This window comes from Ovis canadensis, chromosome 13 (genome assembly GCF_042477335.2).
Source record: "Ovis canadensis isolate MfBH-ARS-UI-01 breed Bighorn chromosome 13, ARS-UI_OviCan_v2, whole genome shotgun sequence".
NCBI classification, from domain to species: Eukaryota; Metazoa; Chordata; class Mammalia; order Artiodactyla; family Bovidae; genus Ovis; species Ovis canadensis.
In genome coordinates, this window is record NC_091257.1 from 58,222,017 (window position 1) to 58,285,977 (window position 63,961).

The 63,961-nt window shown below is 41.0% G+C and overlaps 3 protein-coding genes and 1 pseudogene across 10 annotated transcripts; all 4 read left to right on the forward strand.

The window, feature by feature from the left end:
- The first annotated feature begins 3,370 nt into the window (after positions 1 to 3,370).
- Positions 3,371 to 17,691, forward strand: LOC138416991 (dihydrodiol dehydrogenase 3-like). The gene is made up of 9 exons (XM_069546552.1): positions 3,371 to 5,855; positions 9,111 to 9,278; positions 9,548 to 9,664; positions 10,898 to 10,975; positions 11,365 to 11,487; positions 12,298 to 12,407; positions 13,262 to 13,427; positions 15,281 to 15,363; positions 17,387 to 17,691. Exons 1-9 carry the CDS (start codon positions 5,772 to 5,774, stop codon positions 17,427 to 17,429), a joined length of 972 nt encoding a protein of 323 aa, XP_069402653.1. The 5' UTR covers positions 3,371 to 5,771; the 3' UTR covers positions 17,430 to 17,691.
- Positions 4,744 to 39,709, forward strand: LOC138416989 (dihydrodiol dehydrogenase 3-like). Of its 8 annotated transcripts, none has more exons than XM_069546545.1 (11): positions 24,951 to 25,124; positions 26,311 to 26,327; positions 27,296 to 27,426; positions 30,065 to 30,232; positions 30,522 to 30,638; positions 31,891 to 31,968; positions 32,378 to 32,500; positions 33,295 to 33,404; positions 34,331 to 34,496; positions 36,747 to 36,829; positions 39,518 to 39,709. In XM_069546545.1, exons 3-11 carry the CDS (start codon positions 27,343 to 27,345, stop codon positions 39,558 to 39,560), a joined length of 972 nt encoding a protein of 323 aa, XP_069402646.1. In that variant the 5' UTR covers positions 24,951 to 25,124; positions 26,311 to 26,327; positions 27,296 to 27,342; the 3' UTR covers positions 39,561 to 39,709. The 8 variants fall into 8 exon arrangements, with proteins under 8 accessions (XP_069402652.1, XP_069402645.1, XP_069402646.1 ...); XM_069546546.1 differs by having other exon boundaries at positions 25,044 to 25,124; positions 26,273 to 26,327; XM_069546550.1 differs by having other exon boundaries at positions 25,069 to 25,185; positions 26,273 to 26,327.
- A 5,595-nt stretch (positions 39,710 to 45,304) lies between these two features.
- LOC138416992 (dihydrodiol dehydrogenase 3-like) lies at positions 45,305 to 59,085 on the forward strand. The gene is made up of 9 exons (XM_069546553.1): positions 45,305 to 45,439; positions 48,337 to 48,504; positions 48,831 to 48,947; positions 50,241 to 50,318; positions 50,740 to 50,862; positions 51,765 to 51,874; positions 52,784 to 52,949; positions 56,709 to 56,791; positions 58,883 to 59,085. The coding sequence occupies exons 1-9, from the start codon at positions 45,359 to 45,361 to the stop codon at positions 58,923 to 58,925; spliced, it is 969 nt and encodes a 322-aa protein (XP_069402654.1). The 5' UTR covers positions 45,305 to 45,358; the 3' UTR covers positions 58,926 to 59,085.
- On the forward strand, positions 46,540 to 46,993 carry LOC138416993 (U4/U6.U5 small nuclear ribonucleoprotein 27 kDa protein pseudogene; annotated as a pseudogene).
- Positions 59,086 to 63,961: the final 4,876 nt, after the last annotated feature.

Here is a 63,961-nt window from a genome sequence, read left to right on the forward strand (position 1 = left end):
TTTTTTGACTATGAAGGCTTCTCCTTTTATTCTAAAGGATTGTTGCCCACAGTAGTAGATATAATGGTCATCTGAATTAAATTTGCCCATTTCTGTCCATTTTAGTTCACTGATTCCTAAAATGTCCGTGTTTCCTCTTGCAATCTCCTGTTTGTCCACATCCAGTTTATCTGGATTAGAGACCTAACGCTCCAGGTTCCTATGCAATATTATTCTTTACAGCATCAGACTTTACTTTCACCAACAGATACCTCTACACCTGGGCATTAATTCTGCTTTGCACAGCCCCTTGATTCTTTCTGGTGCCATTTCTCCCTCTTCCCTAGTAGCACATTGGGCACCTAACTGACCTGGGGAGTTCATTCTTCAGTGTTATATCTTTTTGGCCTTTTCATTCTGTTCATGGGGTTCTCACAGCAAGAATGCTAAAGTGGTTTTCCATTGCCTTCTCTAGTGAACCACATGTTGCCGGAACTCTCCACCATGACTTGCCCATCTTGGGTGGCCCTGTATGGCATGACTCATAGTTTCATGAGTTACAGAAGACTGTGATCCCATGTGATCATTTTGGTTAGTTTTCCATTGTGATTTTCATTCAGAGGGCCATAGGATTGAAATTCTTGCTCCTCTGTCTGCCATGTGATGGATTTTCAAGCTTCCTGATGGGAGGGACTGACTGTGGGGAAAACTGAGTCTTACTCTGGTAGGCAGTGTCATGCTCAGTAAATCTTTTATCCAATTTTCTGTTGATGGGTGGGCCTGTATTCCTTCCCTGTAGTAGGAAAATCACTAGACCATTCACATATGACCTAAATAAAATCCCTTATGATGATATAATAAAAATGATTGATTGACTCAAGGGATTAAATTGATAGAGTGCCTGAAACTATGGATGACATTTGTAACACTGTATAGGAGGTGCTGACCAAATCATCCCAAAGGAAAAGAAATGCAAGAAGGCAAAATGGCTGTCTGAGGAGACCTTGCAAATAGCTGAGGAAAGAGGAAATGGGAAAGGCAAAGGAGTAGGGGAAAGATATACCCAACTGAGTGCAGAGTTCCAAGGAATAGCAAGGAGAGATAAGAAAGTCTTCTTAAGTGAACAATGCAAAGAAATAGACCAAAACAATAGAATGGGAAAGACTAGATGTCTCTTCAAGAAAATTAGAGATCCCAAGGAAACTTTTCATTAAAGATGAGGACAATAAAGGAAAGAAATCGTAAGAACCTAATAAAAGCAGAGGAGATTAAAAAGAGGTGCAAGAATACACAGAAGAACTGTACAGAAAAAGTCTTAATGACCTGGATAACCACGATGGTGTGGTCACTTAGCTCTAGCCAGAATCCTGGAGTGTGAAGTCTAGTCAGTCCAAGGAAGCATTACTATGAGCAAAGTTAATGGACATGGTGGAATTCTAGCTGAGCTATTTCAAATCCTAAAAGGTGATGCTGTTAAAGTGCTGCACTCAATATGCCAGCAAATTTGGAAAGCAAAGCAGTGACCACAGGACTGGAAAAAGTCAGTTTTTATTCCAATCACAAAAAAGGGCAATGCCAAAGTATGTTCAAACTACTGCAAGTTGCACTCATTTCACATGCTAGCAAAGTAATGCTCAAAATCCTTCAAGCTAGACTTTAGCAATATGTGAACCGAGAACTTTTACAAGTTGGATTTAGAAAAAGTGGAGGAAGCAATGATCAAATTGCCAATATCTCTTGGATCATAGAAAAGCAATGGGATTCCATAAAAACATCTACTTCTGCTTTCATGACTGCTTTAAAGTCTTTGACTGTGTGGATCAGAACAAAAAATTCTTAAAGAGATAGGAATAACAGAAAACCTTACCTGCCTCCTGAGAAACCTGTATGCAGGTCAAGAAGCAAAAGTTAGAACCAGACATGGAACAATGAACTGGTTTAAGATTGGGAAAGGAGTATGTCAAGGCTGTATATTGCCAGCATGCATATTTGACTTATATGTGGTTTACATCAAGCTTGAATCACAGGCTGGAATCAAGATTGATGGGTGAAATATCAGTAACTTCAGTTATGTAGATAACTCCACATTTTGGGCAGAAAGTGAAGAGGAACTAAAGAGCCTTTTGATGAAGGTGGGAGAGGAGAATAAAAAACCTGGCTTAAATTTTAGCATTCAAGAAAATAAGATCATTGCAATCAGTCACATCGTGAGTGAGTGCATGCTAAGACGCTTCAGTTATGTCTGACTCTTTGCGACTCTATGGACTGTAACTGACCAGGCTCCAGTGTCCATGGGATTCCCTGAGCAAGAATCCTGGTGTGGGTTGCATGCCCTCCTTCAGGGGATCTTCCTGACCCAGGTGTAGAACCCATGTCACTGTCTCCTGCATTGACAGGTTCTTTACTAGTAGTGCCATCTGGAAACCCATCCAGTCCCATCACTTTGTGACAAATAGATGGGAAAAAAATGGAAACAGTGAAAGACTTCATTTTCTTGGGCTCCAAAATTGCTGTGAACCATGACTGCAGCCAGGAAAGTAAGACACTTGGTCCTTGGAAAAAAAAATCCAAGACACACCTAGACAGTGTATTAAGCAGAGACATCACTTTGCCCACCAAGTTTCATATAGTCAAAATTATGGTTTTTTCAGTAGTCATGTAGATGTGAGAGTTGGGCTGTAAAGAAGGCTGAAGATTTGATGTTTTTGAATGGTGGTGTTGGAAAAGATTCAGTCCCTCAACAGCAAGGAGAACAAAGCAATCAACCCTACAGGAAAACAACCTTGAATATTCATTGGAAGGACTGATGCTGAAGCTGAAGCTCCAATATTTTTCACCCTAGTGCAAAGAGCTGACTCATTGGAAAAGACCCTGATGCTAGAAAGACTGAGGGCAGGAGGAGAAGGGTGCGACAGAGGATGAGCTGGTTTGATGGCATCATTGACTCAATGGACATGAGTTAGAGCAAACCCCAGGAGATAGTGAAGGACAGGGAATCCTTGTGTGTTATAGTCCATGGGATGCAAAGAGTTATATGCAATATGTCACTGTACAACAAGAGAACGCTTTGTTTTCTATCTTGGACACTCTTCCAACATCTTCAGAGACAGCCCATAGGGTCTTCAATTCTCTTATCTAATGCTCCTATCTTCCCACCTTCTCTTCCACTACAGCCCTCCCAGGTCCCATGAATAAGGACTCTGTGAATATACCAGAGTGATCCAGGTAATCCAGGAATATCTCGCATCTCATGATTTTAATCACCTTTGGTAAGTAGTTTCCCGACCAGGTTCAGAACCTGTGCCCCGTGCAGTGAAAGCACAGAGTCCTCACCACTGGACCACCAGGGAAGTCCTAGGTTAAGAAAATTTTAGCCATACTTTCATCAGATACATTTTCTGCCCTTTTCCTCCTCTCTTCTGCTTCTGGAACCCCTACACTGTGAATGTTAATATGTTCCATTCCCTAGTTAAGGTAGCATTCTTCTTATGTTTTTCCATTCCGGTCAATTATATTGGTAAACTATCAATGTCTATCTCATAGCTGATTTTTTTCAGGTGTTTATTCTTAATGTTTCATTTGACACAAATTCCTCTCTCTTCTCATTAACTTCCTCTCTCCCTGTGAAGTGAAAGTCCCTCAATCGGGTCTGACTCTTTGTGACCGCATGGACTGTACAGTCCATGGAATTCTCCAGGCCAGAATACTGGAGTGGGTAGCTGTTCCTTCTCCAGGGGATCTTCCCAAGCCAGAGATCGATCCCAGGTCTCCCACACTGCAGGCAGAGTCTTTACCAGCTGAGCCACCAAGGAAGCATCCCTATGAAACTAGGTGAAAAACTTACCTGTTCTGGTCTTGCAGGGGTGTCCATGTGTGGACAGATCCCTGTGCAGTCTTTGTGCCTGGAGGATCTGGGGGCAGAGCTGAAGCTGATGTTGGCAGGTCACCCCTTCCCCAGGGCATGCTGGCAGCTTGGTGAGAAGGGAGAGAGAGGTTACACCAGAGCCAAGTGTGAGCAGAGGCTTCTGTGCTCACTGGGTGTCCCCACCCTACTGGATGGTGTAGGTCCCAAGGTGCTGGAGCAGAACTCTGATGGTGGGTCCAAAATCATTCCATCCCTTATAAGTGTGCACTACCCCATCCAGATGTGTGTGTGTATGTTCCTGTGTGTGTTGCTGTGTGTGTGTGTGTGTGTGTGTGTGTGTATTCCTGTCTGTGTTCCTGTGTTGTTTGTGTTCATCATTGGGTACTTGAAGCAGCAGGTAAAAATTTGCTCTTGGTAGATTTATTTCTTGTCATGACTTCTTCATTAGTTTGCTCATCATGCTCCTAGTCCTGGGATCAGCCCAGCAAGAAAGCTAAGGGGGTCTCAGTCATTTTTGAGTCATCATCGTGCCTGGCCCAAGAATTGCTTTCTGATTCTGGTAAATTTATGACTGTTTTTTGAATGCCCTATGTCCCCCGAAGCCACACCCCAGTCCTATTCAGGATTCTATTAATACATGGTCTAATCTATGTCTCCACCTTTATTCCTTTGTCCTTGAGTACCTGTATGTATGTATGTATGTATATATATATGCATATATTCCTCCTGTAGCTGTAATAGCCTCTCCAGCTGCTCTTCAGTTTAAGTTTAGAGTTAAGTGGAACAGACAACAGTCTCCAGGCAGTCCCCAGGTAGGTTGGAACATTGCACATACGGTTTTTTCTGATCATTCTGGTTTGAGGGAGGCAACTGGAACTGATCAAGACTGTACTGCCCCAGGCAGGAGGAGGGTACAGGTGAGTAATATATGATGAAATTTTCTGTAATTTTGTTCTGGATTTTTCCTAGTTGTCTGTTCACTTTTTTTTGGCTATAGATCTTTGTGTGACTGTTTTCCAGAGCTCCTACGAGGTTTTTCAGCTGCCTTCTCTTTCTTGTCTTTCCATGGGAGATTTCCATCCTCCCATCTCACCATTTTGCTGACATCACTGCACATGTTAAATTTTATTTGTCTTCACAATATCCCTGTCTATAAGTGCACTACAATTTCCATTACTCTTTCCAAATTTGTTGTATTTCAATTTGTTTATAGGTTTTTCTTTATGAATAATGTGGGACAGTTAATAAATTATGTAAAATATGTGTCAGTTACATATGAGAGTACTATTAGAGTTATATAACTAAGTACAAGGTACGAACACTCAGAGTTTGCACACTGCATATGATATCTTAAAACTATTAATAATTAACCTCCAATAAGCACTTTGGCCAAAATCTGGTTTCCATATCATGTTCAGGATTTCACCAGTCAGGTCTGTAAAGCATAATAATTTTGCTGGCGGAAAATGTAAAAAGGCAAATTTATTTTCATTTGAAGTTTTGATTCTTCATTAAAGGTTAACATTTTAAAAAATGCTTATTAAACACTTTTGGATTGTGTGATTTGTGTATTTTTGTGTGTTTGTACTGTAAGACTGTTGTTTCAACTGATGTTTGATCGAGATTGGCTTTGTAATAGAAAAATAAAAACTATTGCTTCTGTGGAAGTGTCTAGTCTAAAATATAGTCAATAATTATTCAGCACATGTCATCATTATATAATAGTGTTTTATGGCTAAAAAAAGAGCAAACAAGCTAACTGATTTTAATCCTGTTCTTACTCAATGGAAACTGGTTTAATCATGCTCTTCTTACAATATATCTGCTAACATTGGATGGTGCAGCTGGGGTGTTACCTTCCTGTTATTCCTAACCTGTGAAGAAAGAAGAAAATCCTCAGTCTGTTTACTCCAAGGAGAAATACGCAATGGATCCCAAAAGCCAGAGAGTGAAACTTAATGACGGCCACTTCATTCCTGTCCTGGGATTTGGAACCTATGCACCTCCAGAGGTAACAGTAGCAGTTGTAGGTCAAGATATAAATAGTAGTGGATGTAACATGAGTGAAAGGGACTTGGATTGTCAAGCACTGAGCTCCTGTGTGACTCTGGGAGGGTCACATCGTTCCACTAACCTGGCCAGAACCATGCCCTATGAAAGAGGAGAGAGCATTCAGTCTTCACTCTGCCTCAGGGTGTGAAACTGTGCTCACCTGTAGATTACACTGGGTCTGGGCTCCCCTCCAGTTTCCGTCTCTTTTCCAGCTTGGCAGAAGAGGTGAGACTTGGCTGTCAAGATCACTGTCAGCTGCTTTCCTTTGTGGGTGACTGCAGTTGCAAGCTTTCTCTGTACATTTTATTAGTTTAAGAGCTCTTTCCTGCTTCCAATAATACATGACCCAGAGAAGTATTTGAGGTGGAAGGTCCTGAAGATGAGGTGACTGAAAACTAATGGGAGAGAATTGCTTTTCTACTGTGGGATACCTGCTTGGTGCCAGGCAAGGAACACTCCAGCTGCTTTTTGCCTTGTGCTTCTGTTTCTGCTTGGGCTTCCCTGGTGGCACAGAGGTTAAAGCATCTGCCTGCAATGCAGGAGACCTGGGTTCGATCCCTGGGTCAGGAAAATCCCCTGGAGAAGGAAATGGCAACCCACTCCAGTATTCTTGCCTGGAGAATCCCATGGACAGAGGAACTTGGTGGGCTACAGTCCATGGGTCGCAAAGAGTCGGACACGACTGAGCGACTTTACTTTACTTCTATTTCTGCTTGGAAACTTCTTCTGATGGGAACCTTAGTATCACTTGAGGGGATAAGACACAATCTTACAGGCCAGGTTTTGTAATGTATCCTGGGGTTTCATAATGTGTTTTTATTAAAGTATGGTCGGCAGTGCTTGGTCGTAAGAGGGGTTAGTGGACAAGTCTCTAGACTGCAGGCCAGAAAGTTTGCTGTCTATCTTGTCTTTAGAGTAGATGTGACAGGGACTGGACTTACACTTTGAGGTTCACTATTCTAATTCATAAAGTGGAAAAATTATTAAGAGACACTTTGCAGATAGAAGACAGAACTTGTTTACTTCATAGAGCACATTGGGTTGAGGAGAGGAAAGGGACAGGGCTGTTACTGAAGCTCATAGGCTCATTCCCAGGTACATCCCTGAAAATGAACATCACTCAGTCGTGTCTGACTCTTTGCGATCCCATGGACTGTACAGTCCATGGAATTCTCCAGGCGAGAGTACTGGCGTGGGTAGCCTTTCCCTTCTCCAGGGGATCTTCCTATCCCAGGGATTGAACCCAGGTCTCCTGCATTGCAGGCAGATTCTATACCGTCTGAGCCACCAGGAAAGCCCATCCCCACATGTCCGGGCATTTAAGAAAAACCAGAACTAGACCCAGCAGAAGTCTGTTACCCCAATTATCTACCTCCTTGAAATGGGAAAGATTTTGAATCACATAAAAAGAAATGGAATAGTATTGAGCATTGAAGACAAAGTTAATCCATTTGCAATCACACAGAAGAACTGGGAGGACATTAAGCAAAGTGAAGTAAGCCAGAAATAGAAAGACAAATACTGCATGATCTCTTTGTAGGTGGAATCTAAAATAGTGATACTCGTAGAAGAGAGAGTAGAGGTATGGTGACCAGAAGCTGGTGACAAGCCTGGGAAAAATGGAAAGATGTTGGTCAAGGTATAACCTTCTGTTATAAGATGCATTATTCTGGAGACCTGATGTACAGCAAGTTGACTATAGTTAAAAATAATGGGCTATATCTTGAGATTTTTGTAGAGACTAGATCTATATCTTCTTACAAGCACTTCTAAAAGGTAGCTATGTGAGGTGATGGTGTTAACTAGCTTGCTTGTGGTAATTATTAACAATGGATACTTATATGAGTATAATCCTGCGAAATGCTAAGCTGGATGAAGCTCAGGCTGGCATCAAGATTGCCGTGAGAAATATCAGTAACCACAGATATGCAAACGACACCACCATAATGGCAGAAAGTGAAGAGGAATTAAACAGCCTCTTGATGAAGGTGAAAGTGGAGAGTGAAAAACCTGGCTTACAACTCCACATTTGAAAAACTATGATCATGGCATCCTGTCCCATAACTTTATGGCAAATAGATGGGGAAACAATGGAAACAGTGACAGACTATTTTTTTTTTTTTGTCTCCAAAATTACTGTGAATGGTGTGTAGCCAGAAAATTAAAAGACACTTGTTCCTTGGAAGAAAAGCTATAACAAACTTGGACAGTGTATTAAAAAGCAGAGACATTACTTTGCCCACAGAGGTACATATTGTAAAAGCTATGGTTTTTCCAGTAGTCATATTCGTGTATGGATGTAAGTGCTGGACCATAAAGAAGGCTGTGCACCAAAGAATTGATGCATTTGATCAGTGATGTTGGAGAAGACTGTTGAGAGTCCTTTGGACAGCCAGCAGATCAAACTAGTCAATCCTAAAGGAAATCAACCCTGAATATTCCTTGGAATGACTGATGCTAAAGCTGAAGCTCCAACACTTTGGCTACTTAATGCTAGTGACAACCCATGGGAAAACACCCTGAATCTGGGAAAGATTTAGAGCAAGAGGAGAAGGAGGGGACAGAGGATGAGATGGTTTGATGGCATCACTGGCTCAAAGGACATGAGTCTGAGCAAACTCTGGGAGATGGTGAAGAACAGGGAAACCTGGAGTGCTGCAGTCCACGGGGTTGCAAAGAGTCAGACACCACTGAGCAAGTGAATAACAAGAATAACTTATATGAGAATATCACATTGTACACCTTGAAAAGATACAGCTTTTTTTTTTTTTTGGTATGTTTTTGGGTGTATTCTGTGTGGCTTCACTGGTAGGTAGAAGTCTCAGAAGCTTTCACCTTGGTTCTTGGTACTTTTACCAGGCACCTTGTAACTTTGCTCCTTTTGCTTCAAACACCTCCCATTATAAATCATATTCATGACTACAACGTTTTGTTGAGTCATTTGGGTTCTTTCATCAAATCCCTGAACCTAAAGGTGGTTTTGCCATCCTCTGATACCAGCAATCAGCCACTGATCACCTGAAGTTGAAGGGTTCCTGGGTAGTGTTCATTTAATTACTTATTAGGAATGTTAAGGGAAACTGTCATGGGTTCATCACTATATATACAGAACTAACCAAAGACATAGAAAAAAGTTGACTCTTGGGAAGATCAAAGCTTGTGCCTAGCAATATCTTATGTGGGTATTCAACTTGTACCTTTATTGCTTATGTAGGTTGCTAAGAGAGATGCTCTGGAATTCACCCCATTCGCTATAGAGATTGGGTTCCGCCATATTGACTGTGCTCATGCCTACCAAAACGAAGAGGAGGTTGGCCAGGCCATTCGAAGCAAGATTGCAGATGGCACTGTGAAGAGAGAAGACATATTCTGCACTTCAAAGGTACTGTGTGTTGTGTGTGTGCCCGTGTGCAAGTGATTGTGCCCAGATGACAATTACAGAATAGGATCCTTTGGTGGGGTTGTTTGGGGAACTATGCTTATTGGTATATTCCTAAAGTATTAGAGTTCCCTGGTGGTTCAGCGTTTAAGGCTTGGTGCTTTACTGCCGGGAGCCGGGATTCCATCCTTGGTGAAGTAATATCCTACAAGCCTCAAAAAAAAATTACCTCGTGTATTATTAATGCAACTTTCATTCTTTAACTTCTGCAGCTTTGGTTAACTTCCCTTCAACCAGAGTTGGTCCGACCAGCCTTGGAAAAGTCACTGAAAAATCTTCAACTGGACTATGTTGATCTCTATATTATGCATTATCCGCTGGCTCTGAAGGTTAGAAATTTGTGTGATCACGTCAATGTTATACCTTGTGTTAGAATGCGTATCAACTTGCATGGATGGTTGAAGAAAGATTTGTCTTAGTAGGTTGAAAGGATGATTACACTAGAGTAGAATCCCCCAAATAATCCTTTGTGATTTTTTTTACTGAGTTTTTTGAAAGGGGTTAATAATCTGAGGCTCTGCCTGAAAAATTAAAGGAAATAGAAATCAGCCAGTTCTGCACACAGTCCTCGTTATGACTCCTGAGTGTCTGGGGATTTCATGAACCAAGAGTTTGATGCAGCTGTGGTGAGCATGACACTGCCTTACGTCGAACATGATGAGTTAATCTTGTCTTTTACTCTTTCAAGTTGAGCAGATTTGGTGGTGCTTCCTCTGGGTGAGTCAAATCTCTTAACTGTATAGGAAGTTGGGAGACATGGCCTACACTCTTGCCTGTCTTCACGATGAGGTTTGTAGACTGCACTTAGCCATTAAGAATGATGGTTTACTTAGAACTCTTGGTTTCAAGTTACAGAAATAAACTCAAGCTATGTAATGCAAAATTGCTTAGTGGACTATGTAGATAGCAAGTCCCAGACACAGAAAGTTTTGAGGATTTGCAGCAGTGTTCAGAAATGTCTCCTTTCTTCTATCCCTTATCAGACACTACTCATGATTTACTTTATTTTTTACTGAACATTTTCCACTGGAGGCAAATATGACCTTGGGGGCAGTTCAAGGCTCATGGTCATGAATATTTGAGAAAATGTGTGGATCGTCCACACTCCATATCCACCTAAAGATAGCCTTGCTGGTTCACATGCCTGCCCTAGGGCACCTGATGCTCAGATGAAAAAGGAAGTCTGATATCTAGCCATATGAAGACTGCAAAGTTTATTCCAGAAATTATGTCATGTAACTTACTGCCATTCCCAGCCCAAAAGGGCATTTCAAAATTGGCAAGTACAAGGAGCAGACAAAATTCAGAGAAGTCACTGTGAGTCCCTTTTAGGACCTAGAAAAATTGTATTTATTACAACATATATTGAGTGTAAGAGATTGGAATAGTCCTCCTTCCTAAAGGTATTGCTGACAACTGCGTATGTGCAAATCACTTTGCAAATATTAATATTTAGAAATTTGTGAAGCTACCTGATGGAGGTTTACTCCCTGGTGCCTGGCAGCCTGTAAATGCAGAGAAATTTATTTTGTGACATGTCTAAAATGAGTGCTTCTATCCAGCCAGGGGAGGAATTATACCCCAAAGATGAAAATGGAAAACTGATATTTGACGCAGTGGATTTCTGTCGCACGTGGGAGGTGAGTCCATGGAGGAGAGAACCAGCCAGAAGAGGGGGAACCTCCTTCATTTCTTCCACCTGTGAGAATGGGCTGTGGACCATCAGACTCAGCAGTTCATGAATCTAAGGGCATGAATGCTGGGGTTGTGGAGAGGAAATCACTGCTGAAATGTTCACAGAGAGGAATGGAGGAAGAGAATTTGGGGCAGTGTAGACAGGTATCTTTTTCCTTCCATGTGATATATCTTCTCTGGAGTTTTTCTAAGGTGGGGAAATCATGACCTTCTTGATAGTCAAGGGTAATTCTTGATGGACGAGTGTGAATACTGATGTTTTTCAGCATTTATTCTTATTCTATTGCCCATTCCAAGTGACTGTTCATGACTATTCACCACTCCTCCCTCCCAGGCCCTGGAGAAGTGTAAGGATGCAGGGCTGACCAAGTCCATCGGGGTGTCCAACTTCAACCACAAGCAGATGGAGAAGATCCTGAACAAGCCGGGGCTCAAGTACAAGCCCGTCTGCAACCAGGTGAGCAGCTCGGCTCCTCTCCCTCCTGCTCTTCAGAACCTCCTTCTTGCCATGGAGCCTGATGTCTGTCTGTCCTCCCCTGCTGTTCATCTGACCTTTGTGGGTCAGAGGATTCTAGAGGGTAGAGCCTCTCTGGATGGTGTGAATAGAATCCATAACATTGTCTCTGTTTACAAACATCTGGCTGGAAAAGGTGAGTGCCTTTCTTCTAAACTGTGGGTAGAACTCAGAACTAGAGGAAGGAGGCATTTCTCTGAGATGGAAGGATGAACAGATGAGGGAAATGTGCCCTGAAGAGAACTGCATACAGGAAGGAAGATGATAAAAACGTGGAATCAGAAGTAAATTAATGAAGAGTCAAAATAGCTGAGGTGGATTTTAAGGGTTTGTGTGGGGTTCTGATGTCTGAATTCTTGGTCTAGTTGTCTCAGCATTTATGAGTCTTAAACAGGGAGCATAGTTCAGAAAAATGTGTTGGAGGTGATGAAAATCATCCAGGTTAGAGGGTGAAGTTAAAGGCTCAAGGTGATACTAGTAATTTATGAAATAGTTACTCAAGAACATCTACTCAAATGTAGAGCACAGCTTTTGATTGCTGTATCAGTATTGGACTGGTTCTCCCATCCATGTCTATCATAAAATTAACTGTATAGATACACTTTTCTCTGTTTCTTGTAAATGTTGACATTTCCAGTTTTCATTTAATGTTTTAGTCTTTCCTTTAGCCTTTGAAAACTTTTAGTCTTTCTCTGTCATATTAATATTGCCTTTGCATATAATCTGCCACCCTTCTCTTTGGGCATTCTACAGGTGGAATGTCACCCTTATCTCAACCAGAGGAAACTGTTGGATTTCTGCAAGTCACATGAAATCGTTCTTGTTGCCTATGCTGCTCTGGGATCCCAACGAGTAAAAGAATGGTATTGAATCCTAATGAAGACATCTGGAGTTTCCCTGAAATTCAATATTTGATGAAACATTTAAATAGCACAGTACTGGGAAATCTCTCATAGGCAGAGGGGAGAGAGGGGTGGGATGAAATTAATCCTTTTATCTTCCCATCACCCAGACAAGTTTTCTACATTGTATTAGCTTGTAGAGTCATCAATAACAAATGTCTGCACTGAAATCTATATAGAATCCCCCAGTTGCGACCAGAGACACAAGGTGATGTCATGATTTACTTATTAACTAATGAACACATTTGTAAAAACAGATGTTGCAAGCCTCACTTAGCCCATATCTAAAATTTGGATAATATGTAACTACTCGGTATATCACGATAGAAAACATTTCAATTTGACGCATTTCTGTGAACATCCTAGAAAAATAATGATGAAATAAACGTGTCTTATTTTTGAGACTACTCAATTTTTATCAATACCTTAAAAAGTGAAATTTAAAAACAATTCCTGGGCTCCTCCTACTGTTTCTCTATTCATGCCCTTTATTGCCAAAGAAAACCCCTGAGAATTAAAGAAAATAATCCACAATTTGGCATTCTGGTCTCAACTCAATAATGCATCTGAATCACCTGCAGAGCTCTGTAAACAAAAAATGGGAAGTGTCTCAGTTGAGGTTCTGATTCAGTTTGTCTTCAGCTCAGCCATGGAATTTGTATTTCTAATAAGATCCTAAGTGATACTGATGCTGCCGGTCCCTGGACCAGACTTTGGGAAGCACTGGTCTGGAGTGGACCTACTTGGTCTGTTTGAGAAGCCTCCTTAGAAACTGCGTAGTCTCAGCTCCTCAACATTTCTGAAATTCCTTCCAGGGTGAACCCAAACCACCCTGTTCTCCTGGAGGACCCGGTTCTCTCTGCCATTGCTCAAAAGCACAAGAAAACGGCAGCTCTGGTTGCCCTTCGCTACCAGATACAACGTGGGGTTGTGGTTCTGGCCAAGGGTAACAACAAGAAGTGGATCAAAGAGAACATACAGGTGACGAGCAGGGCTGTGGGCAGAGGGCTCCTACGGAAAATATCTTAGTTTCTCTGTTCTCAATTGATAAAATTGCATCATGTGATTTTTCTTAGACTGTTTGAATTGCTCTAACAAAACACTACAGGCTGAGTGGATGTGAAAAAATTTAAATTTGTTTCTCACAGCTGTGAAGCTGTAGATCTGAGATCAGGATCCGGGTGGTTGGGTGAGGGCTCTCCTCCAGGTCACAGGCTTCTCCTTGTATCTTTACATGTTGGAGGGGAAACAGAGCTCTCCCAAGTCTCTTATATATATATGATATTCTTGAAATCTCATTTGTGAGGGCTCTGCCATCATGACCTACTCCTCCCTCAAAGGCTCCATTTTTAACACCATAACATGTGAATTTGGGGGCACAAAAATTTTCTTTAACTTCCAAAGCCTTGTGGTTTTATTACTATTTCCCTGAATACTAATAGGCTTTCATCTTCATACATTTAATCTTTTTGAGTTTCTGTCTTTGTGAAGTTCCTGTTAATGACTTTGTCTGTCCACTTTAGCTAGGTTGTTTCTCTTTTGATTTATTTGTAGGAGACAATTATTCTGCCCTTAGCTGTACAGGAAACTCTCCCCAGTTTCAGGATTTAATGCGGAGTTCATTTATGTATCTGAATCTGTGGTTTGAAAATGAGCCTGCACTCAGCTCAGCTGTTGTCCTCTAGGCTGGGCTCTTTTGTGCATTTGCAGTTCAGTGCTGAGCACTCGGGAGTTCTGCTTTAGCAGGTGGATGTGGCTCTTGTCAGAGGAGCCTGAAGACTCCTTTGTATAGTTTTTATTGGCTAGAATAAGGCAACTAACCTAGTCTTCTTTTCAGCACAGTGATATGATTCTCAGTCAGTGAGTGGGGAGAAAAACCTCTTCCTTTGGGGTCACAAAGAGTCAGACATACTAAATGACTGAATAACAAAAACAACTGTCCTTTTCCACGTTTTCCTTGTCAACTCTGCCACATATCAAGTGTCCATAAGTACAATTCTGCCCACTCTTGTCTATTTAACTATTTCTGTACTGTGTTACTGAAGTAAAAAATGTTTTGCTTTTTAGTATGGTACGTTCTTCTATTTTAAGGATGTCTTGACTGCTTTTGACTAGCTCTTCTCTTATTTAAAATTCAGTATCACTATACCAACTTCCACAACAGAATATGTGTTTAAGTCTTTGGTTCATGTTGCATTGAAACAAGAGATCACTTCGGAGAAAATGAATTTCTTTACAAAATTGAGCTTTCCATTTCCATTTGTTATGACGTGAATTTTTAATAATTTGTTGTCCTTAATGTTTAAACCCTTCTCATATCTTTCTCCAGGAATGTATGTACATAAAGGTTTTTTTTTTTAGATCCAATCATAGATAATGAGTAGTTTGATATCAGATTGCTGAACAGGCTTTCTCAGGGGAGCCTCCTTCCCATATTGCTTCAGCCAAATGCTGTTGCCCTTAGGGTATGTTGGGGAGAGGCAATCAGTCTAATGTCAACTCAGGTTCAAGTATCAAGTCAGGAGTGTCTAAAAGCAGGGTGTTTGGAAAAAAATGATTTTAGATTTCTTCTTTTTTTGTCTCAAGTAATTCACTTGGAAAGATGAGCGACTGATGCGCTGTAATGTTTGTGAGGTTAACAGAGAAGGAGAAGGTGTGGGAAGGGAGAGGTTAGAACTCAGCAGAGGGTCCTAAGCTTATTCATCTGGAAACTGAGAACAGACATGCTTCCCTATCCCCTCTTCTTGTCCTCATCCAGCTGGAAAGTCCTCCAGTCCCCAGGGGGAGGCTGGCTCCTTGGGGGAGAGGTCAATGTGATTCTTCTTTCCTTCCAGGTGTTTGACTTTGAACTGACTCCAGAAGACATGAAAGCAATCGATGGCCTCAATCGTAATATAAGATACTATGATCTTCACCTGTAAGTGACTTGCCTATGTTTCCCACAAATACTGTTTTCTGTAGTAGGCAGGTCAGCAGGAGAGCTTAGCTTTTTAAAAGCTTAAATCTAGGAAAACAGTGCTGATTTCTAGAGTAGGAGTAAACCAGGGGCTTCCTGCAGACCCCAGACCAGAGGTTTCCTCCAGGGCTCTGTCTCTGACCAAGAGGAATGTGATGGGGCCCAGGCCAGCCCATCAATAAAATCACTGAGTTGACATCATGGTGAATTCACTACTTTGTGCCCCTAATCCCTGTGCCTGGTGTACCTCCTCTCAAGGCTGAGGGACCCAGGAAACACAGAGGGCAAGGTGCCTGCAGCCCTGTATTCTTTCAGGGTCCTGTGAACATGTTTAATCTCTATTTCTTTCTACATCAGTGGAAAATTATTATATTAACAATATTTTGTATAATAATGAATCCATCATGAATTGCATTCAAGTTTTGTTGTTGTTATTTAGTCACTCAGTCATTTCCAACTCTTGGTCTTCCATGGACTGTAGCCTGCAAGGCTCCTCTGTCCCTGGGATTTCCCAGGCAAGAATACTGAAGTGAGTTGCCATTTCCTTCTCCAGGGGATCTTGCTGACTCAGGGATCAAACCCATGTCTCCCACTTTGCAGGTGGATCTTTTACCACTGAGCCACCTAGGAAGCCTGCAATCATGTTAACCCCAACACAACTATAAAATGTATTGTAGATGTTTTTTTATGGAGGAGGGTCCTAGAAAGGCCACCATCCATCAGTGCTACGATGTCACATGGGCCTGCCTCCACCCTGTCCCGTAAGGGTCTGGTGGACATTCTCCCTTATGGGCATTTCTTCACCAAGACACCATCTATTTCCTACAAATTGATCTCTTCACTGCCCTTTCTTCCCTATTACAACTCCCATGTCTTCATCCTTGTTGTCTCACAAAACTGAATTACAAGTAGATCTTGAGCTTAACTGACCCTCCAGTGAGTGACTGCTTAGCAGGACATACTCAGGTAAGATTATCTGGGTCTCTGTGGTTTCTTGAGTCAAGACTCACACCAGTGTTGCATTTGTCCATCAGAGGTCCCTGGGGAGCCCCTACCCTCTTGACTTTGAATTAGTCACTAACATTGAATTCCAGCTGCCCAGTTACTGCAGGAAGATGTCAGGATTGAAGGGACAGAGGGCTAATCAAACACGAGATGTTGGAAGGGAATTTAGAGAGAAGGGAATACCAATTATTGGTGAAATGAAGATTTTGTTTCCAGTGAAAGATTTCAAAACTCTCCCTATTGTTTTTATAGCAGCTATCATGCTTCTGATAAAAGACATGATAATTGAGAAAAAGGTGGATACTTACTTTTCTGTACTCTGTTGTGGGCTCAGGTAATGACCTGAGCCAGGCTCCTGGTACTTGGAATTGCTCAGAATGCACTCTTTAATCAATCAAATTTAAAAAGACAAATTCTGAAAGAAAAGTAGAAACATAGGAAAAATGAAAAAAAGCAGTAATAGTAATTACTGCATAACCAATGTTTGACTAAATTAAAGAGGTAATAATCCCGCTTTGAACTGTGTGATTATTCAGGTGCACATGCTAGCTCTCCTATAGACGACAAGTTCCTTAATGGAGGTGCTCTGTATTTTTGGGGTGCTCAGTATTTGCTTATCCATGGATGTGTGGAAAAGGGCAGCTAATTTGTGCACCTTTTCATCAACTAGGGACCGAAGAAGTTCTCCCTGTGTGTGAAGTGGCCTCCACAGTGAGCCCTAGGTCTTGTGCTCTCATATAAATTGTAACCTGAGTCCAACTGCCTGTCACTGTGGAGTGGAGATCACATGTGGATGTTGGGACTGGACGTGCAGGTGCCGTGTGCACACGGAGCAGGCACCTGCAGGTGTGCTTGTTGGGGGAGAACGAGGAACGTGTTTGTAGATTTAGAGTTTTGGCCCATCCTGACCACATTCACAGAATAATGTTCTCTATGACAACATGGCTGATTTAATAAATGAATCATTCTTCTCTTTCAGTTGTGTCGATCATCCTGAGTTTCCATTCTCTGAAGAATATTGACTCTCAGCTCTCACTGTGGTTCTTTGAGAATTACTTGCTTCTAGGACTATGAAGAAGATTTTTGTACTTGGTGGAGGTGCTTAAATGTCTGAATGTTTGAAAGTTTGCCTTTCCTTTAAAAAAGTAAACAGTTCATGAAACAATAAAGGCTTCAAAGTTAGAATACTTTTTTGTGATAGTTAAAAAATGCAAATTACAGAAAGTTTGGAAAGTTGAAAGAAAACGATAGAGAATAAAGATAAGCTATGATTAACCCATTTAATAATATTTTAATTTGGTGCCTCTTCCTTATGATTTTACTGTAGAAATGTGTGTGTTTTCATTTACAAAGGGAAAAGATTTTCGATTATAGGTTTTCTACTCATTTTTAACTTGGCATAATTATCTTGGTAAAATAAAAATATGACTTAAAAATCCAGTATTATATTTTGCTTACTATAAAGCAGCATATCATATTCTTTTATTTAATTTCTTAATTTTTTGCCCATGCTTAGCATTTTGATGAATTTTTATATATTTTGCCATTGATTCATTTGTTGTCATTCACTCATTAATTCAGCAAAACTTTATTGAATATTCTTTAGTAACACATTTATTATCAATAAATATCAATTAAAATGAGAAATTCTTGAGTCTATAGCCTACTGGAGGATAAGACTGTGAATGAAATCAGGAGGACTTAGCTGTTAGAAATGAGTAAGTGCCTGTAGGAGATAATTCTGCACAATCTCTCTCATTTCTGTACATCTGTTAGGCAGAGACACCAACTACCCTTCATCCCACACAACTTTTCATTTGTACAAGAAACAGCCTTGCAACATAGAGACAGTGGCTCCATTCATTATTCCGGAACAGAAAATACTAAGTTCAAGAAGGCCGAGTGTTATGTAACATTTAAGGGACGGCAAGTTGGCTGACATTAATAACAAAGGTCCATCTAGTCAAAGTTATGGTTTTTCCAGTAGTCATGTATGGATGTGAGAGGTGGACTATAAAGAAAGCTGAACACTGAAGAATTGATGCTTTTTAATTGTGGTGTTGGAGAAGACTCTTGAGAGTCCCTTGGACTGCGAGGAAACCCAATCAGTCAATCTTAAAGGAAATTAGTCCATAATATTCATTGGAAGGACTAATGCTGAAGCTGAAACTCCAATACTTTGGACACCTGATGTGAAGAACTGACTCATTTGAAAAGACCCTGATGCTGGGAAAGATTGAAGGTGAGAGGAGAAGGGGATGACAGAGGATGAGATGGTTGGATGGAATCACCAACTCAATGGACATGAGTTTGAGTAAACTCAGGGAGTTGGTGATGTACAGGGAAGCCTGGAGTGATGTAGTCCATGGGGTTGCAAAGAGTTGGACACGACTGAACAACTGAACTGAACTGAAGTTGGCTGATTTGGGTGAAGCTTAGTGAGGTGCAGAGACAGAAGCTGAAGATATGCCAGAGAGATAGTGGCACCATAGGGTTTGTGTCACAAGGGGTTTTGAAAGGACTTTACTCTGAGGGAAATGGAGAATGATATTTTGGGTTCTGAGCAGAATAGTTACATAAATAGACATGCTTCAAAAAAAAGTTACCCTTGTTGCTATTTTGAGATGAAAAAGAGAAAAAAGAGCCCTCTTTTAGGACTTTACAGCAATCTAGGTAAGAGATGATGTTGGCTTGGACCACAGAAGGAACAGTAAGTGTGGTCAAAGTTGTTAGAATAGGGATACATTTAAAGGGCTCCATCAACTAGATTGTCTGACATATTGGATGTAAAGTGAAAGGAAGAGGGGAATCAAAGCTGACTCCCAACGTCTGTGCTTAAGGGATAGGAAAAGGAGATGCCCTTTTCTCAGATGGAGATGATGTGGGGGAGGACTTTTTTTTGTGGGAAGATTATGAGTTCAGTTACAGACATGGATCTTTGAGATGCCTTTAGGTACCCAAGTGAAGATGCATGCACACAGTTGGACATTAAGTCTATTAGAGAAAAGGTTAGGTAAAATATTTATATTTGTGGCTTCTCAAATTTAGTTGCCACTTAAAGCCATGAAACTAGAAAATCAGAGATAATACGGTATACTTGAGTGAGTGTAGTCTGGGACATCACGCTTCATGAGAACCTAGCATTGAGAAGTTAGTTTTTTCTTAAAAAAAAAAATGTGGAGGAACCAGCAGAAGAGGCAGAGAAGAAGAGGCTAGTGAAGTAGGAGGGACTGTTTTTAGAAGGCACATGAAGTAAATGATTGGAGGAGAAAAGAATCCAGTTCTTGCAAGGGGACAAGTAAGAGAAGACTGAACCTGACCATTGGATTTGGCAGGTAACCCTGGGTCAAGGGCAGCTCTGATAGAGTGGTGAAGGCAAACTCTGCGTAGAGTGGGTTCAAGAAGTCGTGTTAAGAGGTCAGTGAGAAACAGAGTAGACACAGCTTTCAAAGACTTTGCTGTAATGCAGACCACGGAATTGGGCAGTTGTTGAAGAAGGAAGTGGAATTAAGAGACAAGTACACTGTTGGGGTACCCTGAAGAGTATCGCCAGCCTCTGAGGTCAGAGGAACAGTCCAGCAGAGAGAGGAAATCCCATGATGCTGCGGACGGAAATGGGCTGGTTTGAACCATATCCGTATTAGTTACTGCTGCTGCTACACCAAATGACCAAACACTTTGTGCCTTGAAACAACACCAATGTACTAGTTTACATACCCTGAGGTCAGAAATTCAAAATCCGGTTCAGTGGGCTAATTAAAGTGCCAGCAGGCCTGCATTCTTTTCTGGAGGTTTTAGGGGGAAATCAATTTTGTTGCCTTTTCCAGCTCCTAGAGAACAGGTCTTGTGTTGTTGGAAGAGGGTGTTTGCTAAGACCAGAGCCTTCTCTTGACAAAATTCTGTTAGCTTTTGCCCTGCTTCATTTGTACTCCAAGGCCAAACTTGGGGTACAAAGTCTGTTAATACAAACTAACAGAGATACCTGTTAGTTCAGGTAGCTCTTGACTTTCTACTTTCAGATTCCAGTCCCCTCATGAAAAGGACATTATGTTCTGGTGTCAGATTCAGAAGGTCTCTTAGGCCTTCAGAGAACCAGTCAACTGCAGCTTCTCTGGCCTTTGTGTTTGGGACATGGACTTGAATTATGGCAATGTTGAATGCTTTGCCATGGAACTGAACCGAGATCATTCTGTCACCTTTGAGATTGTACCCTAGTATATAGTATTTCAGACTCTTTTGTTGACTATGAGGGCTACTCCCTTTCTTCTAAGGGATTCTTGCCCGCAGTAGTAGATATAATGGTCATCAGAATTAATTTCAGCCGTTCCCGTCCATTTTAGTTCACTGATTTCCAAAATATCCATGTTTACTCCTGCCATCTCCTGTTGGACCACATCCAATTTACCTGGTTTCAGAGACCTAACTTTCCAGGTTCCTATGCAATATTATTCTTTACAGCATCAGATTTTACTTCCACCACTAGAGACATCCACAGTTGGGTGTTGTTTCTGCTTTGGCTCTGCCTCTTCATTCCTTTTAGAGCTATCTATCCACTCTTTTCTAGTAGCACATTGGACACCTACCAACCGTGTATCTCATCCTTCAGTATGATATTCTTTTGCCTTTTCATACTGTTCATGGGGTTCTCAAGGCAGGAATGTTGAAGTGGCTCGCCATTCCTTCTCCATCATCAGATCTCTCCATCATGACTTGTCCATCTTGGGTGGCCCTGCATGGCATGACTGATAGTTTCATGAGTTATACAAGGTTGTGATCCATGTGATCACATTGTTTAGTTTTCTGTGATTGCAGTTTTCAAGAGGCTTGTGCAAGTTTCCTGATGTGAGGTACTGACTGTATTTCTCTGGTGGGCAGGGCAATGCTTAGTAAATCTTTAACCCAATTTTCTGCTGGTGGGTGGTGAAATGAGCAGAATCCTTTTTTCCTTGCCCTGGTACCATGTCCTTTCCCAGCTCTTTGTGGAAAACTTCAAAGAATAAGTTTAATCAGAGAACTGAGAAACTAGACACAAAGGAAAAGGGTCAAAGGAGACTAAATAATAACCGTGTGGTCATTAAGCGTAATCAAGGACTTCCCGCTATTTCTCAAGGACTAGAGATAATATTCTGAACCATATCCTGTGAGCTGCTGTATAGATCCTAGAACACCAGGTAGAGAAGTTAACCACATGATGGCCAGAATATATCCATGACATAAGCTGCCACAATTCTGAGTACTGAACTCAAGAAATGCAAACAAATGGGTCCTGGAACTGAAGACTAATGTACATAGAACAGCAAGATGACACAGGTCAGACCACTGATGACCAATTTGAAGATGACTGTCAGAGCAGACTGTAGTGTTTCTGCATATGGCAACACTATCACTTCTGTCTATAAGGGCTCTTGCCCCACTGGTTGAAGTGGAGGGGGGTCAGCCTTTGGGTCGATGTCTGTAACCCCAACAGCCCAGTTGCTGGAATCTGAAATCAAACAAACTTTCCTTTCCACCAACCTGGCCTGATTATTGGCTTTGAAGTGAAGAGCAGCTGTCCCCGCAAACACCCTTTTGGTAAAAGTGGGACTGTGTGCCCTCCAGTAGAAGGGAAAACCACTAGGCCATTCTGGTATGACCTAAATGAAATTCCTTATGATTATACAGTGGAAGTGACAGAAAGATTCAAGGGATTAGATATGATAGAGAGAGTGCCTGAAGAACTATGGGTGGAGATTTGTAACACTGTACAGGAGGCAGTGACCAAACCATCACCAAGAAAAGAAATGCAACAAGGCAAAATGGTTGTCTGAGGAGACCTTACAAATAGCTGAGAAAAGAGGAAAAGCAAAAGGCAAAAGAGGAAGGGAAAGATTTACCCATCTGAATGCAGAGTTCCAAGGAATAGCTAGGAGAGGTAAGGAAATCTTCAGTGATCAGTGCAAAGAAATTGAGGAAAACAATATAATGAGAAACACTAGAGATCACTTCAAGAAAATTAGAGATATTAAAGGAATATTTCATGCAAAGATGATGACAATAAAGGACAGAAATTGTATGACCTAAGATAAGCAGAACAGATTAGGAACAGGTGGCAAGAATACAAAGAACTATACAAAAAAATGGCCTTACTGCTCGGGATAACCATTATGGTGTGATCACTCACACAGAGCCAGACATCACGGAATGTGAAGTCAAGTGGGCGTTAGGAAGAATCACTATGAATGAAACTAGTAGAGGTGATGGAGTTCCAGCTGAGCTATTCTAAATCCTAAAAGATGATGCTGTGAAAGTGCTGCACTCAATAGCCCAGCAAATTTGGGAAAGTCAGCAGTGGCCCCAGGACTGGAAGAAGTCAGTTTTCATTCCAATCCCAAAGAAGGGCAATGCCAAAGAATGTTCAAACTACTGCACAATTGCACTCATTTCACATAGTAGCAAGGTAATGCTGAAAATCTTTGATGCTAGGCTTCAATGGTATGTGAACCAAGAACTTCCAGATGTTCAAGCTGGATTTAGAAAAGCCAGAGGAACCAGAGATCAAATTGCCAACATCCACTGGATCATCAAAAAAGCAAGAGAATTCCACAAAAAAATCTACTTCTGTTTCATTGACTATGCTAAAGCCTTTGACTCTGTGGATCACAACAAACTGTGGAAAATTCTTAAAGAGATGGAAATACCAGACCACTTTACCTGCCTCCTGAGAAACCTGTATGCAGACTAAGAAGCAATAGTTAGAACTGGACATGAAACAATGGACTGGTTCCAAATTGTGAGAGGAGTACGTCAAAGCTGTATATTTTCACCCTGCTTATTTACTTTATATGCAGAGTACATTATGTGGAATGCCGAGCTGGATGAATCACAAGGTGGGTTGAAGATTGCTGGGAGAAATATCAGTAACCTCAGATATGCAGATGACATCACCTTAATGGCAGAAAAGTCTTTCCTGGTGGCTCAGACGGTAAAGCGTCTGCCTACAATGCGGGAGACCCAGGTTCGATCTCTGGGTTGGGAAGATCCTCCGGAGAAGGAAATGGCAACCCACTCCAGTACTCTTGCCTGGAAAATCCCATGGGTGGTGGAGCATGGCAGGCTACAATCTATGGGGTGTTGGACATGATTGAGCGACTTCACTTTCTTTCTTTGTTTTAATGGCAGAAAGCAAAGAGGAACTAAAGAGTCTCTTGATGGAGGTGAAAGAGGAGAGAGAAATAACTGACTTAAATCTAAATATTTGAAAAATTAAGGTCATGGCATCTGGTTCCATCCTTTCACAGCAAATAGATGGAGAAAAAAAGGGAAACAGTGACAGCTTATTTTCTTGGCCTCCAAAATCACTGCAGACGGTGACTGTAGCTGTTAAATTAAGATGCTTACTTCTTGGAAGATAAACTATGACAAATCTAGATAACCTGTTTAAAAGTAGAGCCATCACTTTGCTGACAAAGGTCTGTAGGGTCAAAGCTATGGCATTTCCAGTAGTCATGTATGAATGTGAGAGTTGGACTGTAAAGAAGGCTGAGCCCTGAAGAACTGATGCTTTCAAACTGTGGTTCTGGAGAAGATGCTTGAGACCTTGGACAGCCAGATCAAACTAGTCAATCCTGAAGGAAATCAATCCTGAATATTCATTGGAAGGACTGATGCTGAAGCTGAAACACCAATATTTTGGCCACCTGATGTGAAGAACCAGCTCATTGAAAAAGATCCTGATGCTGGGAAAGAGTGAGGGCAAGAGGAGAAGGGGAGGACAGAGGATGAGATGGTTGGATGGCATCACTGACTCAATGGACATGAGTTGAGCAAACTCTGGGAGATAGTGAAGGACAGAGAAGACTGCTGTGTTGCAGTCCATGGGGTGGCAAAGAATTGGATACAACCAAGAAACTGAACAAGAGAACTCTTCCATCTTCATCTTGTAGACTCTACCGAGGTCTTCAGAGACAGACTATAGCATCTTAGAATCTTTTATCTAATGCTCCTATCTCCCCACCTTCTCTTTGAATACAACCCTCCCAGGTTACACATGTAAGGACTTTGCCATTATACTAGGGTTACCAGGTAAACCAAGAATATCTTGCCTCTCAAGATTTTAATCAGCTTTACAAGATCGTTCCCAGACTAGGTTCAGAACCATGCCCCCTGCAGTGGAGGCACAGAGTCCTCACCACTGGACCACCAGGAAAGTCCCAGGTTAAAGGACATTTTTAGCCACAATTTCATCATACCTACATTTTCGGCTCTCTTCTCCGTCTCTTCTGCTTCTGAAACTCCTACACTGTGAATGTTAGTATGTACTCTTCCCTAGTTAATGTAGCATTTTTATTATGATTCTGTATTCTGGTAAATTATTTTGGTAAATTATTAATCTCTATCTCAATATCTGATCTTTTCAAGTTTTTAAAAATTGTTTCATTTGACACAAATTCCTCTCTCTTCTCATTTTGCTTAGCTTCCTCCTTTTCTATTAAGTTAGGTGAAAAAGTTATCTGTCCTGGTTTTGTGGGGCTGTCCTTGTGTGGACCCGTCTCTGTGCAGTCTGTGTGCACAAGGCTTTAGGGCAGAGCTGGAGCTGAGCTGGTCAGAGGTCATCCCTTCCCAGGGCGTGCTGGCAACTGTCACCTCAGTGGGAGGAGGAGGGGCAGGCTAGAGCCAGAGCCCAGTGTGAGCAAAGGCTTCTCTTGTGCTCAGTGGCTGTCCCCACCCTACTGGGCCAGGTGAGTTCCAAGACGCTGGAGCAGAACTCTGAGGGTTGGGTCCAGACTAGTTCCACTCCTTGTAAGTGTGCACCCCTTGTAAGTGTGCACCCGCGTCCCCTGCACTGCACCTTTGCCCCAGAGGATGGCAGAGCTGGAGGAAGGTGTGCAGGAGCAGCCCCTGGTGTGGGCAGCCGTGCATGTGGTGCAGCCCTACATACCATCAGAGCCCCAGACCCTGCTCCTCGGGGCCCTCTGTGATGGCTGCCCTGCCCCGTCCAGATATGTGTGTGTTCCTGTGTGTGTATGTGTTCCTACATGTGTGTCCCTTTGTGTGTGTGTATTCCTGTGTGTGTATGTGTTCCTGGATGTGTGTTCCTGTGTGTGTGTGTGTTCCTGTGTGTGTGTTCCTGTGTGTGTGTGTGTTCCTGGATGTGTGTTCCTGTGTGTGTGTGTTCCTGGATGTGTGTTCCTGTGTGTGTGTGTGTTCCTGGATGTGTGTTCCTGTGTGTGTGTGTGTTCCTGGATGTGTGTTCCTGTGTGTGTGCATGTTCCTGGATGTGTGTTCCTGTGTGTGTGTGTGTTCCTGGATATGTGTTCCTGTGTGTGTGTGTGTTTCTGTATGTGTGTTCCTCTGTGTGCTTCTGTGTATGTGCATTCAGTTTGGTACTTGAAATAACAGGGAAAGTCTCACTCTTGGTAGATTTGTTCCCTGTCATGACTTTCACTAGTTAGCTCATCATGCTCCTAGCCCTGGCATCAGCCCAACAGGAAAGCTACAGGTGGTTCAGTTCATTTCTGAGTCAGCATCTTACCTGGCTGAGATTGGCTATCTGATTCTGGTGAATTTATGACTGTTTCTGAATGCACTATGTCCCCCAAAGCCACACCCCCATTCTATTCAGGGCCTTTTAATACATGGTCTCGTCCATGTCTCCACCCTTATTCCTTTGTCCTTGGCTCTGTATGTATGTATACACACACACACACACACACATACACACACACACACAAACATGTATATATAGTTCCCCTGAAGCTGCAATAGGCATTCCAAGTGCTCTTCAGTTTAAGCTTAGAGTTAAGTGGAACAGACACTAGTCCCCAGACAGCCCCCAAGTAGGTTGGAATACTGCACATGAGGTTTTCTGTTGTCACTCTGGATTGAGGGAGCAACTGGGAGCTCATCAAGATTGCACTGCCGCAGGCAGGAGGAGGGTACAGGTGAGTAACACACGGTGAAATTTCCTTCCACCCTGTTCTGGATTTTTCCTAATTGCCCGTTCACTTTGTTGCTGTTAATCTGTGTTTGTCTGTTTTCCAGAACTCCTATGAAGTTTTTAAGCTGATTTGTCTTTCTTTTCTTGTCTTTCCATGGGAGAGTTCAGTCCTCCCACCTCACCATTTTGCTGACATCACTGTACATGTTAAATTTTGTCTTCACAACATTCTCGTGTATCAGTGCATCACAATTTCTGTTACTCTTTCCAAATTTGTTGCATTTTAATTTGTTTATAGGTTTTTCATTTACGAATGATGTGGAGCAGTTAGTAAATTATGTAAAATATGTATAAGTGACATTATAAGGGTACCCTAAAAGTTATATAACTAGCTAGAAGGGATCAACACTCAAAGTCTCTTTGAACACTGTACATGGTATTCTAAGGCTATTAATAATTAACTTCCAATAAGCACTTTGCCAAAATGTCTCATTTCTATTTTCTGTTCAGGATTTCACCAGTCAGGTCTGTAAAGCATAATAATTTTGCTGTGGGAAATGTAAAAGGGGAAATTTATTTTCATTTGAAGGTTTGATTCTTTATTAAGGGGTAACATTTTGAAAAATGCTATTAAACACTTTTGGATTGTGTGATTTGTGTATGTGTGTGTGTTTGTACTGTAAGGTAGTTTTTTCAATTGATGTTTGATTGACATTGGGCTTCATAATAGAAAATTAAAAAAGATTGTTGTTGGAAGTTTCTAGTCTAACAAGTAGTCAATAATTGCTCACTCAGTCTCATCATTATATAATGCATGAGGTTATGTTGGTAAAAATAATCAAATAAGTTAGCAGTGTTCAATCATCTCTGACTCCATGGGTACTAGTTTAATCATGCTTCTCCTACAATGTCTCTGCTAACAGTGGACAGTGCAGCTGGGTGTTATGTTCTTGTTATTTATAACATTTGAAGGGAGAAGAAAAAAATCCCAGTCTGCTTACTCAGAGGAGCAACAGACAATGGATCCCAAAGGCCAGAAGGTGAAGCTTAATGATGGCCACTTCATTCCTGTCCTGGGATTTGGAACCTATGCACCTCCAGAGGTAACAGTAGTGGTTTGGGGTTGAGACATAAATAGTAGTGGATGTGACATGAGCAGAAGGGACTGGGGTTGTCAAGCACTGAGCTCCTGTATGACTCTGTGAGGGTCATGTGGTTCCACCAACCAGGCTAGAACCATTTCCTCTGAAAGAGGATAAAGCATTCAGGCTTCACTCTGCATCATGGTCTGAAGCTGTGTTCACTTGCAGATTACTCTGGGTTTCCTTCCAGTTTCCATCTCTTTCCCAGATTGGCAGAAAAGGTGAGACTCAGCTGTCAAGAATACTGTCAGCTGCTTTGCTTTGAAGGTGATTGCAATGGTGAGGTTTATCTGTATAGTTAATTAATTCCAGGACTCTTTCCTCTTTCCAAAAAGCCATGACACTGAGAAGTATTTGAGGTGGGAGGTCCCGTAGATGAGTTGAATGAAAAATAATGGGAATGAATTGCTTTTATACTGTGGAGTGCCTGCTAGATGGCAGGCAAGAAACACTCCAACTGTGTTTTGCCTCATATTTTTGTTTCTGCTTGGAAATTTATTCTCAGAGAAAATAATACTGTCATTTGAGGGTAAAAGTTACTACCCTACAGGCCAGGTTTTGTAATGTTTTCTTGGGCTTCCCCGGGTAGTTCAAATGTTAAAGAATCTGCCTGCAATGCAGGGGATCTGAGTTCGATCCCTGGGAAGATCCCTTGAAGAAGGAAATGGCAACCCACTCCAGTATTCTTGTGGAGAATCCCATGGACAGAGGAGCCTAACAGGTTACAGTCCATGTGGTCACAAAGAGTTGGACATGACTGAATGACTAACACTTTAACACTTTGAAATGGAAAAGATTCTCAATCATATAAAAAGAAATGGAATATTATTCAGCATTAAAATGACATTAATCCTGCCATTTGCAACTGCACAGATGGATGGTAAGAACATTAAGGCAAGTGAAACAAGCTAGAAATAGAAAGACAAATACTGCATAATCTCCTTGTAGCTAGAATCTTAAAAAGTAGAACTCATAGAAGCAGAGAATAGAGGTGTGGTGACCAGCAGCTGGTGTCAAGCCTGGGAAAAATGGTAAGTTGTTGGTCAAGGGCACAGACCATCAATTATAAGATGAATAATCATGGAGACCTGATGTAAAGCACTGTGACTATAGTTAAAAATAATGGGATATATCTTCAGTTTTGTAGACTAGATCTTATGTCTTCTTACAAACACCCAAAAAAGTTAGGTGTGTGAGGTGATGGAACTGTTACCTAGGTTGATTTTGGTAATTCATTAAGAGTGGATACTTCCATTGGTAAGAATAATCATGGGAAATGGCGCACTGGTTGAAGCTCAAGCTTGAATCAAGCTTAAGCCGGGAGAAAGATCAATGACCTCAGAATGGAGATGACACCACCCTAATGGCAGAAAGGAAGAGGAACTAGAGAACCTCTTGATGAAGGTGAAAGAGGGAGTGAAAAGCTGATTTAAAATTAAACATTCAAAAACCTAAGATTATGTCATTCAGTCCCATCACTTCATGGCAAGTAAATGGGGGAGAAATGGAAACAGTGGCAGACTTTATTTTCTTGGACTCCAAATCATTGTGGACGGTGACTGTAGCCAGGAAATTAAAAGATGATTGCTCCTCAGAAGAAAAGCTACGTGAAACTTAGACATCATCTTAAAAAGCAGAGACATTGGCTTGTGGACAAAGGTCCATATAGTCAAAGCCATGGTTTTTCCAGTCGTTATGTATGGATGTGAGAGTTGGACCATAAAAGGCTATGCGGGGAAGAATCGATGCTTTTGGGCTGTGGTGTTGGAGAAGACTCTTGAGAATGCCTTGGGCAGCAAAGAGATCAAGCCAGTCATCACCTAAAGGAAATCAACCCTGAGTATTCCTTGGAAGAACTGATGCTGAAGTTGAAGCTCCAATACTTTGGCCACGCAATACAAAGAGCCAACTCATTGGAAAAGACCCTGATTCTGGAAAAGACTGAAGGCACGAGGAGAAGGGGGCAACAGAGGGTGAGATAGTTGGGTGGCATCACTGATACAATGGACATGAGTTTGAGCAAGCTGCAGGAGGTAATGAAATACAGGGTAACCTGGAGTGCTGCAGTCCGTGGGATCAGAAGGAATTGAACAGGACTGAGTGATGGAACAAAAACAGTGACTTATATGAGAACATCTCTTTGTATACCTTGATTACATACAGTTTTTATGTGGTGTGTTCTTTGTGGCCTCACTGGTAGACAGAGGTCTTAGAAGCAATTACCTTGTTTCTTGATGCTTTTACCAGGCACCTTACACCTTTGTTGAATTATCTTCAAAGATCTCACAGTATAAATCCTATTCTGACTGCAATGTTATCCTGAGTATTTTGGGTTCTACCAGCAACTCAATGAAACTGCAGGTGGTCTTGAGGTCTCTGATGCCCATAATCAACCATGATCACCTCAGGATGAGTGGTTCCTGGGTGTCCAGTTAATCACTGACCAGGAACATTCAGGGAAATCATCAAGCATTCATCACCACACATACAGAACTAACCAAAGGCACAAAGGAAAGTTGATGTTGGGAAGATGAAAGCTTGTGCCTAGCAATCTCTTAATCATCTGGATATTCAACTTCTACCTTTGTTGCTTATGTAGGTTGCTAAGAGGGATGCTCTGGAATTCACCCCATTTGCTATAGAGGTTGGGTTCCGCCATATTGACTGTGCTCATGCTTACCAAAATGAAGAGCAGATAGGCCAGGCCATTCGAAGCAAGATTGCAGATGGCACTGTGAAGAGAGAAGACATATTCTGCACTTCAAAGGTACTGTGTGTGTTGTGTGTGTGCACATATGTGCAAGTGATTGTGCCCAGGTGACAATTATATAATAGGATCCTTTGATGAAGAGTTGCTTGGTGAACTATGCTTATTGATAAATTCCTAAAGTATTAGAGTTCCCTGGTGGTTCAGTGCTTAAGACTTGGCACTTTAATGCCATGTGCCCTGATTTGATCCTTGGTTGGGGAAGTAATATCAGACAAGCCTTGCAGTAAGGCCAAAATAAGTTACCTAAAGTATTCTTAATACAACTTTTATTCTTTAACCTCTGCAGCTTTGGTGCACATCCTTTCGACCAGAGTTGGTCCGACCAGCCTTGGAAAAGTCACTGAAAAGTCTTCAACTGGACTATGTCGATCTCTATATTATGCATTATCCACTGGCTCTGAAGGTTAGAAATTTGTGTGATCACTTCAGTGTTACATCTTGCGTTAGAATGTGCATCAACTTGCATGGATGGTTAAATTAAGATTTTTCTTAGTAGGTTGAAGGGATGATTATACTAGAGTAGAATCCTCCACAATCATTTGTGATCATCTTTTTACTGAGTTTCTCTGAATCCCTTACATACCTTCCAGAGAAAGGAGTTAATATTCTGAGATTCTCTGCCAGAAAAACTTGAGGAAATAGAACTAGGTGAGTTCTGCACACAATCCTTGTTATAACTCCTGAGTGTCTGGGGATTTCATGAACCAAGAGTTTGGTGCAGCCGTGGTGAGCATGACACTGTCTCACACTGAACATGATGAGTTTCTTTTGTCTTTCACCCTTTCAAGTTGAGCATATTTGGTGGTGCTCCTTCTGAGTGCGTCTAAACTTCGTACCCATGCAGGGACTTGGGATAACTTTCCTGCACTCTCCCTAGTCTTCAGATGAGGTTTGTAGACTGCACTTATCCATTAAGAAAGGTTTGCTTAGAATACTTGATGTCAAGTCACAGAAATGAACTCAAACCATCCAATGCAAAATAGCTTGGTGGTCTACATAGATGGCAAGTTCCAGCCACAGACAGAAATGATGGTTGCAGTACTCTACAGATGTGTCTCCTTTTCCTATCCCTTATAAAGGCACTACTCATGGTTTACTTTATTTTTACTGAACATTTTCCATTGGTGGGAAATTTGACCTTGGGATAGCTCAAGGCTCATGGTCATGAACATATGAGAACATGTCTGGGTCTTCCACATTCCATATCAACCTAATGAGATCCCTGCTGGTTCATGTGCCTGTCCTAGGGCACCTGACGCTCAAAGGGAAAAGAGAGTCTGATTATCTAGACCAGGTCAAGATAGCAAATTTTATTCTGGAAATGAAGTCATGTAACTTACTTCCATTCCCAGCTCATAGAGGCATTTGGAAACAGGCAAGTACAAGAACAGACAAAATTCACAGAAGTCACAGGAAGTTCCTTTTAGGACCTAGAAAAATTGTACCTATTACAACATATATTTAATGTAAGAGATTAGAATAAGTCTCCCTCCTAAAGACATTGCTTATATACACAAATCACTTTGCAAATATTATCTAGTATCTAGAAAGTTTTAAACCTAACTCATGGAGGTTTAATCCCTGGTACCAGGCAGGCTTGCTAAATGTGGAGAAATTATTTTGTGACATCTCTAAAATGACTGCTTCTATTCTAGCCAGGAGAAGAATTATATCCAAAAGATGAAAATGGAAAACTGATAGCTGACTCAGTGGATCTCTGTCGCACATGGGAGGTGAGTATGAGGAGCAGAGAGACTGGGGAGGAGCCAGGAGAGTGGGAACTTCCTTCATTACTTCCACCTGTGAGAATGCACCATGGACCATCAGACTCAGCAGTTCATGAATCTAAGGGCTGGGATGCTGGGTTTGTGGGGAGGAAGCCATTGCTGTAATGTTTACAGAGAGGAATGGAAGAGGAGAATATGGGACAGTGCAGACAGGCATCTCTTTCCTTCCATATGATGTGTCTTCTCCAGGGTTCAAGGAGCAAACAATATTTCTTTTTATATCATGTCTTCTTCCCCTCTTTCCTTTTTGATAATTGATGCTAATTCTTGATGGATGATGGTGATTACCAATGTTTTCCAGCATTTATTCTTGCTCTATCTTTCCATGTAATTGTTCATCACCCCTCCTTCCCAGGCCCTGGAGAAGTGCAAGGACGCAGGGCTGGCCAAATCCATCGGGGTGTCCAACTTCAACCACAAGCAGCTGGAGAAGATCCTGAACAAGCCGGGGCTCAAGTACAAGCCCGTCTGCAACCAGGTGAGCAGCTCAGCTTCTCTCCCTCCTGCTCTTCGGAACCTTCTTTTTGCCCTGGAGTCTGATGTCTGTCTGTCCTCCTCTCCTGTTCATCTGACCATTGTGGACAGGAGATTCTAAACAGCTGAGTTCCTGTCTGCATGGTGTGTATAAAATCCAAAATGGTATCTCTGTCTGTAAATCTGGGTGGAAAAGTGCAGAGATCTTCCTGGTAGAATGCAGAAGTAAAGGAATGAGGTATTTCCCTGAGATGAAAGGATGGCCAAGTCACAGGGTGAAAGTGCCCTGGAGTGAAATTTGTACAGGAAGGAAAACCATGAAAATGTGGAATGGGAAATAAATTGACATAGAGGCAAATCAGCTGAGATGGGTGTTAAGGGTTTGTGTGGGGTTCTGATGGCTGAATCCTTAGTCTTGGTGTCGCAGTGTTTATAAGTCTTTAACAGGGAACACAGTTGAGAAAACTGTGTTGGAGATGATGAAAATCATTCAGGTTAGAGGGTGAAGTTAAAGGCTCATTGTGACGCTAACACTCTATGAATTTTACTCATGAATGTCTACTCAAATGTAGAGTCCATCTTTGGTTAGTCAATCTCAGACTGGTTCTCCCATCTATGTCCGTCATAAATTAAGTGTATAAACAAATTTTTCTCTATTTCTCTGTTGATATTAATTTTCCAATTTATATTTAATGTTATGGTTTTTCCTTTATCACTTTTTAAACTTTTTGCCTTTCTCTGTCATTTAATATTACATTGCCATAATACGTGACCCTCTTCTCTATTGGTTTTCTACAGGTGGAATGTCACCCTTATCTCAATCAGAGGAAACTGTTGGATTTCTGCAAGTCACATGATATTGTTCTTGTTGCCTATAGTGCTCTGGGATCCCAAAGAGTAAAAGAATGGTACTGAACTCTAATGAAAGCAACAGGGAGTTTATGTAAAATTCCATTTTTGATGAGATAGTTTAAATCATACAATACTCAGATAACTCTCATAGGCAGAGGGGAGAGAGAGGAGTAATGGAATGAATTCTTCTCTTTTATCTTCCCATCACCCAGCCAATTTTTCTAGATTGTATTAGCTTTCCGACTCATGAATAAGAAATGCCTACATTAAAATCTATATGTAATCTCCCAGTTGAGACCAGAGACACAAGCTTATGTCATGATTTACTTATTAACTAATGAGCACATTTTAAAAAATAGGTGTTCCAAGGTTCGCTTACCTTATGTCTACAGTTGAGATAGTAGTATTAACTCCTAGGTTTCTATCATAACTCCTAGGTTTCTATCATGATAGAAAAAAATTTCAATTTGAACCATTTTGGTAAGCATCTATAGTAGAATAATGATGAAATAAATGTCTCTTATTTTGAGACCTCGCAATTTTTTTTAAAATAAATTTTTTTAGAAATGAAATAAATTTTTTTAGAAAAAGTGAAATTTACAAACAATTCTTGGTCTTTCCTTTTGCTTCTCTATTCATGCCCTTGAATATATAGGAAAAAACACCCTTGAAAATTAAAGGACAAAAAAATCCATGAGTTTGGCAGTCCTGGTCTCAACTCAATAATGCCTCTGAGTTACCTGCAGAGTTTTGTAAACACAGAATAGGAGGCGACACAGTTGAGGTTCTGATTCAGTTTGTTTTCAGCTCTGCCATGGAATTTGTATTTCTTACAAGATCCCAGTTGATAGTGATGATGCTGGTCAATGAACTATACTTTGCGAAGCTCTGGTCTAGAGTGAACCTCTTGTTCTATTTGGAAAAATATTCAGAAACTGAGTATTTAGTCTCAGCTCCTCAGCATTTTTGAATTTCCTTCCAGGGTGAACCCAAACCACCCCGTTCTCCTGGAGGACCCAGTTCTCTCTGCCATTGCTCAAAAGCACAAGAAAACGGCAGCTCTGGTTGCCCTTCGCTACCAGATACAACGTGGGGTTGTGGTTCTGGCCAAGGGTAACAACAAGAAGTGGATCAAAGAGAACATGCAGGTGATGATGAGTGGGGCTGTGGGCAGAGGGCTCCTCAGGAATATCCTTCACGAGGGCTCTCAGACCATCTTTGGGCCAAAACGAGTTACCTGATCTTTCCCTGTGTGTGAATGCCTGGTAGTTTTCTCCTTCTGCTGTGGCAACAGGAGAAGCATTATGGCTGGAGAGGGTTACGGTTGGACAGAAAATGGAGATTTTCGCTTGAGCATTACATTGGGGCAATGTATTCTGTCACTTTGTGCAAATTACATCTTATTTTCTTCATTCTCAATTATGCAATTGCATTATGTGATTTTCTTTCTTATACTGTTTGAACTGCTCTAATCAAACACCATAGGTTGAGTGGCTGAGAAAAAAAAAACTGGAATTTGTTTCTCACAGTTCTGAAGCTGGAGATCTGAGATCAGAGTGCCTGTGTGGTCAGGTGAGGCTGCTCCTCCAAGTCACAGGTTACTCCTTGTATCTTAACATGGTGGAGGGGGCAAAGAACTCCCCCAGTTCTCCTATGTGAATATGATGTTGTTTAAATCTCATTCATGAGGGCTCCACCATCATGACATAATCACCTCTCAAAGGATTCATTTCTAACAGCATCAACCTGTGAATATGAGGACAGAAAATTTATGGCAGTGATCTTTAACTTCCAAACCATTTTTTATTTTGCCTTTCCCTGAATACTAATAAGATTTCATCTTCATACATTTAATCTTCTTGAGTTTCTGTCTTTGTGAAGTCCTCTTCAAGACTTTGTCCATTTTTGCTAGGTTGTCTATACTTTGTTTTCTGTGTAGGAGACCATTATTGTACCTTTAGCCATAACTGTATGGAAACGCCCCAGTTTCAGGATTTAATGCAGAGATGATTTATGCGTCTCTTGTATTCTGTGGTTTGACAACCAACCTGCACTCAGCTAAGCTGTCATCCTCTGGTCTGGGCTTTCCTGTGCTTTTGCAGTTCAATGGGGAGCAGCTGGGAAGTTCTGTTTTAGCAGGTGGACGAGGCTTTTGTAGGAGGAGCCTTTACCCTTCTCTGTATAGTTTTTATGAATAGTTGACTAGACTGGGACAACTAACCTGGTCTTCATCTCAGCACAGTGGTATGATCCCAAGTCAGTTATTAGGGAAATTGTCCTCTTCCTGTCTGGACTAAGATCTGGGTCATCTCTTCTTCTGGGAAATATCACTGTTCAATGCAGGTTACGGGTCAGGCCAAGTAAGGGGAATGGAAATTGTCCCCTGATCAATTGTTTCCGTGTTTCCATTTAAAGTTGGTTCTGTAATCTAGCTGGAACTGCTTATCTAAGATAATATGAAAATGGATGCATGTATGTTTAAGTATATTTAAATGTGAATCTAAGGTTTCATATTTCCTCAAAGATTTTCATTGTCAACTCAGTCATATATCAAGTGTCCATAAGTACATTTCTGTTATCTCTTTTCTATTTAACTATTCAGTTTTCTGCACCATGTTATTAAAGTGGAAAATAAGTCTTGCTTTTCAGAATGGTAATTTTTTATTTTTTAAAGCTGTCTTGGCTACTTTTGATTGGCTCTCTTTTATTTAACATTTAGTATCACTTTACCAACTTCCAGGAAAGAATACATGCTCAAGTCTTTGGCTCAAGTTGCATTGAAACACTAGATCACTTTGGAGAAAATGAATATTTTTACAAAACTGAGCTTTTCATTTCATGATTATGATATGAATTTTTAATTACTTAGGTGTTCTTTAATGTTAAAACACTTTTCATAACTTTCTCCACTAAGGCATATACATAAAGTTTTTGTTAGATTTATTCATAGATAATGAGTAAGTTTGATATCAGATTCCTGAACAGGCTTTAAAAAAAACCCTACACTACTTTAGCTGATCGCTGTCACCCTTACAGCATTTTGGGAAGAGTTAATCAGTCTAATGTTTGCTCAATTGCAGTTATCGAGTTAGGAGTACCTGAAGGTGGTGTGATTGGAAAAGAATGATTTTAGTTTGTTTTCTATCTGAAGTGACTCACTTAGAAAGATAAGGGACTGATGTGCTGTAATGTTTGTGAGGTGGACAGAGAAGGAGAAGGTGTGGGAAGCAGAGGTGAGAATTCAGCAGAGGTTCCCAGGCTTGTTCTCCTGAAAGCTGAGGACAGACACGGCTTCCCTGCCCCCTCTTCTTGCCTCCATTCAGCTGGAAACTCCTCCAGTCCCCAGGGAGAGACTGGTTCCTTGAGGGAGAGGTAATGTGATTGTTCCTACCTTCCAGGTGTTTGACTTTGAACTGACTCCAGAAGACATGAAAGCAATCGATGGCCTCGACAGCAACATAAGATATTGTGATTTTCAACTGTAAGTGACTTGCAGATGTTTCACTCACACACTGTTTTCTCTAGCAGGCGGGTCAGCAGGGGAACTAAGCTTTTCAAAAGGATAATTCTAGAAAGACAGTGCTGATTTCCTGCTTAGAAGTAACCGGGGACTTTCTGCAGACCTCATACCAGAGATTTCCTCCAGGGTTCCGTCTTTCACCAGCAGCAGTGTGATGGGCCCTGGACAACTCATCAGTAAAATCCCCAGAGTTGGCATCATGGTGAATTCACTACTTTGTGCCCCTATTCCCTGTGCCTGGTGCACCTCCTCTCAGTGCCGGGCACCCAGGGAACACAAAAGGCACGGTGCCTGCAGCCAACTATTCTTTCAGCGATCTGTGAACATGTTTAATCTTTATTTCTTTTTACATTAGGGGAAAATGATTATATTAATAATAACTATGTATTATGCAAACAGTTGACTCATTGGAAAAGACCCTGATGCTGGGAGGGATTGGGGGCAGGAAGGGAAGGGGACAACAGAGGATGAGATGGCTGGATGGCATCACTGACTTGATGGACATGAGTTTGAGTTGGTGATGGACAGGGAGGCCTGACATGCTGTGATTCATGGGGTGGCAAAGAGTCGGACACTACTGAGCGACTGAACTGAACTGAACTGACTGATGTATTAACGAATCCATAAAGATTACTTTCTTGTTTTGTTCTGTTTAGTCGCTTATTCATGCCCAAATCTTGGGACCTTGTGGAATGAACCCCAACAGGCTCCTCAATCCATGGGATTCCCCAGGCAGGAATACTGGAGTGGGTTGCTATTTCCTTCTCCAGGGAACCTTGGGGATCAAGGGATCGAACTCATGTCTCCTGCTTGGCAAGTGGATCCTTTACCACTGAGCCGCCTGGGAAGCCGGCATTCATGTTAATCCTGTGAACACAATTATAAAATGTATTGTTGACATTTTTACTGAGGAGGGTCTCATGAAGGCCAATGTGCAACAGTGCTGTGAAGTCACACAGGCCTGCTCCTATGTGTCTGGTGGATATTGTCATTAATGGGCATTTCTTTTCCAAGACACCATCAATTTCTTTCAAATTAATCTCTTCATTGATCTTTTTTCCCTATTATGACTCCCATGTCCTCATTCTTGTTATCTCACAAAGTTGAATTACCAGTAGATCATGAGCTTAACTGACCCTCCAGTGAATGACTTCTGTGTCTTTAGTAGGACACACCCAGATAGGATCATCTGGGTCTCTGGTTTCTTGAGTAAAGACTCACCCCAGTTTAGCTTTCATCCATCAGAAGTCCTTGGTGGCTCAGATGGTAAAGAATCTACCTGCAGTGGGGGAGACCTGGGTTCAATTCTTGTGTGGGAAAATCCCCTGGAGGAGGGCATGGCAGCCCACTCCAGTACTCTTGCCTGAAAAATCCCATGGACAGAGGAACCTTGTGGGTTACAGTCCATGGTGTCATAAACAGTCAGACGTGACTGAGCAACTAAGCACACTTTAGAAGTCCATCCCCTGGGGAGCCCCCATCTCCTTGACTTTGACTTGGTTTCCGGCTGCTTAATTACTATAGGAGAATATCGGGACTGAGGAGACAGAAGAGAAATTTGGAAGGAAGTTTAGAGAGAAGGGAATAGAAATGATTGGTTAACAAAGATTTTGCTTCAAATGAGATTCCAAAGCTCTCCCTGTTGTTTGTAAAGCTATATCATGATTCTGATAAGTGTGGAAGTCACTCAGTCATATTTGACTCTTTGGGACCCCATGGACTATACAATCCATGGAATTTTTTAGGCCAGGATACTGGAGTGGGTAACCTTTCCCTTCTCCAGGGGATCTTCCCAACCCAGGGATTGATCCAGGTCTCCCGCATTGCAGGCAGATTCTTCACCAGCTGAGCAACTATTATGTTCTGATAAAAGACATGATAATTGAAAAAAAAAGTGCATAGTTGCATTTATATACTTAAAGACTTTTAAGTATAAATGTATATTCTCTTTCATTAGGCTGTGAATGCCTAGACTTACACATCTTTGTGGGCTTGGGTCAGCAGCACAGCTCCTGGCACTTGGAATCATTCAGAATTCACTATTTAATGAATTGAATTGAAAAGGACATTTTCAAAAAGAAAAGTAGAAACATGGCAAAAAAGGAAAACAGCAGTAATACTACTTGCTGAATAACTAGTGTTTTAATACAGCACAGTATAAATTAAGAAAAAAGTAATCCCACTCTGTGCTCTATGATTATTCAGGTGCACAAGGTATCTCTCCAATAGACGAGAACTTCCTTAATGGGGACACTCTGTTTTGGGGGTGCTCAATATCAGCTTATTAATGGATTTGTGGAAAAGAGGAGCTAATTTGTTCACTACGACCCTTCTCATCATCTAGGGACAGAAGTTCCACTTGTGTCTGAAATGATCTCCGTAGTTAGACCCAGGTCTTGTGCCCTCTTGGAAATTGTAACCTGAGTCAAACTACATATCACTGTGGAGTGAATATTACACGTGAATGTTGGGACTAGGCGAGCTGCCATGTGTACATGGAGCAGACACCTGCATGTGTGCTTGTAAGGGAGGGTGGGGAGAAGGAGGGATATGTTTGTAGATTTAGAGTTTTAGCCCATCCTGACTGCCTCCACAGAGTAATGCTCTCTCTGACAATATAATAAATTAATCCTCTTCCTTCTCTTTCAGGGGTATTGGTCACCCTGAGTTTCCATTTTCTGAAGAATATTGACTCTTAGTCCTCCTTCTGGATCTTCAAGAATTTCTTGCTTCTAGGGAAGAGGATTTTTGTACTTGGTGGAGGTGCTTAAATGAAGTGTCTGAATGTTTGAAAGCTTGCCTTTCCTTAAAAATAAAAAGAAAAGTTTATGAAACAATAAAGACTTCAAAATAAGAATAATCTTTATTTATGATATTTGAAAAAACATGCAAATTGCAGAAAATTTGGAAAACAGAAGGGAAAGGATAGGAAATAAAAATAAGCCATGATTAAACCATTTATTAATACTTAACTTTGGTGCATTTCCTTTATGAATCCTATGCAACGGTGTATGTGTGTTTATATACAAAGACAAATAACCTTCAATCTACAGGTTGGATGTTTATATTTTAACTTAGCATAATTATCTTAGTAAGCTAAAAATATGATTTAAAAAATCCAGTATTATATTTTGTTTATTGTAAAGCAGCACATGTTATTCATTTATTTAATTTCTTAATTGTCTGCCCATGCTTAGCATTTTGAGTTCTTATATATTCTGCTAGTATTTCATTGGTTGCCATTCACTCTCATTCAGCAAAACTTTACTGAATGTTCTTTAGTAATACATTGTTTTATCAATAAATGTTAATTAAAATGAGAAATTCTTGAGTTTATAGTCTAGTGGAGGACGAGATAGTAAATGAAGTCAGGAGAATTTAGCTGTTAGAAATGGGTAAGTGCCTGTTGAGAAAATTCTGCACAATGTCTTGCATTTCTGTACATCTGTTAGGCAGAGACACCAACTACTCTACATCCCACACAACGTTTCAATTGTACAAGAAACAGCCTTGACAGAGAGATCATGGCTCTCTTCATTTCTCTGGAACACAAAACACTAAACTCAGGAAGGAAGAGTGTTCACGTAACATTTAAGGGCCCGCAAGTCAGCTTATGTGGGTGGAGTTTAGTGAGGAAAGAAGACAGGAGTTGAGACAAACCAGAGAGCCCGTGGGGCAGTGGGGCCAGTGGATCTGTGTCACGTAGGCATATAAAAGGACTTTACTGTGAGAGAAACGGAGAATGATATTTTGTGTTTTGTGCAGAGTAGTTACATGAACAGACATGAGTTTTAAAAAAATCAAACTGGCTGTTATGTTGAGAATAAAAGAGAAAAAAGAGCCCTTGTTTAGGACTCTACAGGAATTTAGGAGAGAGATGATGTTGGCTTGGACCACAGAAGGAGCCGTAAATATGGTTAGAGCAGATTTATTTTAAGGGCAGCATGAATTAGACTGTCTAACATGTTGGACATACAGTTAAAGGAAAAGGGGAATCAAAGTTGACTCCAGGTGTCTGTGGCTAAGGAACAGGAGATGGAGATGCCATTTTCTCAGATGGAGATGATGTGGGGGAGTACACATTTGTGGGAAGATTAGGAGTTCAATTACAGACACGTATCCTTGAGATGTCTTTAGGTACCCAAGTGAAGATGCATGCATACAGTTGGACATGGAATTCTATGAGAGAAAAGGTTTAGGTAAAATATTTAATTTGTGGTTTGTTAATTTTAGTTGCCTCTTAAAGCCATGAGACTGCATAATCAGAGATATTATGTTATACAATGAGATAGGGAAGTTAAGCTTCATGAGAACCCAGCATTAAGAAGGTGATTTAAAAAAAATATGGAGGAACCTGCAAAAGAGGCTTACAAGGCATGTGAAGCAGATGTTTGGAGAAAAAAGAGACCAATGCTAACAAGGGGACAAGTCAGGGAGGACTGAAACTGACCACTGGATTGGGCAGTTAACCTTGGCAAGGTCAAGTGAAACTTTGATAGAGTGGTGAAGGCAAACTGTGAGGAGAATAGGTTCAAGAAATGGTGCAAGAAACCAGTGAGAAGCAGAGTATACAAAGTCTTCAAAGAATTTGCGTAACACTACCCTTCTGGCAGAAAGTGAGGAGGAACTAAAGAGCCTCTTGATGAAGGTGAAGGAGTAGAGTGAAAAAGTTGGCTTAAAACTCAACATTCAAAAACTGAGATTATGGCATCTGGTCCCATACGTTTATGGGAAATAGATAGGGGAAAAATGGAAACAGTGACAGACTTCATATTCTTGGGCTAAAAATCAATACAGACTGTGGCCACAGCCATGAAATTAAAGACACTTGCACCTTGGAAGAAAAGCTATGAAAAGCCTAGACAGCATACTGAAAAGCAGAGACATCACTTTTCTGACAAAGGTCCATAGCGTCAAAGCTTTGGCTTTTCCTGTAGTCAGGTAAGGATGTGAGAGTAGGACCATAAAGAAAGTTGAGCACCTAAGAATTGATGCTTCTGAACTGTGGTGCTGGAGAAGACTCTTGGGAGTCCCTTGGACTGAAAGAAGATCAAACCAGTCAACCCTAAAGGAAATCCTAGTTCCAACCCTGATATTTATTGAAAGGACTGATGCTCCAATACTTTGGCCACCTGATGTGAATAGCTGACTCATTAGAGAAGACCCTGATTTTGGGCAAGATTGAAGGCAGGAGGAAAAGGGCCAACAGAGGATGAGATGGTTGGAGGACATCATTGACTCAATGGAAATGAATTTGGGCAAACTCTGGGAAGTAGTGAAGGACAGAGGAGACTGGTGTGCTGCAGTCCATAGGGTGGCAAAGAGTTAGACACAACTGAGTGACTGAACACCTCATTTATTGTCTTATAGACTCTTCCGCCATCTTCAGAGACAGCACATCACATCTTGGAGTCTCTTTTCTAATGCTCCTATCTTCCCACCTTCTTTTCAACTATAGCCCTCCCAGGTCCCAGGACTTCGTGATTACTCTAGGGTGACCCAGGTAATCCAGGAACATCCCCAGTCGCATGGTTTTAATCACCTTTGCTAAGTAGTTCCCCGACAAGGTTCAAAAACCCGTGTCCCCTGCAGTGGAAGCACAGAGTCCTCACCACTCGACCACCAGGGATGTTCTGGGTTCAGAAAGTTTTTACCCATAATTTCACCACATACATTTTGCACCCCTTTTCTTTTCTCCTCTCCTTCTGGAACCTCTATCATGTGAATGTTTTTATGTTCTATTCCCTAGTTATAGAAGCATTCTTAATTACTATTCTGAATGCTGGTAAATGAATTATTTTGGTAAATTATTTATGTTATCTCTTTAGCAGATTTTTTCAGGTGTTTTTCTTATTGTTTCATTTGAGACAAATTCCTCTGTCTTCTCATTTTGCTTTACTTTCTCTGTCTCTATGAAATGAGGTGAAAAAATTTCCTGATCTGTTCTTACAGGGGTGTGTCCTTGTGTGGATGCATCCTTGTGCAATCTGTGTGCCCAGAGGCTTTGGGGCAGAGCTGGAGCTGAGGTGGGCAGGGTCATCCATTCCAAGGGCGTGCTGGCAACTGTCACCTCGGTGGGAGGAGGTGGGGGAGGCAAGAACCAGAGCCCTGTGATTGTTCCAACCTTACTGGGCCAGGCAGTTCCCAAGTGGCTGGAGCAGAAGCCATGGAGATTGGCCTCAACTTAATTCCACCCCTTGTAAGTGTGCACCCTCCTCCCCATCCCTGACACTGGCACTTTTGCCCCAGAGGGGAGCAGAGCTGGAGGAAGGCGTGCTGGAGCAGCCCCTGGCATGGATGGCTGTGCATGTGGTGCAACCCTGGCACACTTGTCAGAGCTCCAGACCCTGCTTCTCTGGCCCCTCTCTGATGGTTGCCCTGCCCCATCCTTACGTGAGTGTGTTCCTGTGTGTGTTCCTTTGTGAAGGTGTTCATAGTTGGGTACTTTAAACAATTTGTTTAACAAACAAGGCAAATACTCTTGGTAAATTTTTTCCTTCATTAGTTTGCTTGGTATGCTCCTCAGTTCAGTTCAGTTCAGTTCAGTCACTCAGTTGTGTCCAACTCTTTCCAACCCCGTGAATCGCAGCACGCCAGGCCTCCCTGTCCAACACCAATTCCTGGAGGTCACCCACACTCATGTCCATCGAGCTGGTGATGCCATCCAGCCATCTTATCCTCTGTCATCTCCTTCTCCTCCTTCCCCCAATCCCTCCCAGCATCAGGGTCTTTCCTAGTCCTGGTTTTAGCCCGACAGGAAAACTGAGGGGTCTCAGTTCATTTCTGAGTCAGCATCTTGCCTGGCCCATGGGTGGATTTCTGATTCTGGTGTATTTATGACTGTTTTTGAATGCTCTATGTTCCCTCCCCCCCCCCAAATCCACACCCCAGTTCTACTCAGGGTTTTATTAATACTTGGTCTAGTCTATGTTTCCCCCTTATTCCTTTGTCCTTGGCCCCATAAATATATATATGGGCTTCCCCGGTGGCTTAGATGGTAGAGAATCTGCCTATATTGCAGGAAACCTGGGTTCAATCTCTGGGTCTGGAGGATCCCCTGGAGAAGGGACTGGCAACCCACTCCAGCATTCTTGCCTGGAAAATTCCATGGACAGAGGAGCCTGGTGGGCTATTGCACATAGGGTCGCAAAGAGTCAGACACGACTGAGCAACTAACACTCACTCCATATATATATATGGTCCCCCCACAGCTGTAATAGCCCCTCTAACTGCTCTTCAGTTTAAGTTTAGAGTTAAGTGGAACAGACAACAATCTCCAAACAGCCCCCAAGTAGGTTGGAACATTGCACACAGGTTTTCTGTGATCACTTTGGTTTGAGGGAGGCAACTGGGAGCTGATCAAGACTGCACCGCTCCAGACAGACAGGAGGAGGGTACAGGTGAGTGATGCACAGTGAAATTCCTTGCCACACTCTGTTCTGAATTTTTCCTAATTGCCTGTTTACTTTGTTGCTGTTGATCTTTGTTTGACTGTTTTCCAGAACTCCTATGAGGTTTTTCAGCTGCTTTCTCTCTCTGTTTTCATCTTTCCTTGGGAGAATTTAGTCTTCCTAGCTCACCATTTTGCTGGCATCATAGTACATATTAAACTTTTGACTTCACAGTATGACCATGTAGCATTGCATGATAATTTCCCTTACTCTTCCTGAATTTGTTATAATCTAAGTTGTTTATAGGTTATTCGTTTATGAGTAATGCTGTAAGATAGTAAGTTAAGTGAAACATGTGAAATATGTATCAGGTGTATTATGAGAGTACTCTAAATGTTATATAACTAAGGACAAGGTATAAGCACTCAAAGTCTGTTTGCACTTTGCATGTGGTGTCCTAAAGCTATTAAGAGTTAACCTCCAACAAGGACTTAGCCAAATGTTTTGGTATCCTGTTCAAGATTTCACCACTGTAAGATATGTAAAGCAAAATAATTTTGCTGGTAGGAAATGTGAAAAAGGAAATTTATGTTCTTTTGAAGTTTTAATTCTTTATTTTTTTTATGAGTATTAACATTTTATTTTATTTATTTTTTTTTTAAATTTTAAAATCTTTAATTCTTACATGCATTCCCAAACAAGGGATAGCATTTTGAAAACTCTTTATTAAACACTTTTGTATGTGAGTGTGTTTGTACTGTAAGGTAGTTGTTTCAATTGATGTTTGATTGAGAGTGGCTTCATAATAGAAAAATAAATAAGATTACTGTGCAGAGTTTCTTGTGTAACTAATGATTAATAATTGTTCAGCACATCTCATCATTATTTGATACTTAAGGTTATATTGGTTAAAAAATCAAACAAGTTAACTGATTTCAATTCTCTTCTTACTCTATGGGCACTGGTTTAGTCATGCTGCTCCTACAACATATCAGCTAACATTTGGATCCTGCAGCTGGGTGTTACTTTCCTGTTATTTATAACTGTGAGGGAAGAAGAAAAAACAAATCAGTCTGCTTACTCAGAGGAGAAACAGGCAATGGATCCCAAAAGGCAAGTGAAGCTTAATGATGGCCACTTCATTCCTGTCCTGGGATTTGGAACCTATGCACCTCCAGAGGTAAGAGTAGTGGTTTGGGGTTGAGATATAAAAAATAGTGGATGTAACATGAGTGAAAGGGATATGGGGTCTCAAGTCTTGATTCCCCATGTGACACGAGGAGAGTCATTTGGCTCATTAACCAGGCTAGAACCATGTCTTATGAAAGAGGAGAGAGCATCCAGTTTCCACTCTGCATCAAGGTCTGAGGTTGTGCTCACCTGCAGATTACTCTGGGTTCCCCTCTAGTTTCCATCTCTTTCCCAGTTTGGCAGAAGAGGTGAGACTTGGCCATCAAGATCACTGACTGTCAGCTGCTTTGTTTTGAGGGGGATTGCAATGATAGGGTTTCTCTTTATTTCATTACAGAACACTTTCTTTCTTTCAAAAAGACATGATCCAGAGAAGCACTTGAGGTGGAAGGTCCTGAAGATGAGGTGACTGAAAAATAATGGGAGAGAATTGCTTTTCTACTGTGGGATACCTGCTCAGTGCCAGGGCAGAAACACTCCAGCTGTTTTCCCCTGTACTTCTCTTTCTGCTCGGAAACTTCTTCTGATGGGAACTATAGTATCATTTGAGTGGGGAGGAGGATAAAACTGAGGGGATATATCACTGAGGGGATAAACTACAGTCTTACAAGCCAGGTTTTGCAATGTATTCTTGGGTTTCATTGTGTGTTTTTATTAAAGTATAGTCTGAAGTGCTTGGGCATAAGTGGGGCTAGTGGACAAGTCTTTAGACTGGAAGGCAGAAAGTTGGCTGTCTGTCTTGTCTTTAGAGCATGTAATTGTCACAAGGGACTGGTTCTTAAACTTTGAGTCTCACCTTTTTCATTTATAAAACAGAAATATCCAGAGACATTTTGGAAACAGAAGACAGGACTTTGTAGTACTCAGGGGGTCAGGGCAAGGAAGGGTCCAGGCTGTCAGTGAAATTCACTGGTTCATGGCTGAGTACATCCCCAAATGTCTGAGCATTTAAGAAAAACCAGGAGCAGACACAACAGAGGGAAGTTAGACCGAATCTAACTTCGGTCTAATCTAATCTCTCCTTGAAGTAGGAAAGATTCTCAATCACATAAAAAGAAATGGAGGACCTGTACTGGAGAAGGATTCTAAATGGGTCACAGCCGCAGCCGCTCCCCACGGGGGGAGCCTAGGCCGTCCTGGTCCACATCCCGGGAAAGAACACAGGCCCCGAGAAAGGTCCCTGTCCTGGGAGCGAGATCGGAGAAGAAGCCGCTCTTGCTCCCCACACAGAAGGCGTTCCAGGTCCCCAAGACGACATAGATCCACGTCTTCCCTTCTTGACTGAAAGAAAGAAGAGATGAGGAGAAGAAAGAGACAAAGAGCAAAGAACGTCAGATAACTGAGAAAGACTTAGAGGGCAAAAACAGAGGAAGAAATAGAAATGATGAAGTTAATGGGATTTGCCTCCTTTGACGCCACAAAAGGGAAAAAGGTGGATGGCTCTGTAAATGCCTATGCCATACATGTATCTCAGAAGAGAAAGTATAGGCAGTACATGAATCAATAAGGTGGATTCAACAGACCTTTGGATTTCATTGCATGAAATGAATGAAGTTTTGAAGAATGATGTTTTTTCCCTCATCTTGATCAGAACAGTGAATTTTTGTATTTAATATGCATCAAAAACAGGATCATAGTCCTTCCTCCTTGTAAATAAGAAAATTTTATTTATGATGTGTGTAGTTCACTTACCCTGCCTCAAAAAAAGAGAAGTTAAATATTACATTGTTTTCCTTTAGGAAATATTGTTTGGGGTAGTCATCAACCCCATTTTTTGGTCCTTATTCCTATGGAAACTATATGTTTTTCTCTTGGATGCTCTTTATGACTTTTTATTGGGAACTCATGTACACCTATGGTGGATTCATGGTGATGTATGGCAAAACCAATACAGTATTGAAAAGTAAAATAAAGTAAAAAAAACCACATAAAAGTAATTTGGAAGTAAGTTTCTCAAATAAAGCAATAATTTCTAAAAAAAAAAAAGAAATGGAACATTTATTTAGCATTATAAACAAAATAATCCTGTCGTTTGTAACCACACAGATGAACTGGGAGAACATTAAGCTAAGTTAAATAGCCAGAAATAGAAAGAGAAATACTACATGATATCTTTATAGGTGCACTCTCTAAAAGTGGAACTTGTATAAGCAGATAATAGAGAAATAGTGACCAGAAGCTGGTGTCAAGGCTGGGAAAAATGGAAAGATGTTGGTCAATGGTATAGATCTTCAGTTATAGGATGAATAAGCCTGAACAACTGATGTATAGCACAGTGACTATAGTTAAAGATAATGTGCTATAACTTAAGATTTTGTTAGACTAGATTTTAAAAGTCTTACAAACCTTAATAGTTAGCTATGGGAGGTGATGAATCTGTTACCTAGCTTGATTGCGATGATTATTAACTATGGATTCTTATATGAGAACATCACTTTGTACACCTTGAATAGATACAGTTTTATTTGGTGTATTCTGTGTAGTTTCACTGGCAGACAGAGGTCTCAAATGCTTTCACTTGGTTTCCTGCTGCTTTTACCAGGCACCTTATATCTTTGTATATAAGTATACATCTCACAGCATAAATGCTACCCATGACTACAACTTAATCTGAGTCTTTTGGCTTCTAACAGCAAACCACTGAACCTGGAGGTGTTCTTGGGTTCTCTGAGGTCAGCAATCAACCACTGGTTGCCTGGGGTTGAAGGGTTCCTGGGTGTCCATGGAATAACTCACCAGGAATGTTCAGGGAAACTATCATGGGTTCCTCACCACACATGTAGAGCTAACCAAAGTCACAGAGAGAAGTCAATCCTTGGGAAGATCAAAGCTTGTGCCTTTGCAATCTCTTAATCATGTGGATATTCAACATTTTTGTTTATGTAGACTGCTAAGAGTGAAGCTCAGGAAGTCACCCAATTTGCTATAGAGGTTGGGTTCCGCCATATTGACTGTGCTCATGCTTACCAAAATGAGGAGCAAGTTGGCCAGGCCATTCGAAACAAGATTGCAGATGGCACTGTGAAGAGAGAAGACATATTCTACACTTCAAAGGTGCTGTGCATGTTGTGTGTGAACATGTATGCAAGTGATTGTGCCAAGGTGGCAATTATATAATAGGATCAATTTTGGGGGGATCTACGCTTATTGGTAAATTCCTAAAGTATTAGAATTCCCTGGTGGTTCAGTGGTTAAGACTTGGTGCTTTAATGCCATGAGCCCAGATTTGATCCTTGGTTAGAGAAGTAATATCCCACAAGCCTCACAGTAAGGCAAAAAAAAACAAAAACAAAAACAAAAACAAAAACAAAAAAACCCCCAAAAAACCCAAAGAAACCTGAAGTATTATTAATAAAACTTCCATTCTTTAATCTCTACAGCTTTGGTTAACTTCCCTTCGACAAGAGTTGGTCCGACCAGCCTTGGAAAAGTCACTGAAAACTCTTCAACTGGGCTATGTTGATCTCTATATTATTCATTTTCCACTGGCTGTGAAGGTTGGAAATATGTGTGATCACATCAATTTTATTTCTTGTGTTAGAATATGTGTCAACTTGCATGGATGGTTGAATTAAGATTTGTCTTAGTAGGTTGAAGGGACAATTACACTGGAGTAGAATCTCCCAAACAATAATTTGTGATCATCTTTTTACTGAGCTTCTTTGAATCCCTTACATGCCTCCCAGAGAAAGGAGTTAATAATCTGAGTCTCTGCCAGAAAAACTCTAGGAAGTAGAAGCAGGCCAGTTCTGCACACAGTCCTGAATATGACTCCTGGGTCCCTGGGGATTTCATGAAGAGTTTGGTGCAGCTGTGATGAGCATGACACTCTCCTACATTGAACATGATGAGTTTCTCTTGTCTTTCACCCTTTCAAGTTGAGCATATTTGGTGGTGCTCCCTCTGGGTGCGTCTAAACTTTGTTCCTTTATAAGGACTTGGGAGAGATTGCCTCCTCTCTTGCCTGACTTCATGAGGTTTGTAGACTGCACTTAGCTGTTAAGAATGGTTTACTGAGAACTCTTGATTTCAAGTTACAAAAAGCAGCTCAAACCATCTGATGCACAATAGCTTAGTGGACTATGTAGATGACAAGTCATAGCCACAGACAGACTGGGGATTCGCAGTACTCTTCAGAAACGTCTCCTAATTTCTACTAATTTCTATGCCTTATCAGGATGTTACTCATGGTTTGCTTATTTTTTACTGAAAATTTTCCACTGATGGAAAATATGACCTTGGGGCAGCTCAAGGTTCATGGCCATGAACATTTGAGACCCTTGATCTTCCACAATGGTCTCAAAGACCATTGATCTTTGAGACCCTGATCTTCCACAATCCATACCAACTTAAGGAGAGTCTTGCTGGTTCATGTGCCTGCTCTAGGGCATCTGATGCTCAGAGGGAAAAGGAAATCTGATTATCTAGCCCAGGTCAAGGTTGAAATTTTGATTCTGGAAATAAAGCCGTGCAACTTACTGCCATTCTCAGATCAGAGATATTTCAAAAGAGGGCAGTACAAGAACAGACAAAATTCACAGAAGTCACTTGAAGTCCTTTTTAGGACCTAGAAAAATTGTACTTATTACAACATGTTTTGAGTGTAAAAAAGAATAAGCCTCCCTACTAAAGACCTTGCTTACCTCTCCATATGCAATCACTTTGCAAATATTAGTATCTAGAAAGTTGTAAACCTACCTCATGTAGGTTTAATCCCAGGTGCCTGGAAGCCTTGCTAAATGTGGAGAAATGGTTTTGTGACATGTCTAAAATGACTGCTTCTATTCCAGCCAGGGGAGGAATTACTTCCAAAAGATGAAAATGGAAAACTGATAGCTGACTCAGTGGATCTCTGTCACACATGGGAGGTAAGTTCCAAGAGTAGGGAGTTAAAGGAGGAGCCAGGAGAGGGGAAACCTCCATCAGTTCTTCTGCCTGTGAGATGGGCTGTGGGCCATCAGACTCAGCAGGTCATGAACTCTAAGGGATGTGATGCTGGGGTTGTGGGGAGGAAACCATTGCTGAAATGGTCACAGAGAGGAACAGAGGAGGAGAATCTGGGACAGTGAGACAGATATCTATTTCCTTCCATGTGACATGTGCTCTCCAGGGTTTTCCAAGGAGGAGATGGCAATTCTCCTTTTTGTGTCATGTCATTCTTCCCCTCTTTCCTTCTTGATAATCAATGCTAATTCTTTCTGGATGACACTTTTTACAGGTATTTTTTCAGCTTTTATTCTTGTCCTATTGCCCATTCCAAGTGATTTTTCAGCACCCATCTGTCCCCAGGCCCTGGAGAAGTGTAAGGATGCAGGGCTGACCAAGTCCATCGGGGTGTCCAACTTCAACCACAAGCAGCTGGAGAAGATCCTGAACAAGCCGGGACTTAAGTACAAGCCCGTCTGCAACCAGGTGAGCAGCTCGGCTCCTCTCCCTCCTGCTCTTCACAACCTCCTTCTTGCCCTGGAGCCTGATTGTCTGTCCTCTCCTCCTGTTCATCTGACCTTTGTGGGTCAGAGGGTTCTAGAGAGGAGAGCCTCTGTCTGGACTTTCTGAATGAAATCCATAATGATATCTCTGATAAAGTCTGGGTTGATAGGTGTGGAGGGCTTCCTGGTAAATTGTAGGTAGAATCCAGAGCTAGAGGAAGGAGGCATTTCCCTGAGATGGAGGGATGACCAGACAGAGGGTGAAAGTGGCTTGGAGCGAACTGCAAGCAAGAAGGAAGACCATGAAAACCTGGAATGGATTCATGTTGAGGTTTGACAGAAACCAGCAAAATTCTGTAAAGCAATCATTCTTCAGTAAAAAATAAATTAATAAAAAAACCAATACAATATTGTAAAGTAAAAAAAATTAAAAAATAAAGATAAAGCAAAAAAAAAAAACTGGAATGGGAAGTAATAAAGAGACAAATCAGCTGAGCTGGGTGTTAAGCGTTCGTGTGTGGTTCTGTTGGCTGTATCCAAAATCTTGGTGGCTCAGCATTTATGAGTCTCAACAGGGAGCACAGAACAGGAAACTGTGCTGGAGATGATGGAAATCATCCAGGTTACAGGGTTAATTTAAAGGCTCATGGTGATGCTAACATTACATGAAATATTTACTCAGAAGCATTTACTGGAATGTAGAGCCCACGTTTTGATTATTCAGTCTTAGACTGGTTTTCCCATCCATGTCTATCATAAATTAACTGTACACACACACTTTTGTCTATTTCTCTCTTGGTGTTGATATTCCCAGCTTACATCTTTTTCTGTCACATTAATACCTTTCCATATGATCTGACACTCTTCTCTGTTGACATTCTACAGGTGGAATGTCACCCTTATCTCAACCAGAGGAAACTGTTGGATTTCTGCAAGTCACATGATATCGTTCTTGTTGCCTATGCTGCTCTGGGATCCCAACGACTAAAAGAATGGTATTGAACCCTCATGAAGACAACAAGGAGTTTATGTAAAATTAAATTTTTGATAAAATAGTGTAAATCATATATTACTCAGATAACTCATAGGCAGAGGGGATAAGCAGGGAGGGATGGAATGAATCCTTCTCTTTTATCTTCCCATCACCCAGCCAATTTTTCTACATTGTATTAGACTGTTGACCCATAAATAACAAATGTCTGCATTAAAATCTATATAGAATCCCTTAGTTGAAACCAGAGACACAAGCTCATATCATGATTTACTTATTTATTCAACAAAGAACATATTTCTAAAAAACATGTCTAAACCTCACATATCTTTTATCTAAAATTGGGATAATAATATGTAACTTCCAGGTTTATCATGATAACAAATTTCAATATGAGCCATTTTTGTAAACATATATAGAAAATTGCATAATATAAATAATGATGAAATGAATAGTTCTGTATTTTGGACTATTCAACTTGTATCAATACCTGTGAAATGTGACAATTAAAAAAAATTTCCCAGTCTGTTTCCATCACTATTTCTTTTCATGCCATTGTACAAGCTTTAGAGCTATGAATGGAGAGACATAACAAATGAGAATTAAAAAAGGAAAATAAAATCCACGAGTTTGGCAGTTCTGGTCTCACTCAAACATACACCCAAATGACTGGGAGAACTTTGTAAACACAGAATAGGAGGTGCCATCGTTGAGGTTCTGATTCAGTGTGTCTGCATTTAAGCTGGGAATTTGTATTTCTAACAAGATCCCCAGTAATGCTGATGCTCTTACTACATGGATCACAGTTTGAGAAGCACTGGTATAGAGTGGACATACTTGGTCTGTTTGGTGAAACTACTCACAAACTGAGTACTTAGTCTCAGCTCCTCAGCATTTCTGAATTTCCTTCCAGGGTGAACCTGGACCTGCCCATTCTCTTGGAGGACCCGGTTCTTTGTGCCATTGCCAAAAAGCACAAGCAAACCCCAGCTCTGGTTGCCCTTCGCTACCAGATACAACGTGGTGTTGTGGTTCTGGCCAAAAGTTACAACAAGAAGAGGATCAAAGAGAACATACAGGTGATGAGTTGGGGTCCTAAGGAACATCCTTCATGAGGATCATTCTTTGTCTCTCAAGACTTTCCTTGAATCAAGACAAGTTACCAATTCTTCCCCATGCATGAATGTGTTGTGTGTGTTGATGTGGCAACAGGAGACACGGCATGGCTGGAGAGGGTTCAGGTTGGACAGAAAACAGAGATTTTGGTTTCGGAGTTATGTCAGCCATTTATTCTGTCATCTTGTGCAAATGACATCTTATTTTCTTTGTTCTCAGTTGATGAAATTGCAATATGTGATTTTTTAAAGACATTTGAACTGCTCTAACAAAATATCACAGATTGGGTGGCTGAGGAAAATTGAAATTTATTTCTCACAGTTTTGAAGCTGGAGATCTGAGTCAGGGTTCCTGTGTGGTCAGGTGAGGACCCTCATCCAGGTCACAGGTTTCTCTTTGCATCTTAATATCATGGAGGGGGCAACAGAGCTCTCCCAAGTCTCTTATATGAATATGCTATTTTAAAATCTCATTCGTGAGAGCTCCACTATCATGACCTTTCAATGACTCCATTTCTAACAACATCAAAATGTAAATTTCAGTTGAGTTCAGTTCAATCGCTTAGTCGTGTCTGACTCTTTGTGACCCCATGGACCACAGCATGCCATACCTCCCTGTCCATCACCAACTCCCAGAGTTTACCCAAATTGATGTCCATTGAGTCGGTGATACCATCCAACTATCTCATCCTCTGTCGTCCCCTTCTCTTCCTGCCCTCAATCTTTTCCAGCATCAGGGTCTTTTCAAATGAGTCAGCTCTTTGCATCAGGTGGCCAAAGGATTGCAGTTTCAGCTTCAACATCAGTCCTTCCAATGAACACCCAAGAGTGATCTCCTTTAGGATGGACTGGTTGGATCTCCTTGCAGTCCAAGGGAGTCTCAAGAGTTTTCCAGTACCACAGTTCAAAAGCATCAATTCTTCGGCGCTCAGTTTTCTTTATAGTCCAACTCTCACATCCATACATGACCACTAGAAAAACCATAGCCTTGATGAGACAGACCTTTGTTGGCAAAGTAATGTCTCTGCTTTTTAATATGCTGTCTAGGTTGGTTATAACTTTCCTTCCAAGGAGTAAGTGTCTTTTAATTTCATGGCTGCAGTCACCGTCTGCAGTGATTTTGGGGCCCAAGAAATAAAGTCAGCCACTGTTTCCACTGTTTCCCCATCTATTTGCCATGGAGTGATGAGACTAGATGCCATAATCTTAGTTTTCTGAATGTTGAGCTTTAAGTCAACTTTTGGACTCTCCTCTTTCATAAAGAGGCTCTTTAATTCTTTTTCACTTTCTGCCATAAGGGTGGTGTCACCTGCATATCTGAGGTTATTGATATTTCTCCTGGCAATCTTGATTCCAGCTTGCGCTTCTTCCAGCCCAGCATTTCTAATGATGTACTCTGTATATAAATTAAATAAGCAAGGTGACAATATACAGCCTTGACATACTCCTTTTCCCATTTGGAAGTTTGGGGGCACAAAAATTATAGCAGCAATCTTTAACCCCCAAACCATCATGGTTTTCTTTTGCTTTTCCTTTAATATTATAGGGTTTCATCTTCACACATTTGATCTTCTTGAATTTCTCTTTGTGAAGCTCCTCTTCAAGACTTTGTCCACTTTAGCTAGGTTGTTTCTCTTTTGATTTATTTGTAGGAGACCATTATTGTACCCTTAGTCACAGCTATACAGGAAACTCTCCCCATTTTCAGGATTTAATGCAGAGATCATTTCTGTGTCTCTTGATTCTGTGTTTTGACAATCAGCCTGAACTCAGCTCAGCTGCTGTCCTCTTAACTGCTCCCGCTCATGCATTTGCAGGTCAGTGCAGAGAAGCTCAGCAGTTTTGCTTTAGCAGGTGGATATGACTCTTGTCAGAGGAGCCTGCACACTTCTCCATGTAGTTTTACATGTATATTTGGCTAGACTGTGGCCAATTAACCTGGTTATCACGTCAGCACAGTACTATGACCCATAGTCAGTGAATGGAGAAAAACATATTCTTCATTTCTAGACTCAGAACTGACTCATCAGTTCTGGCAAAGTTCATTGCCCAATGTTACAGGCCCATCTAAGTCAAGGTCAAGTGTATGGTCCCCTAAAAATTTTGTTTCTGTGTTTCCATTCTAATTTGGCCCTGCAATACACCTAGAATTGGTTTTCCAATATAATATGAAAATGGTTACATATATGTTTATTAAGTGGAAATCTAAGACAGCAAGGATACCAAATCAATCTAGCCTAAAGGAAATCAACCTTGAATATTCATTGGAAGGACTGATGTTGAAGCCGAAGCTCTAATACTTTGGCTACCTGATGCGAAGAGCTGACTCATTGGAAAAAACCCTAAAGCTGGAAAAGACTGAGGGCAGAAGGAGAAGGGGGAGACAGAGGATGAGGTGGTTGGATGGTATCACCAACTTGATTGACATGAATTTGAGCAACTCTGTGAGTTGATGATGAACATGGAAGCCTGCCTTGCCACAGTCCAGTGTGTCACAAACAGTTGGATATGACTTAGCAACTGGATAAAAACAACATGTCCATATTTTCCACAGATTTTCATTGTCAACTCTGTCATATATAGAGAGCCTTTAAGTACATTTCTGGCCTCTTTCATTTAACTATTCATTTTTCTGTATTGTGTTATTAAATTATAAAGTAAGTCTTATTTCCAGAATGGTAAATTCTTCAACCAGTACATCCTAAAGGAAATCAGTCCTGAATATTCATTGGAAGGACTGATGCTGAAGCTGAAACTCCAATAGTTTGGCCACCTGATGCGAAGTGTTGACTCTTTGGAAAAGACTATGATGCTGGGAGGGATTGGGGGCAGGAGGAGAAGGGGAGGACAGAGGATGAGATGGTTGGATGGCATCACTGACTCAATGGACATGGGTTTGGGTGGACTCCGAGAGTTGGTGATGGACGGGGAGGCCTGGTGTGCTGCAGTTCATGGGGTCGCAAAGAGTCAGACACGACTGAGTGACTGAACTGAACTGAACTGCAGAATGTCTTGGCTGCTTTTTAATAGTTCTTTTATTTAAAATTTGGTTTCACTTTACTGACTTCTACAGGAGAATGTGTATGTCAGTCTTTGATTCATGTTGCATTGAAACACTAGATCATTTCATAGAAAACAAATTTCTTTACAAAACTGAGCTATTCATTTCATGATTATGATGTGAACTTTTAATATTTTAGGTGTTCTTTAATGTTTAAATTTTCATAACTTTATCTACAAAGGCATTAACATAAAGTTTCTTTTAGATTTATTCATAGATACAGAGTGAGTTTGATATCAGATTCTTGGATAGGCTTTTGCAAGGAAGATTCCTCCCCACACAGCTTCAGTGCAATGCTGTCACACTTAGGGCATGTTGGGGAGTGTGAAGCAGTCTAATGTTTGTTCAGGTGCAGGTATTGAGTCAGGAGTGTCCAAAGACAAAAGGGTATTTTAGTACATTTCTTTTCTTTCTGAAGTGATTCACTTAGGAAGATAAGGGACTGAGGCACTGTAATGTTTGTGAAGTGGACAGAGAAGGAGTTGTGGGAAGGAGAGGTGAGAACTCAGCAGAGGGTCCCAGGTTTGTTCACTTGGAAGCTGAGGACGGACATGACTCCCCTGTTCCCTCTTCTTGTCCCCATCCAGCTGGAAAGTCCTCCAGTCCCCATGGGGAGGCCATCTTCTTGGGGGAAAGGTAATGTGATTCTTCTTCCCTCCCAGGTGTTTGACTTTGAACTGACTCCAGAAGACATGAAAGCAATCGATGGCATCAATAGAAATATAAGATACTATGAATTTCTACTGTAAGTGACTTGCAGATGTTTCACACACATTTTTTTTTTTTCCTGTAGCAGGCAGATCAGTAGGGCAACTAAACTTTTAAAAACTTGATTCTAGGAAGACAGTCCTGATTCTAGCATAGGAGCCAACCAGAGTCTTCCTGCAGGCCTCAAGGCAGAGGTTTCCTCTTGGGCTCTGTGTCTGACCAACAGAAATGATTGGGACCTAGGACAGCCCATCAGTAAAATTCTCAGAGTTGACATCGCGGTGATTTCACTACTTTGTGCCCCTAATCTCTGTGCCTGGTGCACCTCCTCTCAGGGCTGAGGGACCCAGTAAACACAGAGGGCACAGTGCCAGCAGCCCACTATTCTTACAGGGACCTGTGAACGTGTTTAATTCTTTTTAGATCAGGATAAAATGGTTATATTAATAAAAACTGTATAATAATGAATCCTTTCTGGATTCCATTCATGTTTTGTTGTTGTTGTTTAGTTGCTTAGTTGTGTCCAACTCTTTGGACCCATGGACTGTAGCCTGCTAGGCTCCAGGGTCCATGGGATTTCCCAGGCAGGAATACTGGAGGGGGTACCCATTTTCTTCTCCAAGTTATCTTGCCAATCACTGAACCCAAGTCTCCTGCTTGGCAGGTGGATCTTTTATCACTGACCACCTGGGAAGCCCCCATTCATGTTATTCCTAACACAATGATAAATCATCTTGCTGATACTTTTTATGAAGGAAGGTCCTACGAAGGCCAACCCTCAACAGTTTTGAGAAGTTACATGGGCCTGCTTCCACCCAATCTCCTAAGGGTCTGGTGGATTTTCTCCCTTACAGGCATTTCTTCTCCAAGACACAATCCATTTCTTTCAAATTAATCTCTTCCTTCATTAATCTTTTTTCCCTGTTACAATTCCCATGTCCTCATCCTTGTTATCTTACCAAGCTGAATTACCAGTAGATCATGAGTTTAACTGACCCTCCAGTGAAAGACTGCTGTGTCCTTAACAGGACACACTTAGGTAAGATCATCTGGGTCTCTCTGGTTTCTTGAGTGAAGACTCACTGCAGTTTAGCCTTTATCCAGCAGAAGTCCATCCCCTGGGGAGCCCCCACCTGCTTGCCTTTGACTTAGTCACTAACATAGAATTCTAGCTGCCTCATCACTGCAGGAGAATGTCAGGATTGAAGAGACAGAAGAGAAATTTGGAAGGGAGTTTAGAGAGGAGGGAATGCAAATTATTGGTACAGTGAAGATTTTGTTTGAAGGAAAGATTTCAAAATTCTCTCTATTGTTTGTAAAACTATATCACAATTCTGATAAAATACATGATAAATGAAAAAATGGTGGAGACTCACTTTTCTGTCCTTAAAGACTTTTAAGTATAATTCCATCTTCTTCATTAGGCTGTGAATGGCTAGACTTATTCCTCTTTGTGGGCTCAGGTCAACAGCACAGCTCCTGGCCCTTGGAATTGCTCAGAATGCACTCTTTAATGAATTGAATTGAAAAGGACAAGTTTAGAAAGAAAAGTAGAAACACGGAAAAAAAGAAAACAATAGTTATACTAATAACTGGGTAGCTAATGTTTTAATACATCAAATACATCCTTGATATTTAAGAAAATATCAAAGCCACTTTGTGCTGTATGATTATTCAGGTGACTGTTGTATCTCTCCAATAGAGTAGAGTTTCCTTAATGAAGACAGTCTGTATTTTGGGGGATGCTCGGTATCTGCTTATCCATGGATGTGCGAAAAAAGAGCAGCTAGTTTGTTCGCTATGATCCTTCTCATGTCTAGGGACAGAAGTTCCATGAAGGGGCTGAAATGACCTCCAGAGTTAGCCCCAGGTCTTGCGCCCTCTTAAAATTGTAACCTGAGTCAAACTACCTGTCACTGTGGAGTGACGAATACATGTCAGTGTTGGGACTGGACGTGCAGGTGCCATGTACACATGGAGCAGACACCTGATGTATGTTTGTTGGGGGAGATGGAGGGATGTGTTAGTAGATTTTGAATTTTAGCCCATCCTGACTGCACTCACAGGGTAATGCTCTCTATGACAACATGACAGAATTAATAAATGAATCCTCCTCCTTCTCTTTCAGTGGTATCAATCACCCTGAATATCCATTTCTTGAAGAATATTGATTCTCAGGTCTCACTGTGGTTCTTTAAGAATTTCTTGCTTCTGGGGCTGTGAAGAGGATTTTTGTAAGTGGTGAAGGTGCTTGAATGAAGTGTCTCAACTTTTGAAAATGCCTTTCTGTGTGAAAAAATAAACAGTTTATGAAACAATTAAAACTTCAAAGTAAGAATGCTCTTTTTTTTCTCTGATAATTAAAAAAATTACAGGAAATTTGGAAAGTAAAAGAGAAATGATGGAAAAAAAAGATAAGCTGTAATTCACCATTATATAATACTTTGGTACATTTTCCTTATAGAATCCTATACAAATTTGTGTGTATGATATTTACAAAGACAAATACTCTTCAATCTATAGGCTGTATACTTTTCAACTTAGCATAATCATCTTGGTAAGCTAAAATATGATTTAAAAAATCCAGTATTATATTTTGCTCTCTGTAAAGCAGCACATTTGATTCATTTATTTAATTTCTTAATTGTCTGCCCATGCTTAGCATTTTGATAAATATGTACATATTTTACCATCCCTTCATTGGTTGTCATTTATTCATTCATTCAGCAAAATTTTATTTAACATTCTTTAGTAAGACATTGTTTTATCAATAAATATTAACTAAATGAGAAATCCTTGAGTTTATTGTCCAGTGGAGGATGGGACAGCGAATGTCATCAGGAGAATTTAGCTGTTAGAAATGGGTAAGTGCCTGTTGAGAAAATCCTGCACAATCTCTCACATTTCTGTCCATCTGTTAGGCAGAGACACCAACTACCCTTAATCCCACACAACTTTTCATTTGTACAAGAAACAGCCTTGAAACATAGAGACAGTGGCTCCTTGCTTTTCTCTGGAACAGAAAACGTTAAGTCCAGGAAGGAAGAGTGTTCATGTAACATTTGAGGGCCAGCAAGTTGGCTGATGTGGATGGAGTTTAGTGAGGGAAGCAGAGAGGAGTTGAAGACAAGCCAGAGAGCCAGTGGGGCCATGGGGTCTGTGTCATGTGGGTTTTCGAGAGGTCTTTACTCTGAGAGAAGTGGAGAATGATATTTTGGTTTTGAGCACAGTAGTTACATGAGCTGACATGTTTTCAAAAAAATCACTCTGGTTGTTATGTTTAGAAGAAAAAGGAGAAAGAGCCCCTTTTTTAGGACTCTACAGGAATTTAGGTGAGAGGTAATGTTGGCTGGAACCACAGAAGGAGCAGTAAAGATGGCCAGAGGTAACTAGACTGCTAACATGTTGGACATATGGTGAAAGGTAAAAGGGAATCAAAGTTGACTCCAGGTGTTTGTGTTTAAGTAACAGGAAATGCAGATGCCATTTTCTCAGATGGAGACAATTCGGGGAATCTCATTTTTGCGGGAAGATCATGATTTCAGTTATAGATACGCATCTTTCAAATGCCTTTAGGTATCCAAGTGAAGATGCGTGCATAGAGTTGGACATGCAAGTCAATTAGAGGAAAGGTTTAGACAAAATATTCATATCTGAAATTTGTCAAATACACTCTCTTAAAGCCATGAAACTAACCAGTCAGAGATATTACATTATACAGTGAGTGTTGTGGACAGGGAAGTCAAGCTTCATGAGCAATAAGCATTAAGAAAATCCTTAAAACAAACAAACAAAAACTGAAGGAACCAGCAAAAGAGGCTGAAAAGGATCAGTGGGTGAAGTAGGAGGGACTGTTCTTAGAAGGCATGTGAAGTAAGTGTTTGCAGGAGAAAAGAATCCAGTGCTTTCAATGGGTCAAGTAAGAGAAGATTGAAAATGGATCACTGGATTCAGCAGTTAACCTTGGCAGGATCAAGTGCAGCTTTGATAGAGTAGTGAAGGCAAACCCTAAGTAAAGTTGGTTCAAGAAATGATATGAAGAGACCAATGTGGAATTGAGTATACGCAGTTTTCAAAGACTTTGTTGTAATGAGGACCACGGAATCAGTCAGTCACTAAGGAAGAAAGTGGAATCAAGAGACAAGGTTCCTGTGTTTGGGGAGATGACCACCTGTCTCTGAGGTCAGAGGAACATTCCAGCAGAGAGTAAAACTCATGATGCTGCAGATGGAGGTGGGGCTGACTTGAACCACATCTGTCTTAGTTAACACTGTTCTTATAACAAATGACCAAAAACTTTGTGCTTTGAAACAACACCAAGGTATTCGTTTACATATCTGGAGGTCAGAAATTCAAAATACAGTTCTGAGGTCTGAAATCAAAGTGCCAGCAGGCTTGTGGTCTCTTCTGGAGTTTGTAGGGGAAATCCACTTTGTTGGTTTATCCAGCTCCTAGAGAACAGGTCTTGGGTTGTTGGAAGAATGTGTTTGCTAAGACCACAGTGTTCTCTTTGTAATACTCTGTTATCCTTTGCCCTGCTACATTTGTACCCCAAGGCCAAACTTGCCTGTTACTCCAGGTATCTCTTGACTTCCTACTTGTACATTCTGGTCCCCTGTGATGAAAAGGACATCTTTTTTTTTGGTGTTAGATCTAGAAGGTCTTGTAGGTCCTCATAGAATGTTCAACTTCAGCTTCTCCTGCATTTGTGGTTGGGGCATAGACTTAGATTACTGTGATATTGAATGGTTTACCTTGGAAATGGACCGGGTACCTTCTGTCATTTTGAGGTTGCACCTAAGTACTGCATTTTGGACTCTTGTTGACTATGAGGGTTACCCCATTTCTTCTATGGGATGCTTCCCTACAGTAGTTGATATAATCATCATCTGAATTAAATTCGCCCATTCTCACCTATTTTAGTTCACTGATTCCTAAAAAATCAATATTCACTCTTGCTATCTTCTGTTTGACCAAATCCAATTTATCTAGATTCATGGACCTAATGTTCCAGGTTCCTAGGCAATACTGTTCTTTAAAGCATCAGACTTTACTTTCACCACCAGACACACCCAGAGCTGGGTGTCATTTCTGTTTTGGATCAGCCTCATCATTCTTTCAGGTTGTATTTCTCCACTCTTCCCTAGCATATAAAATAATGGACACCTACTGTCCTGGCGGAGTCATCTCTCAGGGTTGTATCTTTTTTTGCTTTTTCCTACCGTTCATGGGGTTCTCAAGGCAAGAATTCTAAGTGGTTTGCTATTCCCTTCTCTAGTGAGCCAAGTTTTGTTGGAACTCTCCACCATGACTCATCCATCTTGGGGGCCATGTATGGCATGACTCATAGCTTCATGAGTTGTGCAAAGCTGTGATCCATGTGATCATTTTGGTTACTTTTCTGTGATTGTGGTTTTCATTTTGGAGGCCATGGGATTGAAATTCTTGCTCCTTCTGTCTGCCTTGTGATGGATGAGGATAAGAGGCTTGTTGAAGCTACCTGATGGGAGGGACTGGCTGTGGGGGAAACTGAGTCTTGCTTTGTTGGGCAGGGCCATGTTCAGTAAATCTTTTACCCAATTTTCTGTTAATGGATGGGACTGTGGTTCCTCCCTGTAGTAGGAAAATTACTAGGCTATTCAAGCATGGCTCAAATCAAATCCCTTATGATTATACAATGAAAGTGACAAATAGATTCAAGAGATTAGATATGATGAAGAGTGCCTGAAGAACTGTGGATAGAGGTTCATAATATTGTACAGTAGGCAGTGACTGAAACCATCCCCAAGAAAAAGAAATGCAAGAAGACAAAATGGTTGTCTGAGAAGACCTTACAAATACCTGAGAAAAGAAGAGAAGTGAAAGGCAAAAGAGAACAGGAAATATACAGGTAACTGAATGCAGAGTTCTGAAGAATAGCAAAGAGAGGTAAGAACACCTTCATAAGTGAACAATGCAAAGAGATAGATTAAAACTATAGAATGAGAAAGACTAGCGATCTCTTCAAGAAAATTAGAGATACCAAGGGAACATTTCATGTGAAGATGACCACAGAAAGGACAGAAACTGTAAAGATCTAACATAAGGATTTTTGCATCTATGTTCATCAGTGATATTGGCCTGTAGATTTCTTTTTTCACGGTATCTTTGTCAGGTTTTGGTATTAAGGTGATGGTGGCCTCATAGAATAAGTTTAGAAGTGTAACAGACCAATATCACTGATGAACATAGATGCAAAAATCCTCAACAAAATTCTAGCGATCAGAATCCAACAACACATTAAAAAGATCATACACCATGACCAAGTGGGCTTTATCCCAAGGATGCAAGGATTCTTCAATATCCACAAATCAGTCAATGTAATACACCACATTAACAAATTGAAAAGTAAACTCCATATGATTATCTCAGTAGATGCAGAGAAAGCCTTTGACAAAATTCAACATCCATTTATGATAAAAACTCTCCAGAAAGCAGGAATAGAAGGAACATACCTCAACATAATAAAAGCTATATATGACAAACCCACAGCAAACACTATCCTCAATGGTGAAAAACTGAAAGCATTTACCCTAAAGTCAGGATCAAGACAAGGGTGCCCCCTTTCACCATTACTGTTTAGCATGGTTTTCAAAGTTTTGGCCACAGCCATCAGAGCAGAGAAAGAAATAAAAGGAATCCAGATTGGAAAAGAAGTAAAACTCTCACTGTTTGCAGATGACATGATCCTCTACATAGAAAAACTCCACCAGAAAATTACTAGAGCTAATCAATGAATATAGTAAAGTTGCAGGACACAAAATCAACACACAGAAATCACTTGCATTCCTATACACTAATAATGAGAAAATAGAAAGAGAAATTAAGGAAACAAGTCCATTCACCATTGCAACAAAAAGAATAAAATACTTAGGAATATATCTACCTAAAGAAACTAAAGACCTATATATACAAAACTATAAAACACTGGTGAAAGAAATCAAAGAGGACACTAATAGATGGAGAAATATACCATGTTCATGGATCAGAAGAATCAATATAGTGAAAATGAGTATACTACCCAAAGCTATTTATAGATTCAATGCAATCCCTATCAAGCTACCAATGGTATTCTTCACAGAACTAGAACAAATAATTTCAAGATTTGTATGGAAATACAAAAAACCTCTAATAGCCAAAGCAATCTTGAGAAAGAAGAATGGAACTG

Coding starts and splice junctions, on each gene's coding strand:
- LOC138416991 (XM_069546552.1), top strand. CDS start 5,772: ATGGATCCCAAAAGCCAGAGAGTGAAACTTAATGACGGCCACTTCATT. Junction 11,488..12,297: donor ACAAGCCCGTCTGCAACCAG/GTGAGCAGCTCG, acceptor GGCATTCTACAG/GTGGAATGTCACCCTTATCT. Junction 12,408..13,261: donor TCCCAACGAGTAAAAGAATG/GTATTGAATCCT, acceptor AATTCCTTCCAG/GGTGAACCCAAACCACCCTG.
- LOC138416989 (XM_069546542.1), top strand. CDS start 27,268: ATGTTCTTGTTATTTATAACATTTGAAGGGAGAAGAAAAAAATCCCAG. Junction 27,427..30,064: donor GAACCTATGCACCTCCAGAG/GTAACAGTAGTG, acceptor TTGCTTATGTAG/GTTGCTAAGAGGGATGCTCT. Junction 30,639..31,890: donor ATTATCCACTGGCTCTGAAG/GTTAGAAATTTG, acceptor CTTCTATTCTAG/CCAGGAGAAGAATTATATCC.
- LOC138416992 (XM_069546553.1), top strand. CDS start 45,359: ATGGATCCCAAAAGGCAAGTGAAGCTTAATGATGGCCACTTCATTCCT. Junction 48,948..50,240: donor ATTTTCCACTGGCTGTGAAG/GTTGGAAATATG, acceptor CTTCTATTCCAG/CCAGGGGAGGAATTACTTCC. Junction 51,875..52,783: donor TCCCAACGACTAAAAGAATG/GTATTGAACCCT, acceptor ATTTCCTTCCAG/GGTGAACCTGGACCTGCCCA.